The following is a 72,089-nucleotide window of genomic DNA, read 5'->3' on the forward strand; positions in this document are numbered from 1 at the left end:
GCCTAATCTACCCCAGGAAACATCACCACAGAACAATTCTTCACTTTAATACAAGTTATAACATTTGTAAATCCGAGGATATGTTGAAAAAACCTAAACTGTACAATAAAACTGTCTCACGCATGATTTATGTGCCTATAAGCAGTTTTAACCAGGGAAATTATCAGTATAACAGCCTGTGAAGAATGTGTCAGTTATGTGACATTTACTTCAGGAAGATAAAACTGTCTAATCATATTGCCAGAGTTCTAAATACATTAGGCCTATACATTTGTGTAGAACATAAACAAGTTTTTATAACAACCATTTAACTGACTATCCCCCGGTTTCACAGACAAGGCTTAAGCCTAATGCCAGACTAAATCTAAGTCTGAGCTGTTTCAGCTGAAAGAAACTTGCTCTGACTGATCTTTAAATATATCAAGTTCACAATGTAGGTTAATAAGCTTAATTTTCTTTTAATAAAAATTTGATTGTTTTGTGCACAAATGTATTATATTGAAATATAATTATGATATTGTAAACATAATAATAATTGTTTTAAATTATGTGCTGGTATTACCTTCCTAGAATGAACTATTACATTATAAGTTGCCACAATGTGTTCATAATGTAATACATTTCTCATACAATAACTTATTACATTACGTGAAAATTTTTTATTACATTTAAAAATTATTATTACATTATGAGCTCAAGATTTTATTCCATTTTGAGAAAATTAATACATTATGAACTTTTTTTACAATAATAATGTAATACTTATTACGTTATGAGCAGTTTTTACATTATGTGCAGTTATTAGATTATGAGTTGCTACACCATTCACTCCGTATTACTTGATGTAATTTTATCTCAAATGTAAAAACTATCTCAATTGCTATTAAGTAATTTATTGTATTCAGTTGTGTTTTAGGTCCTAAAACTTTCCAGTACTTTATAGTTTGTCCATTTCTATATAGAAATAATGAAGATCTCTGTGCCATCCCAGACTGGTTGTTGGCCCCTTCCTGGCCACCCCTATAAAAACATCCTGGCACCGCCACTGCCTAAGATGGCAAAATGATTAATATCACATCATTTCTGAGTATCTCTATTGCATTTGATTTACATTTGAGAGAAACTGAGAAGATTGTAAACAAGGATACAAACTGGCCACCTTTCGCTGAAAATTGTCGTTCTGAATTCATAGGCCATCTGTGTGATTCGAGTAGATCCAATGAGTTGATCCAAAACAATGCTGAACTTTGACTAAAAAAAAATAATGAAATAAAATAAAATAAAAGAGATTTGTAAATGCTATAATAGTGATTTTATAATGTCTAAATATAAATCCAGTAGCAAAAAGTGAAAATAACTATTGTACAGAGTGGAAATGGCAAATGAGACAATAAATGATCCTCTGCTTCCATCTTGTGGCCATAGTGGGACTCGTGACATTAATTTTAATCGTATTTGTTTTTCTACCAGGTGAAATCTTGGCAGAAGTCTTCCACTTAGCATGGCAAAATTTCCATGAGTTATCTCTATAAGTACAAACAAAAAGTAAAAATAAAAATAATAATTAATGTTCTTTAGAATAAATTTTACTCTGTGTGAACTCTAATGTGAAAAATATGATTAACTTTGAGGCAAATGATTTATATATATATACACACACACACACACACACACACACACACACACACACACACACACACAAACCCAATTCCAAAAAAGTTGGGACCACTGATTGTGAATAAAAACAATGCAATGATGTGGAAGTTTCAATTTTCATTATTTTATTCAGAATACAACATAGATGACAAATGTTTAAACTGAGAAAATGTATCATTTTAAGGGAAAATTAAGTTGATTTTAAATTTCATGGCATCAACACATCTCAAAAAAGTTGGGACAAGGCCATGTTTACCACTGTGTGGCATCCCCTCTTCTTTTTATAACAGTCTGCAAAACGTCTGGGGACTGAGGAGACAAGTTGCTCAAATTAGGAATAGGAATGTTGTCCCATTCTTGTCTAATACAGGGTTTCTAGTTGATCAACTGTCCTTAGGTTTTTCTTTGTCACATCTTCCTCTTTATGATGCGCCAAATGTTTTCATGGGTGAAAGAACTGGACTGCAGGCTGGCCATTTCAGTACCCGGATCCTTCTTCTATGCAGCCATGATGTTGTAATTGATGCAGTATGTGGTCTGGCATTGTCATGTTGGAAAATTCAAGGTCTTCCCTGAAAGACGTCTGTATGGGAGCATATGTTGTTCTAGTACTTGGATATACCTTTCAGCATTGATGGTGCCTTTCCAGATGTGTAAGCTGCCCATGCCACATGCACTCATGCAACCCCATACCATCAGAGATGCAGGCTTCTGAACTGAGCGCTGATAACAACTTGGGTTGTCCTTGGTCTCTCTTTAGTCCGGATGACATGGCGTTCCAGTTTTTCCAAAAAGAACTTCAAATTTTGATTCGTCTGACCATAGAACAGTTTTCCACTTTGCCACAGTCTATTTTAAATGAGCCTTGGCCCAGAGAAAATGCCTGCGCTTCATGTTTAGATATGGCTTATTTTTTGACCTATAGAGTTTTAGCCGGCAACGGCGAATGGCACGGTGGATTGTGTTCACCAACAATGTTTTCTGGAAGTATTCCTGAGCCCATGTTGTGATTTCCATTACAGTAGCATTCCTGTATGTGATGCAGTGCCGTCTAAGGGCCCGAAGATCACGGGCATCCAGTATGGTTTTCCGGCCTTGACCCTTATGCACAGCGATTGTTCCAAATTCTCTGAATCTTTGGATGATATTATGGATGTTATACCTTTGGATGATATAACTTCAAACAGTTTTTCTCTGAGAAACTCCTTTCTGGTATTGCTCCACTATTTTTTCGCCGCAGCATTAGGGGAATTGCCTCTCCATCCTCTGCCCATCAGGTTGACTTTCTGAGAGACCACTCCACTCTGAGAGTGGCTCTTTTTCCCAATCATGTTGTAAATTGACCTAATAAGTTGCAAAGTGTGGTCCCCAGCCAGCTTGTCCTTATATGTACATTTAACTTTTCCGGCCTCTTATTGCTACCTGGTCCCAACTTTTTGTGGAATGTGTAGCTCCATGAAATCCAAATGAGCCAATATTTGGCATGACTTTCAAAATGTTTCACTTTTTTAATGTTTCACTTTTATCATATTGTTGTGAATATATAAGTTTACGATTGTAAAATTAAAATAATATTCTATTGTGAATAAAATAACGTTTATGAGAGTTGTAAAATTATTCCGCATCATCACTCCTTTTTACAGTGTCCACAATTTTTTTGATCAGTGTCCCAACTTTTTTTGGAATCGGGTTTGTATATATATATATATATATATATAAAATATATAATTATTCAGTACAGACCAAAAGTTTGGAAACATTAACCTATTTTAAATGTTTTTGAAAGAGAGTTTCTTCTGCTCATCAAGCCTGCATTTATTTGATCAATCAAGAATACATCACAAGTAATATTGGATATATTAAATCAACTAAATAATATATATAATCTTGTAAAATATTATTACAACTTAAAATAAAAGTTTTTCTTCTATTTGATTACTACTTTTAAAAATAATTTCTTCCTGTGATGCCAAGCGAATTTTCAGCATCATTACTCCAGCCTTCATGTCACATGTAACCATCCAGTCTATGCACATGATCATTTAGAAATCATTCTAATATTCTGATTTATTATGAGTGTTGGAAACAGTATTGATTTTATTTAAGAAAAAGAAAGAAAAAAAATACTCCCCAAATTATGACCCCCAATTACTGTTATTACCCAGTCTATTACTGACCAGTATGTACTATTGTTATAAAAACAAAATATTTATATTTTTAAAACATAGTTCTTTTTTTTTTTTTACTTTTTTATTATGAAAGTATCCTAAAAAAGTATCACATGTTCTGAAAAAAATATTAAACAGCAGAACTGTTTCCAACTTTGATAAATGAATCACAATATATAGAATGATTTCTAAAGTATCATGTGATAATGATCCTAAAAAATTCAGCTTTGGCATCACAGAAATAAATGATAATTTAAAGTATAATAAATTTAAAACAATTATTTTAAATTGTAATAATATATCACAATTTTACATTTTTTTCTGTATTTTTGATCAAATAAATGCAGGCTTGATGAGCAGAAGAAACTTCTTTCAAAAACATATATTCAATTTCGACTTTGTTCTCGTAATCTTAGAATTTGTTATTTTTATGTGGCACTTAATCACCATCGTAGTATGCAACCACTTTATATTGACAATTCGACATGAAAAAAATATTTCAAAACCGCCTTCGTGTATTGTATCAGTAAATTTAAACAAGAGAAAGCTTTGAAGCCCTATCACAGTGCTTGATGGGTAAGGGACCGAATGACAAATTTCACCAACTGGGTTAAAAAAATAAAATAAAAATAAATAAAAATAATTTGAAAAAAAATCAAAATCTCTTTATAGTCACACATCGTGTACACAATTGTAACGATGGTGAAATTCTTTGGGTAGGCTACAAGACTCTGTGCCAGGGCAGTACAAGCAACAATATATGAAAAAAATAGCAGTATACAGTACATAAATAACAATATACACATTTTACACAATATACATTTTTTTTCACAATATACAATAGACAATTGTACACAATAAACAATATACACATTTCCATAATATACACATAGTACACAGTGTACTCAAGAGACTTATAAATGTATAGCTTTTATATATGACTTACAGTGATGTATACTGTAGTGTTTTACTGTGAAGTTCAGTGCAGTAGTTTGTTAGTGCAGAAGAGAAGATGGAGCTGCATGTGTTCTATGCTATGCAGTGCAAGACATGCTACAGTGCTGTCAGAGTCAGTGTGCTGGTGTGTAGATGGAATCCAGTGTGAGGGGTAGGGGTAGGTGGGTGATTATCATTTTGCTACCTGGAATTCAGTAGTCTGATGGCCTGCGTGAAGTGGCCGTCTCGTGTTCTGCTGGTTCGGGTTCTGATGCTGCAGTACCGTCTGCCTGATGGTAGCAGTGAGAATACTCACACACCTCTGGGTGTAGATGTCCTGGCGGACGGGAGAGAAGTCCTCACACAACTCTATATTCAAATTTACAGAAGGGAGGGAAGGTCACCTCCGATGATGTGCTGGGTAAAAACGTCTGATGTGTTTTAAATAAAATTGCTTTTAACATTTAGATAGAGTAATTTAAATATAACACACTGTAAAGCTGGTATTACTAATGTTTTTACTATAGCCCTGCAGTGCAAACATTAATTTGAATGAATTATAGCAGAGGTTCTCAAACCTGTCCTGGAGTACCCCTAGCCCTGCACATTTTGTATGTCTCCCTCATCTATCACACCAGATTCAACTCATCAGCTCATTAGTGGAGACTGCAAGACCTAAAGTGGGTGCGTCAGATATAGGGAAACATACAAAATGTGCAGTGCTGGGGGTACTTCATGGAGAGGTTTGAAAACCAACAAATTATTGAACTTTTTGTACCATTTTGTACTGTGAGCAGTGGTGTAGTGGTGCCTACTCTTAATTTAAGTGGGCATACTCTTAATTTATGCCCCCATTTTTTAAAGCGGCCCAGCAAAGGATGAACGGCCTGTGTTATAAACAGTGACATGTAAGAGTCAAGACTAGTCTTGCATGTTTAGTTCACCCTAAAGTAATATTTGCACATTTTCACTTTCTGTAACTTCTGCTACTTCACTTGCTGAAGTAAGGATCATTATGAAATTAATATTAGCCACAAAAGAGGTGCAGATTTTGCAATAAATAATTAAAATGTAACAAATTACATAGACTGCAACTATTAACATTTTGTCAGAACCTCTAGTAGACAAGCTCTTTTGTTTAGTTATCTGTAGGAGAATCATGATCTCTATTTGATACCAAAAAAAATAAAAAAATAAAAAAATAAATTGTGATCAATTTATCCAGAATTGTGCAGCTCTACTACATAGAGACATAGAGGAGAGGAATTGTTGAATAAAGTAGTTATTTTTGTTTTCTTGGTGTACAAAAAGTATTCTCATCACTTCATAACATTACGGTTGAATCACTGATGGCAGATGGACTATTCTGATGATGCTTTTCATACTTTCATCACTTTCACTTTCACTTTCCTGGACCTTGACAGTGTTACTTACTTGGCAATCTATGGGACAGTCTCAAGCCTACCGGTTTTCATCCAAAATATCTTAAATTGTGTTCTGAAGACTAACGAAGCTTTTACGGGTTTGGTACAACATGGGGGTAAGTGATTAATGGCTAAATTTTCATTTTGCGGTGGAGTAGCCCTTTAATGACAAAATTTTCATTTTGGGGTAGAGAATTCCTTTAAGCCACATAGGCTACACGCTGAAAAGAATAATTCTTGACATGACTGCATTCACGTGATTTGTTGAGATAAGGGGGGGCGCGGGCACAATCAATCAAATTTAAAGGGGCGCATCCTGACCACATCATTGTCTTTACAGGGTGTGTTTAGAGAATATTGGCATTTATTTACATGTGATCATTTTTGGCTAATGCAGGACACTATGTGGTTACATATGTTTATTTTATTGAAATGTAGTTTTTAAAATAAAAAAAGTATTACATCAAATTATGTAATTGGCCAGCGAAGAAAGTCTGTGCTTGCTGGATAACGATGCTGCATTTTGCCCCCGCTCCCGATAACCGAGAGGAGAATTTATTTCTTAGAAATCAGCTAAAGCTAACAAATCACCCACTATCCCTCTCCAAATATGTTCAGATTCCCCTGACATTTTGCGTTGCTTGAATCCGTCTTCATAGTCCCACTGTAATGACATATAGCTTTTCTTACTGTTCAATGACAGTGCGTGTTACAATAACAAGTGAGAGAGGGGTTGGCTCATCAATTCGAGGCGAAAGTTGATTGGTTCCTCCCACGAGTGTATTGTCCAATGGCATTTTTTAAATCGATTAACGAATGGATAACGAAAAGCATTTGGCAAAAGGACAAAAAAAGCAATTGGCAAATAGCTATTGCCAAATGCATTTTTTAAAAGCGATTTAAAATGTGTAATAAAATATTTATTAATGTACTTTTTATTGTTTTATTAATCCACATTTTAAAACCTGAATTAAATAAACAGTTTTAAATGTGTCTATTTATTTATACATTATTTTTTTTTATTTATTGTTTTATTAAACTACATTTTTAAATATGTCTGTTAATTTGTCCATTTAAAAAGTGATTTATTTATATAAATGTTTTATGTTTGAATTATTAAATCAATAAATTGATTCTTTATTTACATTGTACTCCCTTTACTATATTTAGCAATATTTTAAACAACATTTTGATAATTATTGTAAAATTGTTATTAATGCATCTTTTCTAATTTCATATTAATTGATGCTATGTGGATTATTTCTACTCTTGTCACACAACAGGATTAATTAAAATTAAATAGTAAAGCAAAGCGCTATTGCATTATTATTTGTCATTATTTGTCAAATCATGTATTAGAGAGTAAGGGAGGGTTAGCACCTTATCAATATGGTTTAAGACAAGGTCATTCAACATTGGATGCATTAATAAAGCTGGAGACATATGTCAAGAAAGCTATGATAATGAAAGAGGGTTTATTAGCAGTTTATTTTGATATTGAAAAGGCATATGACATGATGTGGAAAGAAGGTTTACTACTAAAATTGGGGGGGAAAATGGAATTGAAGGAAGAATTTATAACTAGTTTTTTATTAGATAGAACAATTCAGGTTTGGGTGGGAAATGAGTTATCACAGATAGTGAGTGTGGACAATGGGACACCTCAAGGGAGTGTGATAAGCCGTTTATTATTTAACATTATGATTAATGATGTATTTGAAGAAGTGCCTCCAGGAATTAATACAGCTTTGTATGCTGATGATGGAATAATGTGGAAAAGAGGAAGAAATTTATCTTTTAATTTGAATAGAATTCAAGAAGCAATAGAGATAGTAGAAAGGTGGTCTTTAGAATGGGGGTTCAAATTTTCATTATCCAAAACATATTACCAGATATTTACCAGGAGAAAAACTAGAGAAAATAAGCAGCTTAAATAATATGGGTCTATATTAGAAAAAGTATCTAAATTTTAATATTTGGGAATGTGGTTTGATGATAAACTAGGGAAGGGGTTGCAGGACAAGATTGGGGTGCAGATAAGCAATCATTAAAGGGTATTTATACTGGACTTATGAGATCAGTTCTCGATTATGGATGTAGTGTGTATGAATCTGCATCTGCAATGTTATTAAAGAAACTAGATATCATGCAAGCTAAAGCACTAAGATTGATTCTAGGAGCAGTTAAGACAACACCAATTGCAGCAATACAGTTGGAATTTTCAGAAATCTCTCTATAAGAAGAGAAAAACTAGCCATGGACTATTGGATTCATCTTCAGCGCAAAAGAGAGGATCATCCTGTAAGAGAAGTACGTAATGAAAGTTGGGAAACAGTAAAGGATTTGCATGGAAAATAAAGAAACTGATCAATGAAACTGGAATAGAATCAAATAAATTTGCATCTGTAAATGTAACTCCTCCAATAGCACCTTGGTTATTAGAACAACCTGAAGTTGACTTAAATGTACAAAAAGAAATTAAAGGGATACTCCACCCCAAAATGGAAATTTTGTCATTAATCACTTACCCCCATGTCGTTCCAAACCCATAAAAGCTTTGTTTGTCTTCGGAACACAATTTAAGATATTTTGGATGAAAACCGGGAGGCCTGTGACAAGTAAATAACAGTGTTAAGGTCCATAAAAGGTATGAAAGTCGTATTTACTTGGCAGTCTATGGGACAGTCACAGGCCTCCTGGTTTTCATCCAAAATATCTTAAATTGTGTTTACGGGTTTGGAACGACATGGGGGGTAAGTGATTAATGACAAAATTTTTCTTTTAGGGTGGAGTATCCCTTTAAGGGAATGGGGGAGGGGTTTAATTTAAATGTTATGTTAAATAATAACATAAGAGAAGGGAACAAGTCATTTTAACACATATTCGAACAGGACAATAAAATCTTAACCAAACACTATAGATTATAGGGAAACATAATACTGGTCTATGAAATGTTTGTTTAACAGAGGAATCAGTGGAATACGTTATGATGTACAACATATGAAAGAGAAAGGGGTCGACTTAAACATGAATTACAATCCTTAGGAATTAAAGAATTTTCATTAAGTAGTATTCTGAATGATGGTCCAAATGCAGGAAAACAAATAAGTGCAATCATGAGATTTCTTAAGAATTGTACAATAATGATCAGAGTATAAGATTTAGGTGAGAAACAGTATTCTCTTCACACTCCATCAGGTGGCGATATGCACCTATGAAGTTGGTTCGCAACCCGCCATAAAACCAAAAGAAGAAGAAGAAGAAGCAGAAGAAGAAAAAGCAGGCACTAGAGAGCACACGCACTCCCCTTCGCTTTGGTCCTTCTCATAATCTCACACCAGAAGAAGAACACAGCGGGCCACTGCTGAAACAAAATGGCCGACGTAGAAATGGATTTACGGAGCAAGAGGCTAAAAAACGGGTAAGAGCACGTGCGTTGTACCCCATGAACAACGCATTTTAGAGCTTGTATGGGGGTGTTTGGGGAAAAGGGACAGATGTGGTCAGGGTTGTGTTGTTCTCATATTTAACTATAAAGATTTTGCTCTCTATTCTCTCATGGGCTAGTGTTAGCGTGCTAATGCTTAATATTCTTATACAAGCAGTCAGTTGTCAAGATACATTTGCTAGGTGTGATTTCCGTTGGTTTTGTGAACTCGTTAGTTTTAAAAACTTTGAACTCTGGCATATCACACCCTGTGTGTTTAAACATTTTATTTTGTTAGGTTCTTTATCCGTTAATTTTGATATGACATTGTCAACACGCTCAATTAGTTGGTTATCTATCCAAATTTATACAATTTCTATGTTAATTAGATCATAAAGGTAATATAATTAGTCGTCATAGTCCCTAAGCACATTAACAGACCTGCCTATATTAATTTGTTGGTGAGTTACATGGTCAGTATTTGTATCCTTGTGAAGAACACCATGTTGCACTGATAAAGCATAACAAAATCTCAGAATGTTATTTGGTGCCTAAATAAGTGCAAAACTAAATAAAATATTGTATTTAAAATGTATGTTATGAGGAAAAACTGAAATGTGACCCTTTCTTTTTATGTAAAGTTTTACTGGTTCTGCATGTTAATATGCTCATGTTATTTATGTTTACAGGCCAGAGGATTTGCAGAGTCCAGAGAAGAGCGGAAATGGGGATGAAAATGGTGACATGTCTGGAGAGGATGAAGAGGGTGAGGAAGAAGTGGAGGTAAATGGAGAGAACCAGGACAGCAGTTCCAAACACCACAGCATTGGCAGCAAACACAAGAAAAAGAAACACAAGCACCGTAGCAAGCACAAAAAACACAAACATGCATCTGAGGAAGGTAAGGACCGCAAACGGAAACATAGACACAAACATAAGAAGCACAGGCGCAAAGAGGAGCCATCCTCCTCACCATCTGGGGCCATCAACAGGAGGGCCGAGGAGGGCTCTCCATCGCTGGGCAGTGCAACCCTGGATGACAAGGCGCTTCTTGAAGACCTGGAGAAACAAAGAGCACTGATTAAAGCTGAGCTGGACAGCCAGCTGATGGAGGGGAAGGTTCAGTCAGGAATGGGTCTGATTCTACAGGGTTACAATTCCGGCTCAGAAGAGGATAGAGAGGGACAGAGGGCACGTAATGGAGAGCAACGGCAAAGAAGCAGTGGGGCCAGAACCCGCTCACCTAGGGACCAGATAAGCAGGGGGGGTAGATCCAGACGGGACTCAACGGACACCAGCAAACCAAGTGTAAAACAGTGCAGCCGCTCTCTTGAGAGAGTTTGTAGGGATGCTAAGCTTGAACGAATGACCAAAATTGTGAAAGAGACTGTTAAGGAGCGTAGCAAGTCCAAAGAGAAAAAACGCTCCCGGAGCAGGGACAAATCCAGGGAGCGTGTGAGGAAGTCCCAGTCCCCGTCTACAAGAAGACGGTCTGTGGAGAGAAAATCAGACCAGAAGGGACGTTCTGATCGGCGTTCCTCTCCTCATGTAGATGAGAAGCGGGAACAAGTCGCACAGAGATCAAGCTCACGAGGGAGCCGGTCACGAGATCGACAATCTCACTCTAAAGATGCCCGGGTGGGTTGCTCGGAGTCGGATCGAGAAAAGAGGCCTGGAAAGTCTCCATCGAAAGACCCCTCATCTGGGAAAGAGAATCGGTCTCCTCATCAACGTCGAGCGCATAGCCCTCAACGTCGACGCAGTTCCTCCCCTCGCCATAGGGACCGCCAGCCCAACCAGCCCCCATCGGGTTCTGCAGACCGGAGTTCCAAACTGAGCCACTCACCGTCTAGAAACAGGTCACCAGCCAAAAGAGGACGAAGTCGCTCAAATGTGCGCCGGAGAGATTCCCCTTCCAGGTACACATCAACACACCATTAAAGATTTAAAATTAATATTTTGTCGTCATTTATTTACCCTCATGTTGTTCCAAACCTGTGTGACTTTCTTCTGTAGAAAACAAAGATATTTTGAAAAATGTCCATAGGGTCAGTAGGTTCCAGTTTTATTTGGAGCATCTTTTATGTTCCACAGAAAAAAAGTCAATCATACAAGTTTGAACAACATGATGCAGGGCTTGAAATTAACTTTTTAACTTTGTAGCACTGGTACTCTCAACTTTAAAAAGTTAGGAGCACCAGCAAAAATTTAGGAGCACCCACCAAAAATTAATGAGCACCACTACTACAAATTATATATTAAAGGGGTGATATGATGTTGCTAAAAAGAAAATTTTGTGTATTTGGTGTAATGAAATGTTTGAGGTTTAAGATTCAAAAACACATTATTTTCCATATACTGTACATCATTGTTTCTCCTCTATGCCCCGCCTTTCTGAAATGCATAGTTTTTTACAAAGCTCATAGGTCTGAAAAGCAAGGTGTGCTCTGATTGGGCAGCTATCCAGTGCTTTGTGATTGGTCGGATACCTCAAGCATGTGACAGAAATGTTACGCCCTTTACTATACTGTGATGCGTGTCCTGGTCAGAACACCGGCGCCACAAGACAAAAACAATAACCCATTACAAACGAGCCATTTGTTGCATCCAGTGGGGACATAATTACTGATTAATGATTTATACTGTATATTTTTTCACGTTGTGTAGCGTATCGCTCCACGTAAACACAAAACTATGTCTGCATTTGTGATCAGAGACACAACAAACAACAGGCACTACTCCACACTGCTCAAAACTTGAGTGTGAATCAAAATCTTCAAATACAAAAAAAATAAAAAAATTTACTTACAGGCCGTCCTTAAAAAGTTGGAACTGCCCCACTTTATAGGACAGCCTTTAAGCACAGACCCACTGTAGGCTACGCTGCAGGTTCAGGAAACAGTCCTCCATAAAATGCATCACACAGCGTCACACACTGCGGACTTGAGTGAGGAACGGCCGGAGGGCTTGCGGCAACCACATGTGACGACCCCAGGCTGGACTCCGCTTTGTCCACGGTGAAAGCTGATCCGGCCATCCACAGCGTGAAGTTGATATATTTCCTCAGCAACCAGAGAGGAATCAGCTCTAGGCATGACGAAGCAGATACCGTCTTCTTTTAGAAGGCCAAACAAAGTAGTTTGGTTTTCACAACGAAACACACAGTGTCTCCACATGGCGGCGGTGGCAACAGTAAAACTACAGCAAGAATAAAAGTTACGCCTCCTTTGCGTGAAAATTTGGGTGGTGTTATGCAAATATTCCCACACTGTGACCTAGACATGTTGGGGCATGTTAAACGAGGCATTTTAGGAGGGCGTGGACAAGTCTTAACTTTTATAAAGAATATCTCTTTGGATTTGAGACTTTAGTCTTTGCAACTACAGAGCTTGTTACACTCCAAAGTGAAAGGAAAACTGAAAATCACATCATGACCCCTTTAATATTTGATTTATATTACTGAACCTGATGTATACTTGAGAAAGCAACTTCTTGATACTGTAATCCTGTTTTTTGTTTAGTTTTTTTGTTTTCCTAACTAATAAAAAAAACTAAACATAAGCATATTACATACTGGTCAACTCGATATAGCAGAGCATAATTTGAAATCAAGGACTTGAAGTTTGCAGAACTCTCCCATCCACAACCCAGTTCGCACAGATTAACCATCACACACAAATTACATATGCTCCTCTGTCTAGTTGCAGTGAACTCATTTGAAAGGCAAGAAGGTGATGGTTATATTTTCATGTTTGTTTGCACAACACTTGTTCTCATTTTGACTGAACAGGATGTTGCAAACATACAGTCAGAGATCACAGTTTTCGTTTAACTCTGTGTTCCTGTGCCTCAGTGGTAGAGCATTGCGTTAGCAGCACAAAAGGTTGCGGGTTCGATTCCCAGGGAACACGTTAGGTGAAAAATGTTAGCCTGAATGCACTGTAAGTCGCTTTGGATAAAAGTGTCTGCTAAAATGCATAAATGTAAACTCTAGGGGTTTTCGTATTTTTTGGCTAGAGTGACACTGAGAGACTTAGAGCTGTTTTTAAGATATCAAGTTAAAGACCTGCCCACTCAATGGGAATGTCCCTATTTAATAGATTGTACCATTGAAGGAACCTAACATTTTCTTTAATTCATATTGCTTGGGTTTAGGCCGTTTTGTCATTTAAAATGTCTTAAAACACCCTGGTCCTAAATTACAGTTCTGAAATTGCAGGGTCCTATACTTGTTTTGCCTATTTTTATTACTTACAAGTTATTATCTTAATAGGTTGCAGTGTATTTATAATGACCAGGTGGAGCTTAATGTACCTGAGTGCAGCAGGTTTCCTGTGTGAGAAACTGCCTAGCATCGGAATAATAGATATATTGGAATTTTGGACTTTTTTTTTTTAAGGTGATTTGTTGTTTTATATGTATGCTTATAACTGTTGGTTACAAACATGCCCTATGATGAAATAATTTATTTGGCAAATCCTTCATGTCTCTTAGGAAGCGTCCTCGTGTGGATGGAGCTGGGAGATCACGGGAAACGAGTCCAGCACGGCGCAGAGTGAGCCGTTCACCACTCAGACGTAGGTCTGTATCATCACGTCGACAGTCTCGCTCCTCACCTAGAAGGCGAAGTCGATCGCCCATGAGACGCAGGTGAGGCACAGTTAAAAAAAACTTCTGTGAACTAGGGATGATAATTTTTCTAAAATTTTCTAAAAACCACTAAAAGCTGATTTATACTTCTGCGTCGAAACTACGCCGTAGGTTGTGCGTAGTACATGCAGGCTACGGCGTAGCCTGACGTGCACCTCTCCAAAAATGTCACAGCGCGTCAAATCTTAGCGGACCGCAAGGGCTATGATTGGTCTGCTAGTACCCCTTTCTCCGTATATATTTCAGTTTTGTGTGTTTTTTGCACTTTAATATATTTTATTGTTACACCTTCTTATTTAAAATAAAACAAAGCAAAGAAAAAGTGTCTTATTATAAAACGTAGCATTACATCACTTTGTTGTCCGCAATGAACAGTTGTTCTGTCATGGTACGCTACAAGTCCTTGTGGAGATTGAAAGAATGCCATCTTCTGCTGTTCCGTTGTCTCTTTTTTTTTTTTTTTTTTTTTTTTTTTTTTTAGATTTAAATAAATGATCTGTTCTTTGATATTTATTTGCCACAGTCACAGCTGATGCTTCGCTGACAAGCTGCTGCTGCTTTAGCTTTTGGCGTGGTACTGCGAGTAACACCGGCAATATGCCCGTAGACACTGCAGACTAGCGGCTTGCATGTGTACTGCACGTCGATGCATACAACAGCGCAGAAGAGGCTACAGCGTATGTCCGACACAGAAGTATAAATCAATCTTATCTGATAAAATTAGAATATTAAATTAGTATTGAATAAAAATAGAATGGCCAGGTGACTTTGTGACCTATAAAAAATACAAACCAGTATTTTTCATAGGTTTATCTTAACGTGCAAACGGCAGCATGCAGAACAACTAAGCAATATCTGAACCTGGATTCATCTATTTTCAAATTGTCATGCACCTGCAGCGCTTCTGAGAACCGAAAAGCAAAATAATATAAATAGAAAATAAAATCAAATAAATAGGACTGCTCTATATATTTTTAAATCGATTAACAAATGAAGATGACGAAAATGACAACACATACTGGCTCCTATGTGCTTTGAAGAACTGTCATATTCTTGTTTTTTCGTCAGACAAAAACATAAATACTAGGCCTATCTTAGTGCACAATGTGTCTGTGTTTATTTATATAAAAACTGTTAAAAAAATGTTACTATAAAAAAGTAACATGTCAGCTTGCTGTGGGGATAGTCTAGAGCACAGCCTGTTAACCTACGTTCATCTTTGGAACACGAATTAAGATATTTTTTGATAAAATCCGAAAGCTTTCAGACCCTGCATAGACAGCAACACAACTGACATGTTCAAGACCCAGAAAGATAGTCCATGTGACATCAGTGGTTCAATCTTAATTTTATGAAGCTACGAGAATACTTTTTGTGTGCAAAGAAAACGAAAATAACGACTTTTCAATTTTATATCTTCCTTGTCAGTCTTCAGAGTACCACAACGCATGTGTATGGTGCTACTGATGCAAGAGCCAGCGTTCTGCATGCTCATGAATCCTCTCATTAGAGCAAACTAAATGTAGACATGATGCAAGTAAGAGTTTGTGCTGTGTAGACCTTCTTTAATTAACAGAATTTAGTGAGATTGCGATGACCTTAGATGAATGGCCAGCTTTTTTGCGATTATGAGGGGATCACTCTTTGCACGCTTTCTAGGCTATAATCCATTTAGAATTTGAATACATTCACTCATGGATTCACTCTCTGATAACAATTTATCCAATATTGCCACTTTCCATTGTGTTGCATTTACTACTTAAAGGGTTAGTTCACCCAAAAATTAAAATAAGGCCATAAATTACTCACCCTCAAGTCATCCTAGGTGTATATGACTCTTCTTTCAGATTAATTCAGTCGGAGTTATAATAAAAATTGTCTTTGATCTTTCAAGCTGTTTAATGCCACTCAGCGGCTGTTGCATGCATTAGTCCAAAAAAAGGTAAATAAAAAGTGCCCATCCATTAAAAAAAAAAAAAGTGTCTCACACGGATCTGGGGGGTGAACAAAGGCCTCCTGTAGCGAATCGATGCATTTTTGTAAGAAAAATATCTATATTCAAAATGCAATAATCACTTTAATGTAGCTTGAGTTTTTTTGTAGTTTTTTTTTTTTTTTTTGCTTTTTACTTAACAAAATAACATCCATTCAAACAAACAGGGAAGGAGGAGCAACAGACTCATCAATAATTTTAATTATTTTGGAAGAAAAACAAAAACAGAAAAAAAGAAAAACATTTCAATGCATCAATGGTACTAGGTTTAGCCTTTGTTCATTCATGCTGTTGTACCTTCACAAGTCACTATTTTAAGGAGGCTGTGGATTCCAAATTTTTTTGCATACATGTGCGGACTAAACCAATTTTGTATTGTCATCTTTGCAGCTGTAAAACCAGCAGACAACATTCTCTTCTTTAATGACCTTATACATGAGTTAGAATAGTCATTGAGAAGACATAAACATGGATTAGACATGTAATCAATTTGTAGTAAAAAGAATAAAACAAAATTCTCATGTGTCCATAGTAGTGTTGTCAGAAGACCCGGTACTTCGGTACCAAGTCGGTACAAAAAAAATGAAAATGTCACGGTACCAGGTTTCTTTAAGTACCGGTGGTACCGAGTACCCGGTCAACCTGGTTCTTGACGCATACAGCGCTATGATTTCCACGAAGCAGAAAACGTGGTCGGAATCTCAAAATCCAGCCATGAAAATGAAACTTACATTTTAATATGGACAGTCACGGAATTTGTCAAAGTTAGCATAAATTAATCAAATCAAATCTCCATATGGACCAGTATCTGTAAATGTTCTGCGTGTCTCTGTGTGAATGAATGAATGGCAGAGACGTGCGGGTTTGTTTACTACAGAGACTGATGCGCGTGATGCTTGCAGTAATTTCAGCATCTGCTGTCTCAGTGAGGACATAAATACATAAACAACATCACCAGAACTGTTCTGAATCACTTCACAAGCATTTTACCATTTCATTTTAGTAAAACCAGTGTCAATTTAAAGGTATTCACGCAACCCAGGGTTTCCCACGCATTGATTTATTACAATATCAAAACTGACTGCCACAAATAGATTTTGACTTCATTGAATAAACATGAGCACTGCAGGTTTCAAAATCAAAAACCGATGCGGGTGTTTTTATATCACTATATTTCAGAAGGAAACCGACCGTATTCAGAAAATTTTCGATTTCATTTTCATTTCATTTTGCATGTAATCCTCGATAAGACAGCGTTTGTGAGCTCAGCGCTGCTTTGCAGCCGGAGAATCCTGTATCTCTCCCGCTCTTAAAGCGCCTCCTGCTGGCAGAAAATGAATTTGTATATATATGTACAGGTCCTTCTCAAAAAATTAGCATATTGTGATAAAAGTTAATTATTTTCCAAAATGTAGATTCATTGCACACCAACTGAAATATTTCAGGTCTTTTATTTGTTTTTAATACTGATGATTTTGGCATACAGCTCATGAAAACCCAAAATTCCTATCTCAAAAAATTAGCATATCATGAAAAGTTCTCTAAACGAGCTATTAACCTAATCATCTGAATCAACTAATTAACTCTAAACACCTGCAAAAGATTCCTGAGGCTTTTAAAAACTCCCAGCCTGGTTCATTACTCAAAACCGCAATCATGGGTAAGACTGCCGACCTGACTGCTGTCCAGAAGGCCATCATTGACACCCTCAAGCGAGAGGGTAAGACACAGAAAGAAATTTCTGAACGAATAGGCTGTTCCCAGAGTGCTGTCTCAAGGCACCTCAGTGGGAATCTGTGGGAAGGAAAAAGTGTGGCAAAAACGCTGCAACAACGAGAAGAGGTGACCGGACCCTGAGGAAGTTTGTGGAGAAGGACCGATTCCAGACCTTGGGGGACCTGCGGAAGCAGTGGACTGAGTCTGGAGTAGAAACATCCAGAGCCACCGTGCACAGGGCGTGTGCTTTGAACCAGAAACAGCGGCAGAAGCGCCTGACCTGGGCTACAGAGAAGCAGCACTGGACTGTTGCTCAGTGGTCCAAAGTACTTTTTTTCGGATGAAAGCAAATTTTGCATGTCGTTCGGAAATCAAGGTGCCAGAGTCTGGAGGAAGACTGGGGAGAAGGAAATGCCAAAATGCCTGAAGTCCAGTGTCAAGTACCCACAGTCAGTGATGGTCTGGGGTGCCACGTCAGCTGCTGGTGTTGGTCCACTGTGTTTATCAAGGGCAGGGTCAATCCAGCAAGCTATCAGGAGATTTTGGAGCACTTCATGCTTCCCATCTGCTGAAAAGTTTATGGCGATGAAGATTTCGTTTTTCAGCACGACCTGGCACCTGCTCACAGTTCCAAAACCACTGGTAAATGGTTTACTGACCATGGTATTACTGTGCTCAATTGGCCTGCCAACTCTCCTGACCTGACCCCATAGAGAATCTGTGGGATATTGTGAAGAGAAAGTTGAGAGACGCAAGACCCAACACTCTGGATGAGCTTAAGGCCGCTATCGAGCATCCTGGGCCTCCATAACACCTCAGCATGTGCCACAGGCTCGATTGCCTCCATGCCACGCCGCATTGAAGCAGTCATTTCTGCAAAAGGATTCCCGACCAAGTATTGAGAGTGCATAACTGAACATAATTATTTTGAAGGTTGACTTTTTTTTTTTTTGTATTAAAACACTTTTCTTTCTTTTACTTGGTCATATGAAATATGCTAAATTTTTTGAGATAGGAATTTTGGGTTTTCATGAGCTGTATGGCCAAAATCATCAGTATTAAAACAATAAAAGACCTGAAATATTTCAGTTGGTGTGCAATGAATCTAAAATATATGAAAGTTTAATTTTATCATTACGTTATGGAAAATAATGAACTTTTATCACAATATGCTAATTTTTTGAGAAGGACCTGTATATATGGGGGCGGGGGAGTGTAAGGCTGTGGGAAACACTGCAACCGTCGTCAAAATAATTTTATTTTTACATAAAAGCATTGTGCTAGAAATATTACTATTATTTAGTATGAATTTATGTGATACTGCTACTACTGTTTGAAAAAAATTAATAAAACTTTATTTTTTTAAGAACTAAATCACACAATATTTCTTCCATGTTTTAATTTTAATAGCAAATTCCCTTATTTAACAAAAAATAAAATGTGTTTAAATTTCATTAAGACAAATTAAATTTGGGTGAAACTTGTTTACTGTTTTTCATAATTATATTACTTGTAGAAAAACTTTAAACACAATTGTAAATAAGTATAAAGAATGGCATTGGTTTTATTTTTAGTGATAAAAAGTGTTTTTTTTTTTAATTAGCATATTTTTCTGTTTTGCTTTGGTACCGAAATTGGTACCGAGAACCGTGGATTTTCACTGGTATCGCTACCGAATACTTAAATTTTGGTACCGTGACAACACTAGTCCATAGGTTGAGAACAATTGGACATTCCCAAAACATGTGGAGAAAAGTAACTGATACAGTGTTACAGATATGGCAGTTATAGGTCGATTGCAGTTTTCATTTTATACCTCTTGCAAGGAGTTATGTATGCCTATGGATGACTTTGAAATGGATAAGACGATAAGCCAAGTTTTTAGAAGTTAAGATTAGTCATGTGTGTGTAGGATGGCCGAACTTAAGGAGCTGCCCCCGGAACTTAATGCCCGGGTTCACATTCAGCGTTCCTTTCCGTCTCGCACACAGCCGCGTCTGCACAGCTTTCAAAAGTATGCTCAACCACAGATGAGCGCGGATGGATGAGCCCTCTTGAAAAATAGCGTAATTCCGATGATGTGTGGACGGCTCGAATATACTTTGACTTATGCGATCGGCAACCGGCCGTTTTTTGCCTTATTGCAACTCTCTGTTCTGTACTTGCACAAACTGCGTTGTAATGCTGTGATTTTTCAAAATGTAATTTTTGTGAAAATATTAAGTCTGTTAATGCCCGTTAACATAGGCCAGAGATGCTGAAGACGGACGCACAGAGAAAAATGCTGTAGCGGGCAGATCACTCATTGTTCATGATGCACAAACTATTGGAAGAAAATCCTCAATATTGATTTGGGGTTTATATGAATGTATTTCTGAGGGGAGCTTACTGTCTTCTAAAAAGTATACGTGGTATAACTTCACAAAGCTTGTCAGAACATTCGTTTTTGGCTTCAAATTGGGTTATTAAATCAAATTATGTGTATTATTATTATTATATAACTAAATGATAAGAAATTACATAAATGATATGTATATTTAATTTATAAACTAAAATGAAATAACTGTAATAATTACAGATTCAGGCTAAAAATAAAGATGTCAGTCTTTATATTTTTTTCTTTTAGGAAACAAATCAAAGAAAAAAATTAAATTCTACTGTTTCGAATATTCTGTATGTTGCTCAAAAACAAAATGTATTGTGTCCAGCAGGAAAAAATATTTTTTTTACCCAGTCATTTAAAAATAACACATTTCAGAGCTGTAACAATACTGTGAAACCGTGATATTTTTGCTTAAGGTTATCATATCATCAAAATCTCAGATTGCCCCATGCCTAGACCACACCCTCCAGTCTGTTAATTCACGATTCCATGTACAGTCGTGGCCAAAAGTTTTGAGAATTACATAAATATTAGTTTTCAAAAAGTTTGCTGCTAAACTGCTTTTAGATCTTTGTTTCAGTTGTTTCTGTGATGTACTGAAATATAATTACAAGCACTTCATACGTTTCAAAGGCTTTTCTCGCGACAAATTACATGACATTGATGCAAAGAGTCAGTATTTGCAGTGTTTGGCCCTTCTTTTTCAGGACCTCTGCAATTCGACTGGGCATGCTCTCAATCAACTTCTGGGCCAAATCCTGACTGATAGCAAAACCCATTCTTTCATAATAACTTCTTGGAGTTTGTCAGAATTAGTGGGTTTTTGTTTGTCCACCCGCCTCTTGAGGATTGACCACAAGTCTCAATGGGATTACGATCTGGGGAGTTTCCAGGCCATGGACCCAAAATTTCAACATTCTGGTCCCCGAGCCACTTAGTTATCACTTTTGGCCTTATGGCACGGTGCTCCATCGTGCTGGAAAATGCATTGTTCTTCACCAAACTGTTGTTGGGTTGTTGGAAGAAGTTGCTGTTGGAGGGTGTTTTGGTACCACTTCTTTATTCATGGCTGTGTTTTTGGGCAGAATTGTGAGTGAGCCCACTCCCTTGGATGAGAAGCAACCCCACACATGACTGGTGTCAGGATGCTTTACTGTTGGCATGACACAGGAGGGACTGATGGTAGCACTCACCTTTTCTTCTCTGGACAAGCGCTTTTTCCAGATGCCCCAAACAATCGGAAAGGGGCTTCATCGGAGAATATGACTATAGCCCCAGTCCTCAGCTGTCCATTCACTATACTTTCTGCAGAAGATCAATCTGTCCCTGATGTTTTTTTTGGAGAGAAGTAGCTTCTTTGCTGCCCTTCTTGACACCTAGGCCATCTTCCAAAAGTCTTCGCCTCACTGTGCGTGCAGATGTGCTCACACCTGCCTGCTGCCATTCCTGAGCAAGCTCTGCACTGGTGGCACTACGATCCCGCAGCTGAATCCTCTTTAGGAGACGATCCTGGCGCCTTGCTGGACTTTCTTGGACACCCTGAAGCCTTCTTTACAAGAATTTAACCTCTTTCCTTGAAGTTCTTGATGAACCTATAAATTGTTGATTTAGGTGCAATCTTAGTAGCCACAATATCCTTGCCTGTGAAGCCATTTTTATGCAACGCAATGATGGCTGCACGTGTTTCTTTGCAGGTCACCAGTGGTTAACAATGGAAGAACAATGATTTCAAGCATCCACCCTCCTTTTTAACATGTCAAATCTGCCATTCTTACCCAATCAGCCTGACATAATAATCTCCAGCCTTGTGCTCGTCAACATTCTCACCTGAGTTAACAAGATGATTACTGAAATGATCTCAGCAGGTCCTTTAATGACAGCAAGGAAATTGCAGTGGAAAGGTTTTTTTTGGGATTAAGTTAATTTTCATGGCAAAGAAGGACTATGCAATTCATCTGATCACTCTTCCATAACATTCTGGAGTATATGCAAATTGCTATTAATAAAACTTAAGCAGAAATTTTTTCCAATTTCCAATATTTATGTAATTCTCAAAACTTTTGGCCACGACTGTAGATTTAATAGAGAGAGGCCTTGCAACTGTGATCATTAAGTTTACTATATATTAAAGAAACAGATGGCCGACCAGAGGGTGGTGCTATCCAATCCCACATAGGATGAGAGGAAATAGGGGATGCCCATGGAAACTCCATAGGCCTAGAGAGCAGAGCGTAACTGAACAAAAGACAAAATATGATGATGCTGGTAAACAAATCTTAGTTCTTGAATTGAGCAGAGTCCTTGGTTATCTCATATAGGGCCCCTATGAAATCCGTTTTTTTCCCCCATAAATTCCGTACACTTTTTTTTTTTCCAAATTCCATTTTTTCAGTTTAAATTTTTCTCGACTCCTTTTTAATGGTTAAATTAAATTTTATTAATCAACAAGCATATCTAATTAATTAAAATCATGAAAGTTATATATTTTCACATCAATTTATTTCAGGTTAACAAAAATTATACATTTTTAGACCCTATGGAATGTTTTATTTTTTTTCTTCACCATATGTTTTATTGTTTTACCTAATTCTGTGTTTTAGCATGTCTAATTATTTAAATGCATGAAAACAACTTATTAATTTTTTTTCTTAAAATAGCCTTTATTTTCCCCCCCCTCAGAAATACTGGAATGTTTTATTTAACACACTCACGCTAGTGCTGGGCGGTTTTGACCAAAAATATCACGGTTTTTTTCTAAATTATGCCGGTTTGCCGATTTATGAATTACTTTTTTTTTTTTTTTTTTTAATTTTTAATGCATAATCAGGTGTACAAGGCATTTTCTGGCTGGTTGGTTCCAAGACGTGCTTTTAGCCCGACAGCACTTGCATAAAATGGTTGTTTGGTCGAAGTCGGATTTTTGGAAACCAAAAACCCTCCAAACAACAGACCAGGCTCCTCTTTTTCGGCAGTTCTTCTGTGTCATGTTCTACTAGTTCCTACAGCATACTATTCCCTGTAACGCCTGTTTCACACATACACCGTCTGCAGTGCGACGGTTTGCAGTCCGCTATGATCCGCGGCTGTTTAGTCGACACACACAACATTTGTTCATTGTTTTGATTTCAATCATGTAAAACACACACACACACACACACATACACACACACAAACCACATACTATATATATATATATATTATTTATTTAATTTTTTTTTTTTTTTCTCAGCATTGTGAGTCTTTTATCACAGAACAGTAACAATCTTTCATAGTTATAGACATTAGTTTAAACTCAATAAATATAAACAACGCATTATTCATGCATTCCTACTTTTCTTGTTAAAATATTTCAAATTAAAACACCACAGACAGAAATAGTCTCGTGCCTTTTGCATTTAAATCTTTATCATAAGCAATCCCACGGGTCTTAATGAACTTAGTTTTTTCTGCTGCCCATAAAAGTGAACAGTATATATATGATATATATGTATATATATATAATATGTGTATATATGGTGTATATATATATATATATATATATATATATATATATATATATAGATATATATATATATATATATATATATATATTGAGGGCTGTCAAATGATTAATCACGATTAATCACATCCAAATAAAAGTTTTGTTTACATAATATATGTGTGTATACTGTGTATATTTATTATGTATATATAAATACACACCACATGCATGTATATATGTAAGAAGAATAAGTTATGTTTATATACATTAAATATATTTAGATATAATATAAAAATATAAGAATATAAATATATAAATGTATATACATGTAAATATTTTCTTAAATATATAATTTATGTGTGTGTATTTATATATACATAATAAATATACCCTGTACACACATACTATATTATGTAAACATAAACTTTTATTTTGGATGTCATTAATCGTGATTAATCATTTGACAGCACTAATATATATATATATTATATATATCTATATATATATTGTTTTCCTTGTTTATCTAAAAGTGCACTTTTTCTTGTTTTTAAACCTAGCCAAAAACCCATGTGTTTGCGTGTGAAACAGCTTTAATTAGTATACATTTATTGTGAAATGACTGACTGCATTTCCGTGTCAATCCATGTTCATTTTTCCCGCCAACAATGCGCTTTCACAATTCAGCGCGTGCAGCACAGCAAAACTAGACTCGGTACATAAACGTTCGCTGCACTGCTGCAGACGCACCGCTCCTGGAACGCACTGACGGACCACAACCTCGTGCAGTATGAACGCTGGAATCCGTTAACATGGGTGCGAAAAAAAAAATATGCAACGCATACGCAATGCAGATGGAGTATGTGTGAAACAGGCGTTATAACGTAACACCAGAGCACTACTGTGTTTACCCGCTGTCGCTGCTTAGAAGTGCAACATTGTAAAGGGTCCGTCTGAAACAGTGTGCCCGCGGCACAGCATAACGTTCCGAACGTTGAGTAATTAAATACATCGGTATGGCGGTATAATTAAAAATTAATATCGTAACGAAAATATACACCGGTTTTTTCGGTGTAAACCAGTATAAACGCCCAGCACTAACTCACGCGCGCATAACACACACACCATAAAAAGAGAGAGAGGAGACAGAGACTATTCAGACTTTCAGTCTGTATGATAACAAACTGTTTAAATTCATTAGAGAAAGGTCTATCCTAACCCAAGCCAATTGATGGTTTTGTATGATTGCTGAAACATATTAACCCTCTGGAGTCTAAGGGTATTTTTGGGGCCTGAAGAAGTTTTGTCATGCCCTGACAGTTTTGCTTTTTTCAGTTTTCTTATAAATATCTAAAATGGCTTAAGTCTAATCTCACTGTAATCAGCACAAACTAGGCTATAATAATATGTGAGCAGCATGTATGTACATGATTGTGTTTTTTGAGAAAAAAAAATGTTATGCGTGGTTAGTGAAAAACTAAAAATGTATAAATCACTTGAATAAGGCAATAAAAACACATACAGAACATTGGTTCCCGGGACTTTTGAGAACTGGAGCTTGTAGCCTAGAATTTTTCTCTTCTAAATTATGTGAAAATCATCTTGTTTACTCACTTAAAGAAAACAATATATTGATTTAAATTGTCTAAGACACTTTTTGTTGGTAAAAGTCATATGCGAGAAGGCGTCAACTATCATGAATTCACACCTGAGAAGACAAAGACCTGCATAATGAGCTGTATAATGAGCCATTCAGTCAGCTGTGTCACTGAGAGGGATGAGTTACAAGAAAGAATGTGAGGACAAAATAAATGTTTATAATTATATGTTTGTAGTTTATTTAGAATATATTTAATTATCCCACAACATAATTTAATATTCACTTGTGAGTGCAGTTAAACGGTTTATTAGGAACAATCAAAGCTGACTTTTCAAACTGATTTTTTTTTGCATCATTACTCCCAGTCACACAATCCTTCAGAAATCCTTTTAAAATTATTTTCTACAAAAACATTTATTTTTGTTGTTGGTGTTGTATTATGTTATTGTTATTATGATTATTATTATTATTATTAGCATTATTATTATTATTATTATTAATGTTGAAAAGAGCGGAGAATATTTTTTTCAGGTTTTTTAGGGGGGATAATTGAAAGAACAGCATTGTTTGTTACATTTGTTACATTTTAGGGTACATTTATATTTACATCAAGCTTTGAATGGTATAGTAGTGTATATTGTTATTGAAACTTAATAATATTTCACTTGATTATACATTTAGTTAGGAATTATAGTTTGGAAAAGTCTTTGGAAAAAGTCTAACTCGTAAAATGTTTACACGTTATGTGAAAACTAGTACAAGTATATAAATAAATAAAAAGAGACTTACTCATGTTTATGATCTCTGCTGAATATTCATTCCTTTTTTTCTGAGGAAATCCAAATCCTCAACCACATCACATCTTTTTGGGGTGAATTATGTCTTATTCCCCTCATCGCGAAGCAAAAAAGTAAAATAAAAAAAACTTGAAAGTGCGTTCAGGCAGCGGGGGTGTGTGGTCGCATTAGAAGAATAATGAAGGGAGACGTGAAAAACGGACATTGCGTTGTTTTCATATGGATTACTACACAGAATATTTGTTTTCGGCAGCACTTGTTTAGTTTAAAAGTAGATAATGTCAAGCTTTCTATAGATATATGTCTCATGTCTCTTCGTTGAGTATTCACCGAGTTACAGTTCATTTTAATGACGCGTTTGTAAATGAAGATCAGCGCAGACAAAGGCTGCAGACAGCACTCCTTGTTTGTTATCTTTATTTTATAAGTGCACAAAGTTTTATGTCTGTATACAAAAAAAAGTAGACCCTTTACAGATTCGATTGTATTGCTCTTATCTGTACAATTAAAACTGAAAGTGTAATTTAAGTTCTTTTCGGGGTTATCAGGAGCAAATACCCCAAAACGCGTATACGCGTTAATCGACTCCAGAGGGTTAATATAACATAACCGAATGATGGCACTTATTAGCCTAACATAACAGTCCGTTGATTATCAACTGCTAAGGCTGTAGGAGCCTAGGACATTTCTATTTTTAAAATGAGCATGAACATTCATAGCATTTTTTTAAAAAGTTTACAGATTAATTAAGATTAGAACAGATTAATTCAGACATGAATATTAGGCTTAAAACACATTACGTGCTAAAACAGAATATCATAAAACACAGTACGCGCTAAAACATATTGTGAACAGCCTGAATGACGGCACTAATTTGAACATTTTTACGTCTATTTATAACAATAACCTATTCATATTTTTATTCAACAAAAAAGAAAAAAAAGAAAATGAGGCATGTCCACAGTCTAACAGTTATTGGCGGGACAAATAGGACCTGAACCCCATCTTGGGTTAATTTTACACCACAGCAAATTAGGTTGTTTATTTAACCCAGCAATAAGGGGGTTGATTTAACCAGATAAAGTTGATTAATTTTTTACTATATTCCTAGCTTATTTTTACTTCATACAATTAAAAAGGCTCAACCCAACACTTGGGTTAAAAAAAAATACCCCGGATTTTTTAGTGTACACAGCTGTTGTTGCAACCATATAATAGTTTAGTTTAGTTTTTTTTACATGGTCATGGGGGTTCATTTCGATTCTTTAATTAATAATTTAATTCAGAAATTGATTTGGAGCATTTTATGTTTGTTAAATTCAAGTTTGTTTGTTTTTTAAATAGCCTACAAAGCGGCCAGCGCAAGACCGTGAGTTGAGTTGTGTAGATATATACAGGTCCTTCTCATAAAATTAGCATATTGTGATAAAAGTTCATTATTTTCCATAATGTAATGATAAAAATTAAACTCATATATTTACAGATTCATTGCACACCAACTAAAATATTTCAGGTCTTTTATTGTTTTAATACTGATGATTTTGGCATACAGCTCATGAAAACGCCAAAATTCCTATGCTCAAAAATTAACACATTTCATCCGACCGCCGAATAAAAAGAAAAGTGTTTTTAATACAAAAAGTCAACCTTCAAATAATTATGTTCAGTTATGCACTCAATACCTTGTCGGAATCCTTTTTGCAGAAATGACTGCTTCAGTTGCGGCGTGGCATGGAGGCAATCAGCCCTGTGGCACTGCTGAAGTTGTTATGGAGGCCCAGGATGCTTCGATAGCAGCCTTAAGCTCATCCAGAGGTGTTGGGTCTTGTGTCTCTCAACTCTTTCTCTTCACAATATCCCACAGATTCCTATGGGGTTCAGGTCAGGAGAGTTGGCAGGCCAATTGAGCACAGTAATACCATGGTCCAGTAAACCATTTACCAACCAGTGTTTTGGCACTGTGAGCAGTTGCCAGGTCGTGCTGAAAAAACGAAATCTTCATCTCCATAAAGCTTTTCAGCATATGTAAGCATGAAGTGCTCCAAAATCCTCCTTATATCTACTGCATTGACCCTGCCCTTTATAAAACCAGTGGACCAACCACCAGCAGCTGACATGGCAACCCCAGACCATCACTGACTGTGGGTACTTGACACTGGACTTCAGGCATTTTGGCATTTTTCCTTCTCCCCAGTCCTTCCTCCATACGCTGGCACCTTGATTTCCGAATGACATGCAAAATTTGCTTTCATCCGAAAAAAGTACTTTGGACCACTGAGCAAACAGTCCAGTGCTGCTTCTCTGTAGCCCCAGGTCACAGGTGTCTTCTGCCGCTGTTTCTGTGTTCAAAAGCACACAAGCCTGTGCACGGTGCTCTGGATGTTTCTACTCCGATTCAGTCCACTGCTTCCGCAGGTCCCCCAAGGTCTGTAATCGGTCCTTCTCCACAATCTTCCTCAGGGTCCGGTCACCTCTTCTCGTTGTGCAGCGTTTTTTGCCACACTTTTTCCTTCCCCACAGACTTCCCACTGAGGTGCCTTTGATACAGCACTCTGGAACAGCCTATTCGTTCAGAAAATTTCTTTCTGGGTCTTACCCTCTCGCTTGAGGGTGTCAATGATGGCCTTCCTGGACAGCAGTCAGGTCGGCAGTCTTACCATGATTGCGGTTTGAGTAATGAACCAGGCTGGGAGTTTTGTTTTTTTAAAAGCCTCAGGAATCTTTTGCAGGTGTTTAGAGTTAATTAGTTGATTCAGAATGATTAGGTTAATAGCTCGTTTAGAGAACCTTTTCATGATATGTTAATTTTTTGAGATAGGAATTTTGGGTTTTCCAGAGCTGTATGCCAAAATCATCAGTATTAAAACAATAAAAGACCTGAAATATTCAGTTGGGTGTTGCAATGAATCTAAAAAATATATGAAAGTTTATTCTCCATAATGTAATAAAAATTGAATGAACTTTTATCACAATATGCTAATTTTTTTGAGAAGGACCTGTATGTGTTTATATTATATATATATTATATATATATAATATATATATATATATATAATATATATCTATATATAGAATATATATATATATATATTATATAATTTTTAGTTTTTACTACAGACAAAAGAGCCGTAAAAAAAACATTTGTGGTGTATTTTCTCTAAAATTGACAAAGCCTGAGGCTTTGTGTATGTTAAAGTAACAAAGCCCAAGCTTATTTCGATTAAACGTTTTTAAGCCCGTTTACGTTTAACGTTTTTTTTCCAAGCGTTTATACCTAATTTTTTTCCAGCATTTTATACCATTGTGAAAAGTAACAATGTTATTTACTTCAGAAGAATCAACATAACAAGAGTTGAATTTTAAATGGTCAACACCAGTGGAATATTACATTTTATTCCTTCAACAAATAAATAATTTTAATGCAGCTACTACTCATATTTAATGATTTAAGTACGTGGGAAAACAGAAAGCTTCTCGCTCTCGCAGCACAGTGGAGTGCATCGTTTTTGTTAACTTTGTGGTTTATTATTTTGAGTCATTTGTGGACGCGGTGACACAGAAGACTGTCTCACAACTTATTGCTTTATAGATCTATGCACAGCCTAATCGATAATCGGGGGGGAGGGTCATTAAATCGACTAATCGAATATTCGAAAATCGTTGACCCATCCCGAGTATTTTACGGGTCCCCGTATTTATTAGGGAAGTCGTGGCCTAATGGTTAGAGAGTTGACCTCCTAACCCTAAGGGTGTTGGTTTGAGTCCTCGGGCTGGCAATACCACGACTTTGGTGCCCTTGAAGCAAGGCACGGAACCACCCAACTGCTCCCTGGGCGCCGCAGCATAAATGGCTGCCCACTGCTCTGTGTGTGTGTGTGTTCCACTGCTGTGGTGTGTGGCACTTTGGATGGGTTAAATGCAGAGCACGAATTCCTGAGTATGGTCACCATACGTGGCTGTATGTCCTGCCTTTCACTTTTTTTTTTTTTTTTTTTAGTGAGACGGCAGACGCTGAAATCACCGCGAGTTTCACGCACGCCTCCATATGTGTGTAAGTAAACAAAATTGTGCATCTGCGCCATACGTTAACAAAGACACGCAGAACATGCAGATCATATTTAAATCGACTTTTCCGGCTTAATATTTACAGATACTAGTCCATATTACAATTTGATGCTTTAAGTGTAATGACCTACTTTTGAATAATTAATCCAAAATTTAACAAATTCCGTGACATTCCCGCTTAAACTGTAAATTATGTTTTTTATGACTGGATTCTGCGATTCTGGTCCGTGGCACTGCATGTATTTTATGCCCAATGTAGACCAAAGAGAGCTGGAACAAATGGCCGATTTCCACATAAAAAAATTCACAGTTGGTGCCATAAGGTTGTGTTGTTACAAAATTTGAAAGGTCCTCCCATTAGACATGTCCACCCTTTTCCAGATCCTAATAGTATTGGCCACAGCTGGGCCAAATTTATATTTATCATTTTATTTCCTGTGCCAGCAAATAAAATATCTTTGCAGCCTATGTGGTTTAAAAATCTGGTCAGCTTCGATTACCTCTCCACAAAGCTTTAGATTGAGAATCAACCCAAATATGAAGACCCAAATATGAAGTTGAAATGACAAATAAGCTTGCGCTCACTGTTGTAAATGGTAGCTCGGCGTTTGCGCATGCCGCCTCTCAGAAGTGACGAACGCTGAAGGGCAGGGGAGAGATCAAAACAAAACAACGTTCACTGATTGAAAGTAAAAAATGAGGATTTGTAAAGAAGAATGTCGGAGGATTTCGATATAAGCCAAGGGAAGACTGGTTTTCCTTTGAAGTAAGGAAACTTTTGTTTCCTTTGCTCCTGTTAACAAATTTTGCTTTCACGAGAACTCACCGGCGCATGCACTATGCCAGCTCATACGTCATCAGCCTGGAGCTACTTCCGTGTACAACTGTTGGTGCAACCTACATTAAAGTGATTATTACATTTTGGATATAAATATTTTTCTTACAAAAATGCATCAATTCACTACAGGAGGCCTTTGTTCACCCCCCCATATCCATTTTTATAGACTTTTTCTTTTTATTTAACACTCTTTAATTCGATTAACGCATATACGAGGCATTTGCTCCTGATAACCCCAAAAGAACTTCCATTTGCTCCCCAAAAGAACTTAAATTACACTTGCAGTTTTGATCGTACAGAAGAGCAATACATCAATCGATCTGTAAAGGGTCTACTTTTTTGTATACAGACAGAACAACAAAACTTTGTGCACTTATAAAAATAAAGACAACAAACAAGGTGTGCTGTCTGCAGCCTTTGTTCTGCACTGATCTTCATTTACAACGCGTCATTAAAATGTACTTAAACTCAGTGAAACTCTCACGAAGAGACATGAAGAGATATCTATAGAAAGCTTGACATTCTACTTTTAAAACTTAATCACTAAAAATATTCTGTGATAAAGTAATCCATATGAAAACAACGCAATGTCCCGTTTTTCACGTCTCCCTTCATTATCTTCTAATGTGACCATGCCCCCGCGCTGAACGCGCTATTCAGATTCTAATGTTTCACTGAAGCACGTGGCTTGAATATCCCACACAACAGAAGACAACGCAGCGAGATTGTGTCAAGTTTTTTTTTATTTTACTGTTTTGCGTCGCGATGAGAGAATAAGACATAATTTACCCCAAAAAGATGTGATGGGGTTGAGGCATTTGAGATTTGGATTTCCTCAGAAAAAAAGAATGAAGCACTTTATTCATCAGAGATCATAAACATGAGTAATCTCTCTTTTGTATTTTATTTATGTACTTATACTATTTTCACATAACGTGTAAACATTTTAAACGAGTTAGACTTTTTTCCAAACTATAATTCCTGACTAAATGTAATAATCAAGTGAAATATAATGAAGTTTTTTTTTCCAATAACATTATACACTACTATACCATTCAAAAGCTTGATGTAAATAATATAAATGTAACTTTAACAAATGTAACAAACAATGCTGTTCTATTCAATTTATCCCCCCTAAAAACCTGAAAAAAAAGTATTCTCTCGCTCTCTTTTCAACATTAATAATAATATATAATAATAATAATGATGATAATGATAATATAACACTAAGTGTTTTTTTGTGTAGAAATAAGATTGTTAAAAGGATTTCTGAAGGATGGTGTGACTGGAGTAATGATGCAAAAAATTCAGTTTGGAAAGTCAGCTTTGATTGTTCCTAATAAACTGTTTAACTTGCACTCACAAGTGAATATTAAAATGATTGGTTTGTGGGATAATTAAATATATTCTAAATAAGCTACAAACATAAAATTATGTTACACACTTTTTATTTTGTCCTCACATTCTTTCCTTGTAACTCCATCCTCTTCAGTGACACTGCTTGACTGGAATGGCTCATTATGCAGCTCATTATGCAGGCCTTTGTCTTCTCAGTGTGAATCACAATGATATTCATGATAGTTGAAACGCCTACTCGCATATGAGACTTTTACCAACAAAAAGTGTCTTAGAAATTTTAAATCAATATCTTGTTTTTTTGTAAGTGAGTAAACAAGATGATTTTCACATAATTTAGAAAAAAAAATTCTAGGCTACAAGCTCCAGGTTCTCAAAGGTCCCAGGAACCAATGTTCTGTAGGTGTTTTAATTGCCTTATTCAAGTGATTTTAACATTTTTAGTGTTTTTCACTAACCACGTGCATAGCATTTTTTTTCATCAAAACACAATCATGTAATACATTGCTTGCTCACATATTATTGTAACCCCATTTTTGGCTTATTAAGTGAGATTAGACTTTAGCATTTAGATATTTAATAAGAAACTGAAAAAGCAAAAATGTCAGAGCATGACAAAACTCTCCAGGCCCAAAAATACCCTTAGACTCCAGAGGGTTAACTTCTTTTGAACTGATGCATGCAACACCATGTAAAAAATGCCCCAAGGATTAACAAGCTGCTGGATTCATGAATATTACCCTCTAAGCGCCAAAGTCGCAAATTGCAACAAAGACGTCATACTTAATAAAAACAGACTGTAGTTCCTAATATGGTGTAATATCTCATTTGTATTCCCTACCCACTAATGGTAGACATGTAGTACTTTCGATTCTCTAGACCAACGTTACGTCAAGTTTCTTATTCAAAGTGTTCGAGGGAAATAGCAAGAGCAAGTGAGCTATCATATTATTGATGCGGAAGTATTCAGTTCATATCGGGTGTGAGTAAATTGAGAGATTTGTGAGAGAAAATCACCAAATGGCTAATAAAAAGTTGTACCGTGAGAATTTGTTGCAAATATTATTCGCCAATTCTGACTCTGAAGGGGAATATTTGACCTTTTGCAAATGACGATCGGATCTTGTAATATGTCACGCTTCTCCCGGTACATCTTTGTCAGCGCAATGGTGCCGCCGTGCAAGGCGAGTAGAGTGTTGTCACAAAGCACAAACAAATGATCAGACCCTTTGCCCAACGGTTGTGATGGTGGCAGCATTGAACAACGTTGTATGTAGTGTCCATAGGAGAGCTGTTGCTGATCGCGCAGGCTCTAAGGGCCACTGGCAGATAGTACAAGTGCAGTCAGTTAGTAGGTGCGCTCTGCGCTGTGTCATGTAATGAGAGGTTGGTACCCTACTCTCAAAACTATAAACTGGTTGCCTAGATACCTGATTGGTCAGTATAGCTGGTCAACTGATCAAAAAATAGAATAGCACATGCATTTCCACGATGGCACAGTAATAAGAATAATAATATAATAATACTACATACGTTATTTTGACACTTTGCGCGAGTGAGAGGAAGCGACAACGAGTTGTGTGCCTACATACTAGAGTTTAAGGTACACCAAATACAAAAACAGATGCACGCTGCACTCCATTGAGATGAACTGCAAAATATCACAGGTCGCTTTGACGAAGAGTGAAACTCTTGAAGCGTACGTTCAGTGTTTGGCGAGTGAAAATATATCTGTGGCTAAACTTATACTCAGCCTCCAACTCACACACCAGTATTGTAAATTCTCAATTTCTATTAGCCATTGGCTAATATTAGACACCATTTAGTCGTCCAGAGTGAAGATTTAGTCGCATATGCAAGTGATTTACTTGCAATGTAGAGGGTTGGAAGAAAAGTTTAAGAGTACCAAACCGTCCATGTATACTGTTTCAGGAATGACAAACATGAGTGTAAAAATTACGTTGAAGAATCTGTTAATTATTCCGCAATTGACAACTGTACAATGAACGGAACAAATTATCTGATAAGCCATTGTCAAAACAGAGCTGCACTTTAAGAGATGCTGAGTAAATTCAGAGTAACAAACTACAGCAACAACAAGTAGGGTTTGGTATTGTTTTGAATTTTATCGATTCCGATTCTACTTACTGATCCTATTTTTTTTTTTTTCGATTTCCATTTTTGATTCCAATGTGATTGAATAATGATATCAAACATTTATCCTGAGTCTCTTTTTTTGCAAACCGTTTATTGGAGCTGAATACCATGAACAAAAACAGCATGCTACATAAAACCTGACTCTTTAAGAGCTGTTTGTTGTGCAAAATATAACTGCATGAGGTGTGAATTTTTTTTGTCTTTCCTCAACTAAACAAAAGCACATATAATTTTATGATTGAATGATTCAGTGACTCACTCAAGATGTACTGGTTTCATTACTGGATGAATCAGCGTTCTTGAATTAATCTCTTGTATGATTCGAAGACAAATACATTTTTAACAGCTCCTTTGTCACACACCTACTGGCTTTAAATGTAATCGACCTAATCTTCATTTTAAGTGACAAAATTACTTTCAAAGGTGATTTACTCTATTTTATCACTAACCATACACATCGTACAAACACATTTTATATCTACTATAAAAACTATAAACTTTTATCGCAGTACTTATTTGATTTAAATGTGTGTAACAGAAATAATGATACTGTGTGCTGAAAAGACTGTGAAGCTGTTTTCTCAACCATTGGTCGCACACATCAAAGTTTGAGGAATGAAACCGATGAATCATTGTAATTTAGGAATGGAATCACGGTGGTTTGAATCGTGTTCGCGTATCTTAAAGATCTATTAAATAAGTTGCAACATTTAGCCATCACCAAATTTATACTTAGCTGTTTTTGGCTTCTGATCGCAAATGTAAGCAAACTTTGAAGCACTTAGATTAGCGAGCAAGGTCCTGGCAGATCGCTAGGTCCGGTCCTCACAGGTGAAGAAGAAAAAAATAATTGGTTGGCGGAATCGAAATTTTAATTTGACATTAAGTATCAGGAATCGGAATCGATTTTCGATTCCCAACCCTAGCAACAAGTCTGTGTTGGCTTTAGCAGCTTCTACAGGTAAAGACAACTTAAGCCACTCTTCTTGATGTGTCCTTTTTTTTTTAGGCAATGTTTGAAAACTTTTTAGTTTTTTAAAATTCTAAATGGTCAAAAATATTTAAATAGTTTTAATTATTATTCCATTAATGAACTTAATTTGTAGTATTAATTTTAGCAGAGTAAAAAAAAAAAATGAAATAACGTCTTTAAAATAATTTGTTTAAAATATGTTAGATTTTATTTTTTGGGGGTGGGGTGCATGTCTTTGTCACCTTTTTACCCATGATGAGTTTGCATCCCTACAGTTACATGTGTAATGAATGGTTCTCTTTTGGTGTGTCTGCTGAAAGGGACCGGTTTTGGCCACACCACAACAATACAACCCAACACAACATAACGTGAGGAGACGACGCCGCAACTAAGTCGGGATGAAGACAAGTTCAAAGGCAGTCTGTCAGAGGGTATGAAAGCAGACCAAGACTCCTCCTCTGAAGAAGTGTGAGTAATAGTGCTATTTTCAAGGTTTGAACCTAGTGTTGTTTAGGGATGCACAGATTATAGATTTTGTTGGTATGATTATAGTCTGAGGAATGATCACGGTCCATGTCCGTATAGCCACTTTCAAACTGCACGTTGGACCCGGAAAATTGCCAGAACATTGTCGGGTCGCCTTCTGTGTGAACGCAAACACTTCCCGGGATTGATTCTGGGATTGATCCCGGGTTGGAGACCTAGTAACATTGCCGGGTTCAGTCCCAGAACGAGCACTGTGTGAACAAAAGCCAGAACTAATGCCGTAAAGGGTGTGTCGTAGTGATGACGCAGGTTATCGCATGACTCTTTTAGCGGATGTTTTGAAGGCAGATTAATGTTCGCGACGAAACACAATATGTGCAAACGTAACGAAGCAGAGATCAGTTTCCAGCAGAAGCTGAGATCGTGCGCCAGCTTAAGTGAAAGTTAACGTGGTTCTAACGTTTTCGACTTGTACATACACGTCACACCGTGATATCATGTGTTTCACGGGACCTTTACAGGTTGTGTGTGAACGCACGCACATATTCCGGGTAATCACTGGCCGTGTGAAAGTGGCAAAATCTAGCGACCCCGGGAAACAATTGCCGGGACACATTACCTGTGTATTTTCCGGAATCGCAGTGTGAAAGGGGCTTATTTCCCTTTTGAAAATAACTAATGGAAATCGGTCACAAAATTTTGTGTTTTCAGTTTGTGCATACTTGCTACATTTAATTTAGACCTGAGGTAGAGAACTTGAAAACATGGTGAAAAAAAATCTATTGCTGGTTTTTGACTTAAACATAAATAATACTGTAAAGGTATAATAAATCACACGTTAAGTACTATTATTAATATAAGACTAATTAATTTTATTTATCACCCAGGGGAAACTGTTACTAATAAGAGGAATTAACTGAACTGTTATTGTCATCAACTCTCATCCATGCATATTAATTTTAAAAATCTTTTTAACCCTCTAGGCGCCATGGTCGAGTTTACTTGACAAGATGCGGCACTGAATAAAACGGCCAATTTTGTCAAATAGGGTGTCAAATTTCGTTCGACCTCCCCTCCACTAGATAGCAGACATTTCATACTTCATCTCTTATTTAAAAAACGTCATGCGTCTATACAAAATCTTCAAGCTAGAGCGCATTGAATCAGTGCGAACAAAAGCGGAGCTAGTGTGAGAGTGAGCCCTTTTATCAGAGCAATATTGTCAACGTCAGTGAGTATTTGCATTAGATTATTATTATTATTATTATTGTTGTTGTTGTTATCATCATCATCATCATCATCTAATGGCATCAATAAAGCTTACCCGCAATGAAGTGTTGGGACTTCTATTCGCGGACCCTGATTCTGAAGGGGAATATCTGCCTTCAGAAGGTGACGATGATTCTGAAAGTGAAGTAAAGCCCTACACCAAGCACAAATGGTGAATCCTTTGCCCAATGTCAGTGGTGGGAACAATGTTTTCCCGGGGTCGGAGTGTTCATCGCGAAGTTAGCAGGCGTGTTAGTGTGTTGTGGGGAATGAGGCGGGAGATTTTTTTACCGCGCTAGTGTAGCTTTGTCTTCTGACCGTGTGCCTCACCGAAATCGCGGCGACAGTATTGTGTGGAGACTAATGCCACGTGGGTATGTTAGACGAGGTCGAAGTATTCATAGGACAGTTAGGGACAACGTGGAGGTAGGGTGGGGAGTCGCAATGATAATGAACAGTAGTCCGAGCTGTGCACACTCGGCGCGCGCTGTCTGTCTCTCGTCTTGTCCTTGTCATCTCACTCATGATCTGTGCCTTGCGGTGGCGAGTGAGCTTTTGAACTTGTGTGTCCTTGGTCTACTGTGTTTTGTGTGTCATATGAATAATATATATGTGCCCCATCCATGGAATCAGAGTGCCTACTGTATGTAGTAATGGAAAATCTCTACAGCAAAAGGCCAACCGCTACATGCATTCGGTTTGTTTCTAACCATTTATTAGTAATGATTTACAGTTTGTTTACTACTTACTATTTACCTGAGCATTCAGGTATTGCGCAATATAGCATACAGAAGTGAGGGACATTTTGGGGGGAAAGAAGTGCTTTGCATTTTATCATTTAAACATGAGACTTTTCATGAAAATTCTATAATCCAAGATGGCCGCCACCATATGACATCATAAGATGCAAATTAGATGGGAAAATGTAATCCCTAAATAAACTTTGGGTCATCCTTAATATTTCTATAATTTACAGAAAGTCTCTATCTTTTATCACTTTTAAGATATAGCCTTTTGAAATTAAGATGTCAAAATCGAACGTTTTAGGAAAAAACCTCTGGCGCCTAAAGGGTTAATTCATCTAATTTAACATGTGGCCTGAGAAAATCATGTCAATTATTTTGGTTTGTGAGATCGGAGAGCGTGTTGCACACACACAGAAACTTGTGACTTTTATTAATAAAATAGCTTACATACTGAATTGCTACATTTTATTTTTTCACCAGCAAAAAAATCACTGTTTTTGAAGTAACTAAACAGTTTTATTGTTTGTAGAGAGACGTGCAGCTAACAAGCTGTAGCTTCGCATCGGTTGGTTCTTGCCTTCACATTGTGTATTAAAATAAAAAAAATATTAAAATAAAAATATATATATATATATATATTATATATATATTATATATATATATATATTATATATTATTTATTTTTATTTATTTTTTATTATTTTTTATTTTTTTGAACACCTGGCATCCCCTGCGAAACATTTCTCATACGAGTATCGATACAGCTGGCCCAGTATCGATATTGTGGCATATGTGCAGCAGTGAACAGTGTTTAATTTGAATACAAGAACAGCATTTAAAATTTGAGTAGAAAAGTGCGAGGTTTCTAAAAAAATAATGAATAGAGCATAATATAAGGCCACAACAAGGCCCCTTTAAATACAAGATAAGAGTACACGATCTACGTCAGAGCGCTCATGAATCTTTCTGAAGCGTTAAGAGCAGGGCGGCCAGAGCGATTTTTGACGCTCTCGATGGCGGCGGTGTGAACGCACAGTAAGTAGTACACCTATAGTATATCACACAACATTTCTTCCATGTTTTAATTTTAGTAAAAACCCTTTGTTTGCCAAAAAATAAAGTTTGCTAAATTTCAAAAAATAAAAAATAAATAAATAGTTTTAATCCCTCAATTTAAAAACAAAAAAAATTAAATACGACAACAAAGAATAACTTATGAAAAAAAAAAAAAAAAAAAAAAAAATCATAAGACTACTTTAAGAAAAAAAAAATCAATAAATTAAGTTGTTTTATGCATTAAAATAATTAGACGTGCTAAAACACAGAATCTGGTAACAATGAAAAAAATATGAGAACAAAAAAAAACATTTCATAGGGTTCCTCAATTAGTTTTCGCCAAGGGCTGAATTCTGCCAACAATACCAAGCCAAGGGCAACTGAACTCTATATATATATATCGCTTGAGGAAAAATATTTACCAAATGTATTGAAGGGTTCTACAAACCATTTTAGTCATTAAACATACCAATGCATAGTTTTTCAATTATAAAACAACAGACAGAATCTTAGACATCATATAAGTGATTTATTTTAACACTAGAAAAATACAATAAGAATAATTTGAGTAATCAAAATAATCAAAATAAAAACAAATTCACTATATATGCCAATTACAGTAAATCCTAAGATTGCTAAAAATACAGCATTTACACTAATAGATGCTCATATAGTCAATTATCACGTGCTGACATGCTGATGGCCAGTTAGAGATATGGAAATCATACAGATGTGCCATATAAACAACAATCAAACCATATCCATCACATTCACATCGATAACTACAAATAAACAACAATAACATTCTCACTCAAACAGATGGTAATCATAAACATACAGACACATCCACAACAAAACACAAAAAAAAAAAAATATTGAAAAAAAAAAAAAAAAGAATTACTTGTGCAAAAAGAGATCGCTAAGTTACGTCTCCATCAGATGACAGGCACGTCACGGCGCATGTCACTAGAGAGCACCAGAATTCAAATAAACAATCTTCTGCCTATCTTTTATGGAATTACATTTGCTTCTATAAAAATGAACGAAACTTTGTAAAACTGAACGTAACTTTGTAAAACTGAATGTAACTTTTTCAGAAACTATCAAAAATATGCCCTTACAAATGAAGAAAAACACAATGAAAATGAAAAAAATTAACTCAGTCGCACAAATTTAACAGGCTCTTCAAATATGCTTCATTCTTTGTTAATGTTTTTCAAAGATTTGTTTTCGCTAATCGTGGATTCTGAATGCACTGCCACAGATTTCGCTTATGTTTCGCAGTTTTTCGTTTGGTGTTTTGACACAAACCTCTTGTGGGGGCGGGCTTAACAGTGATCTACTCTGATTGGATAGTGAGCTTTTGATGGACAGATGCTCTCTGACTGGGAAGTTCAGACGTCACTCAGTGGCGCACATATTGGAAAGCTCTCGCGGTGATTTGTATTACTAAATATGTAAATAATATTTGGCCTTCGATCGTCTCAGTCTGTAAAGATGAGCTCTTGTCCTTCAAGGCAGCTTGAAGTAAGCTTGTGTTACTGAATGACAATAATAACCCGCAACGAACTGTTGCACACTGTAACATGAATAAAACTTGAATCGATGTTATTGGTTACTTCAGTAACACAAGCTTACTTCAAGCTGCCTTGAAGGACAAGCGGAGGAGGAAGATGATGCCGCTCCGTGTCTCTCCTGAGAGCTCATCTTTACAGACTGAGACGATCGAAGGTCAAATATTATTTACATATTTAGTAATACAAAGCATGACGTATTGCATACAAATCACAGCGAGAGCTTTTTTTTTCTTTTTCTTTTTTTATTAATGCAGAGAACAAAAACATACAAAAGTATAAACATCACATAATATTATCCACAAGAAAAAAAAAACAAAAAACCTCAATAAAGAATAAAATAGAATTAAAGAAAAAGAGGGCCAAAATCTAAACAAAATTACACAAGGAGATCAAAGGCAGATCAAATTCTAACAGTCCTCATAGCTTTCTTATTAGTAGATACTGAGATTACATTCAAATAGTTTTCCATTTCTTTTAGGAAAACAGAGAAGACAGGTTTACAGTTGGAGAATTTGCATTTGTGAATGTGAAATTTGTTTAGGAAAAAAATTTAAATTAATAACAAAACTGATATTTTCGTGTGTGGGGTCAGAGTCATAATACCCAAATATAATGTTTTTCATATGTACTGAGAAGTGCAAAAATCTTACTTGACAAACACACCAATATCATCCCAAAGTTTCTGAGTGTAGTGACATGACCAAAATAAGTGTACAGTTTCTTCAGAACTCGAACAAAAAGAGCTTGTAAAATCAATGTCAGATTTAAATCTTTGTATTAACTTCTTTACAGGGTAGAACCTGTGTATGAGCTTAAAATAAATTTTTCACTTTGTCTGTGAAAAAGAATTTTTGCGGTAGAGAACAGATTTAATCACCGCGAGAGCTTTCCAATATGCGCGCCACTGAGTGACGTCTGTGCTTCCCAGTCAGAGAGCACCTGTCCATCAAAAGCTCACTATCCAATCAGAGTAGATCACTGTTAAGCCCGCCCCCACGAGAGGTTTGTGTCAAAACACCAAACGAAAAACTGCGAAGCGTAAGCGAAATCTGTGGCAATGCATTCAGAATCCACGATCAGCGAAAATGAATCTTTGAAAAACATTAACAAAGAATGAAGCATATTTGAAGAGCCTGTTAAATTTGTGCGACTGAGTTCATTTTTTTCATTTTCATTGTGTTTTTCTTCTTTTGTAATGGCATATTTTTGATAGTTTCTGTAAAAGTTACGTTCAGTTTTATAAAGTTACGTTCATTTTTATTGAACCAAATGTAATTCCATAATCTTTGACTCTTTTCAGTGGATCGTCTAATTCTGTTTGTGACACTGTATGCTGCAAAACCATGCTGTTTTTTTACTACCAAGACGCAGTTTTCTGAGCGTGAGTTATTCCATAATGGGCACAAACAATACTGTCCCTGAAGAACTGAAACTTAAAGGAATTACTATCCATATTACAACATTATTGCTTCGTTGGACTAAACATGCTCTTTGGGATGTCGTTCAGTGGACCCTTACCTTTCTAACTAAACTGGGATTTACGGCTGTGGATGTGTGCTGCATTTTGATTCTTTTTTTAATGTGTACTGCTTACACAAATACATTGTTTTTCAGCTTTCCATTGAAAAACAATGATCTGTTGTCGATGCTTGAGGCTTAGACCTTTATAATGATATATAGTTTGTCAAGATTAATTTTGTCCAGTTTCATTTAATTTATTCGTAAACATTGATGTATGCAAACAAAGAGAGTTCAGTGCGTCGGCATGCAGATGCGGGTTAACCACTTAATGTACATTATTGTTTTTCCTCTATGCCTGCCATTCTGAAACGCATCAGTTTGTACAAAGTTAATCGTTCTGAAAAAGCGAGGTGTGCTCTGATTGGCCAGCTATCCAGTGCATTGTGATTGGCTGAATGCCTCAAGCGTGTGATGGAAATGTTACGCCCCTAAACATACTATGCCGTCTCCCAGGCCAGCAGCACGATACTTGGTCCAGCTGCTCTGCTCGTGCACATCCCATCATTGGTTCTCTTTTAGCAGTTCAGTCAATGTATTGTTAGGAGTAACTGAATAACTGGGGATATTGGTTTATTTCATGTCAGAGGGAGTGTAAGGCATGTTTATAAACTGAATAACTTAAGTAATTTGTGTATTAGTGCGTACTGGAAATGTGAATTGTTTCAAATGATTCAGTTTGATTTGGTGAACTGGTTCGACCACTTCAGTAAGAAGATCCAGTTAAATAGTAAGATTAATTCGTGATCATCACTAGACGAGACAAAACCAGTAAAACCCATTACAAACGTGGCATTTGTTGCATCCAGTGGGGACATAATTACTCATTATAATGACTTACAATGTCTTTTTTCGTTGCGTTGTGTATCGTGCTGTGTAAACCTAAAACCATGTTGGCATTTTTGATCGGAGAAACAACAAACAACAAGCCTACTCTACTGCACAAAACTCGCATTTGAATCATCATTGGCAAATTATTTAAATATAAAAAAACTTACTTACAGGCCGTGAGTTAGAAGCGCCAGACTGTCCTTGCAAAGTTTGAACTGCCCAACTTTATAGAAACAGCCGTTGTGCCACAGACTCATTGCAGGTTACTGGTTCAGGAAACAGTCCTCATCCTCCATAAAATGCGCAGCACACATCTGAATATTTGGGTTGGACTGTTCTAGAACAGTGTTGAAATACAACTTAACCACTGATTTCAAGTCATGTCCCTTTTTTGAAGGCTAAACAAAGTAGGGGGAAGTTGTGGCCTAATGGTTAGAGAGTTTGACTCCTAACCTTAAGGTTGTGGGTTTGAGTCTCGGGCCTGCAATACCACTACTGAGGTGCCCTTGAGCAAGGCACCAAACCCCCAACTGCTCCCCGGGCGCCACAGCATAAATGGCTGCCCACTGCTCCGGGTGTGTGTTTACGGTGTGTGTGTGTTCACTGCTGTGTGTGTGCACTTTGGATGGGTTAAATGCAGAGCATGAATTCTGAGAATGGGTCACCATACTTGGCTGTATGTCATGTCACTTTTTCACTTATAGTTTCACTTTCGCAACCAAACACACAGCGACTCCAACATGGCAGCGGCGGCAACAGAGAGAATAGAAGTAATGCCTTCTTTCTTTGCGTGTACATTTGGGCGCCGTTATGCAAATCTTCCCACATAGTGACGTAGACGTGCGAGTGTGTTAAAACGAGCACTTTTCTTTTATAAAAAGTCTTAACTTTTTATAAAGAATATCTCTTTGGATTTGAGACTTTAGTCTTTGCAACTTTACAGATCTTCTTTATGCACCAAGAGCTTGTAACACTCTAAAGAGAAAGGAAAAATTGAAATCGCATATATGACCCCTTTAAAATAACAAAAACTTTACCAAAACCTTTTTATTTTTGTTGAAAAAATGCGGAGTCATTTCAGGCCTCCACAGTCACTAGATCTCAATCCAATAGAGCAGCTTTGGGATGTGGTGGAACGGGAGATTCGCATCATGGATGTGCAGCTGACAAATCTGCAGCAACTGTGTGATGCTATCATGTCAATATGGACCAACATCTCTGAGGAATGTTTCCAGCACCTTGTTGAATCTATGCCACGAAGAATTAAGGCAGTTCTAAAGACATCTAAACCGGGGATCCAACCCGGTACTAACAAGGTGTACCTAGTAACCTAGTAAAGTGGCCTGTGTGTGTTTGTATATGTGTGTGTGTGTATATACTAATCTTGTCATATAAGTGATTGAGTCTTTTGACTGATGTGAAACCTTAATGAATGTTTAGGCTAGAGGACTTCGATGCAGAAGAGGAGGATGAAGAAGCTCTGATTGAGCAGCGACGACAACAGCGTCTTGCCATTGTGCAGGTAACACAATATAGCAAATTCTTCTGAAAGACTGTAACTTACCTCCTTTTTAGAGAACACGATCAGATTATACATGCATAAAACTCTGTTCTGTTTTGATATAGAAATATAAATCTGTAAATGAGGACAGTAATATGGGCTCCATGGCGTCAGAGCCGAGCAGTCCTCAGAGCAGCACCCACAGTCGTTCACCTTCCCCTGATGACATCCTGGAACGGGTAGCAGCCGATGTGAAGGAATACGAGCGGGAGAATGTAAACACTTTTGAGGCCAACATCAAGGCCAAGCACAACCTCATCGCTCAGGAGAAAGAAGGTATTGTACTCTAAGTTGGGTTATTACAGTTGTTATTAGCATGGTTCTTGCTTGAGCAATTTTCAGAAAATGTGGGGAAATTTTAATGTTACAACTGGATAGTCTTTTTCCTATAAAGACACATCAAACAATTTGTAAGCTATTGATCTACTCTTTGTCTTTTATGCAGGGGTCAACCTGAAGAAGCCCTCAGCACCTGACATGTTCACTGAGTCAGATGACATGTTTGCTGCAGATTTTGATGTAAGCTTATTTGATCTTTCTGCAGCTTAAAGATTATACCAGTTGGTTACTTTGAGAGATTTGACTGCTTTGTCGCTCTCATTTCAGAGTGCTAGACTGAGGGCTGCTGGCATTGGTAAAGATTTTAAGGAGAACCCCAATCTCAGGGACAACTGGACTGATTCAGAAGGATACTACCGTAAGCTTATTTTATTCCAAACTCTTGCTTCTTTCCTAAAGGCACTGCTTTTTAGATGCAAGAATGAACAATTAAAAACATCTGTTTTAGGTGTGAACATCGGAGAGATACTGGACAAACGCTATGATGTGTATGGGTACACTGGACAGGGTGTGTTCAGTAATGTAGTCAGAGCTAGGGACACTGCCCGGGCTGGCCAGGAGGTGGCAGTCAAGATCATTCGAAACAATGAGCTCATGTAAGTACTCCTCTAAACATTGGATGTCACAGTGACTGCCTTCGTGCTCTTTTATATTTTACCCAAATGTTATAAGTTTTCCACCATATCTACTCTCTCGTAGTCATGGCTGAGAAAGCCATTTTCATTCAATGGTTTTGTTTGTTGTGTCTGCAGGCAGAAGACTGGACTGAAGGAGCTTGAGTTTCTAAAGAAGCTGAATGACGCAGATCCTGATGATAAATTTCACTGTTTGCGGCTTTTTAGACACTTTTACCACAAACAGCATCTCTGTTTGGTGTTTGAACCTCTCAGGTATTTTATGTCTGTGGTTTGTGTGTGAGAAAATTTGTAAAGTTACAATATATATTTTGGCTGATACCAATGCACAAATTTGCTGGAGCCAATAACATCAGTTTTCACAATTAAGCAGTGCGACTGTTTTAAACATTTGTAATAAGTAATTTTTTCTCATCGTGAAGGATCACTTGAGTAATGGCTACTGGAAGTTCAGCTTTGCCATCACAGGAATAAATCACATAAACCTTGTCACGTTTTTCGCCCATAATGAGTTTGCATCCCTGATAGATCTACAAATGTAGAAATTTACAGTCTTTGTGAAATAGGGCATCAAACCATTTTCATGTCATTAGAAAAGGTGAATGTTTAGTATATTAAAATATGGAAATGGACAAAGAGTACACGTTTGAAATGTGACTGAAATAATCCTTGATATGATCAGCCTTATCAAACTAATTCCAATAATTAATATCATATAAATATTATGAATATGGTCACTAACGTAAAGTACATCTAATATTATCTCAAATATAATGCAAAATACAGTCATTCTCAGCTGTTTTTCACCATGGTTGTCTCTCTCAGTATGAACCTGCGCGAAGTACTGAAAAAGTATGGTAAAGACGTGGGGCTGCACATCAAGGCAGTTCGTTCCTACAGTCAGCAGCTCTTTCTGGCCCTCAAACTACTGAAACGCTGCAACATCCTCCATGCTGACATCAAACCAGACAACATATTGGTGAGCATCATCTATATGGGTGCTGACTCTAGAGATTTTATTGAGTGACTCACTCACTCACTCTGTCTACAGGTGAATGAATCAAAGACCATTCTTAAACTCTGTGATTTCGGCTCTGCATCTCATGTCGCTGACAATGAAATCACTCCTTACCTAGTCAGTAGATTCTACAGGGCACCTGAAATCGGTAAGTTGCATTGTAGTTGTGTGATTGGCAGGCTTTCTTACATTCATATTAATATATTTTAGTTTTCACAGATTGTTTCCCCACCCACCACAACAGAACTTGTGAACCAATTCTGTATGGGCCTAGTAATCGGATTTAACTTTCTCTTCCTTTCCAGTCATTGGTAAACCGTATGATTATGGCATTGATATGTGGTCAGTCGGTTGTACCCTATATGAGCTATACACTGGGAAGATCCTGTTCCCTGGCTCTTCCAACAACCACATGCTGAAGCTGGCCATGGATCTGAAGGGCAAGATGCCCAACAAGGTACTGAACCAGAGTGTTCAGCTTTTTTTCTTTTTTTTGTAACTTGCTTGTTTGTTACATTGTAAAAGATAAACTAAAAAAAAAATATTTACAATTAAAAATAGTTTTTAAAATTACTCACTTTATTATGGCATTTAAGTCACATGTATAGATTCTTACATGGTGTTTTTTTTATTTTTATTGTTGTGTAGATGATCCGGAAAGGCCTGTTTAAAGACCAACATTTTGACCAGAACTTAAACTTCCTGTATATAGAGGTAGACAAAGTGACTGAAAGGGTACGTTCCAGTTAATTTGTTGGATTCCACTTTCATGTGTTGGTTTTCTAATTGATTTCAATGCCCATTTCACACAACTATGACAATGGCACACGTCTGCTTTAGGGATGTAACAATACAGTCAGACCACGGTTCAATAGATACCTCGGTTTTAAACCATGGTTTTGGTTCGGTTCTGATGGCTTGGCACATCAGTGTTTTTTTTTTTTTTTTTTTTTTTTTGTGATTCGCGATTTAAAATTGTATTTAAAAAAGCTCTAGAACACTTTAACTAAAACTCCAGTACACTTCTATTTACTATAGAAAACATGGATTATCATATGTCTACTTCAAATTTCTCATGAGAGAAGTTTTATTTTTATGGATTTGCTATTATTGAACTCTTTAAACACGTCATGTCCGTTTAATTCAAACTGGACGCCAGAGGGCGCCCTTGCAAAGAAATTCCACTTATGCATCACAGTAATGATAGAAATCAGGGCGCTACAGGAAATCCCTAATTCAGAAAGAGGCATCCAGCCCTCACTGTAGGTGAATTAAAAGGGAAGCGTTTTGAAGTCAATGAAGACAAAAAACACTTGACTGCAACAATGTATAGTTGTTCTGCGGGGCAGCTGTGGCCTAATGGTTAGAGAATTGGACTTGTAACCACAAGGTCACAGGTTCGAGTCTCAGTGCTGGCAGGAGTTGTAGGTTGGTGGGGAGTGAATGAACAGTGCTCTCTTCCACCCTCAATACCCATGGCTGACGTGCCCTTGAGCAAGGCATTGAACCCCCAGTTGCTCCCCGGGCACTGGATATAGCTGCCTACTGCTCCGGGTGTTTGTTCACGGTGTGTTCAGTTCTTATTGGATGTTTGGTTGTTGCTTTTTCAAATGCAGATTATAAGCGGAGAGGTGTTTCCTGATCTCAGAGCGTGAACTCACGGGCACACCAACAGAGCCAATTCGGAGAGAAATAAAATGCATGGAAATTATTTAAACCCAAAACAGAAAACAAAAAAACAATTCACGAGCGCATATTGAACCGTGGATGTCATACCAAATAGTTCAGTGTTTTATTGAGAATTGTGACATCCCTAGTTTGCTTCCTGTTTCATGTCCTTCACCTTCTCTCACACATTCTTTTAAACCTTCAGGAGAAGGTAACTGTGATGAGCACCATTAACCCCACTAAAGACCTGCTCGTGGACATGATTGGAGGTCAGAGGTTACCAGAGGATCAGAGAAAGAAGGTCATGCAACTTAAAGATCTATTGGATGGTACTCTGATGCTGGACCCAGCTAAACGCGTCACCATCAACCAAGCCCTTCAGCATCCTTTCATTCAGGAGAAGATATGATACTTTCACATCAGACCTCTGTCTGTCCACTGTTCCAGGACTGAGCCAATAGACTCAAGCTCAGAATGTTTGTAATCAACACAAGACTTTGAATTTTCTATTTTTATTCATGTTTTTCTAGTGATTTTTGTTTTACCCAGTCATTTTTGATTCAAATGATCTTGTTTTTATTGTACATATGCACACATTGTCATTCACTTGAGAGAAAGCATGTTTAGCAGTTATAAGACTTTGTCTTATTTAACTTCAGAAGTGACCGAAATGTGCAGAATGCAGCATTTACAAGGTTAGTTGAGTTGTTCAGATGTTCAAGGCAAGAAATGGCTGGGCAAGCTAATCCGAGGGGTATATTAAGATACAAACTATTTTTTGAATTTTCCAATTATAATGCAAACGTGCCCTTTTTGGTGACTGCTTAAACCAGCGACTTAAAGTTGGATTTTTTAATTTTTTTTTTTTTTAATCTAATCAAGGAGTGCACCACTTTTGCTGGTTAGTAACTTCAAAAATGCTCCTTCCTGTTGAAAACAATACGCAATAGACCATCATGTACATCTGTTAAAATGATTGGTTTTGCCATATTGGTACATTCACCTCAAACGTTACTGGAGATCACACTAGAAACCTTGATGTCTCATTTTATTTGTCCCACCTTACAATCCTGTCCTATTAAGAGATTGGTTTTTAGAAACAATTTAATTTACATGGGACTTTAAGGTGTTAGATCTTAAGTGAACGATGGCAAAATTGTCACTTTTCAACAGCTAAATTGTTCATTTACCTGGATTCACTGTTTCCAAAAACTCCAAATCTGATGTTTTAATTTGAAAAATTTACTTTTTGGATCATTAGTCTCTATTGGTTTCTGTTAGCCATTTGTTATTCCTATTTATCTTTGAAGTTTGAATTGGGCACCACATTATGATCCAATTTCAGTGTACCAGGCCTGTTAGAGAAGATGCTTGTATTTCAGTTTCCCAATGTTAAGGTTATCTGATAGGAAGTGCCTCCCTCTTTGTCTGAATTGAACCATAACAGAAAGTCTCAACAGATATGCCCTGACAGACAGACGATCAATTATTTTACAGTGTAAATAATTCAGTTTTCACAGTGTAAAACATTTTTTCTTTCTAATTTGGAAGTTTTTTTTTTTTTTTTTTTTTTGAAAATAATAAACATGAAAGATTTGATTGGGAAGGAAAATGAAAAGGCTACTTGAGCGTTGTCTTTTTAGTAATGTTAAAATTTTCTGATGTATTAAGGTTTTTTTAAACTTTATGTAACCTATTTTAAGTCAACTGCAGTTCTTACATAATCTGTGGCATCTGAGACATGCTGAGGCCTCTTCTGTTTTGACTCCCTGATGTGACATTTAAGCATTCATTTAGATGTCTAGGTGGAAGCCTGTAAAAATGTCTGCCTTCTACCCTCACTTCCTGATTCACCCACCTCACTCACATGTTTTCATATGGTCAAGCTGACAAATACAGATTAAGGTAGCAAAACAATCTACTTCAAGTTGAAATGCTATTGATCATGTAGATTTATTGCAGTTATTCTAACTCGTCTTAAAGATCTTGAAATTTAAGTAGCAACATTTATTTTATTTTTTTCCTGATTGTGACATCCAAAGTCAAAAATATTGAAAAATGTAGAGTAGATTCTATCCACTGGTTATTGATTGGATTTTGAGATGTGGGCTTCGCACTTAAAAATTAATGCAAGCTTGTATTCGATTGTGGAGGGAAGCAGTTTAATGGTGCAGTGTGTAATATTTGAGAATCGGTTTACAGAAATGCAATGTAACATACAAAACTGTTTTCAGTGGTGTATAAATGCCTTACAAAATTCACTGTTGTTTTAATTACCTTAGAATAAGCCATTTCTATCTACATACACCGCATGTCCCCCTCCATGGTTAAGTAGCGATGTTTCTACAGTAGCCGTAAACAGACAAACTACTCTACAGAGCGCGTTTTTGTCACTTTTGTTGTTTCTTCGATTCTTCCTCGTGTTCCTCGTGCTTTTAAAAGGCAACTTGCATTGTTGCTATGTTGAATACGCACAAAGTAGTGGTAGTAGTCATTGTGTAGTTTATAAGAAGCAGAGGTCATTCTAGAAGAAGAGTAAGCTTGCTTCACTACTCTTACCTTGTTCTAACTAGCATGCAAAAAGCTTGGTAAAGTTAATAAAACTAACACATTGATGAACATGAAACAATATTTGCAATAAAATATTGGTTTACTAAATAATTAATTACATATAATTTATTAATTTAGAATGGACCATTGACACTCCTAACTGAGATTGTAGATAGAGTGTCAATGGTCCACTTGAGAGATAGGTGGCGGTAATGCACATAAGACTGTGATCCGCCATAAAGCAAGAAGTTTTAGCCTTGATTCCCATCCACTTCCATTGTAAGACTGACAGACTGCAGTGGTTTGTGTTAAAAATCTTCGTTTGTGTTCTACGGAAAAAAACAAAGTCACCTACATCTTGGATGCCCTAGGGGATAAGCAGATAAACAGCAAATTTTCATTTTTGGGTGAACTATCCCTTTAAGCCGGATAAATGATTTTGCATACATCACCAGAAAGAATTCTGTTTTCACAGGAAGTTTGAAGACCACCGAAAGATTTTAAAATTACCATTTCAAAAATGGTTTTCATGGGCTGAATTTTAAGTTTTTAAACTTTCAAATTATATCTAATTTTGTGATTACTAAAATATTTGTTAGAGTAAAAAAAGAAATATAGCTGCAAGCAGCAATTATGGGGTTCAAGCACATTAAGGCCTTTGAGGTGGTCTCGGCCAACCTAGATGTATGGATGACATTTAAACACATCCAAAATGGAGAATAGGCTGACAGACACACAACACACATACACACACTGAAATGAAATCATTAAACTAGTAGATTAATACTCTATAAGCACTTACACACACACATACACATATTTGTTGTTGCAGATATAGATATTTGAATTAAGTGATAGGTGACGAAACCTATTGCGAGTCTTCTCTTTTTAAGATTGTATATGTCATTTTCAGGTTTCACTGTAATCATAATCTGGCAAAATTTTAAAAGATCTGAAATGCTTGAACAGTAATATTAAATAATAGTAATATACAAGATTTAAAATGTTATAACAGAGATTTTATAATGTTTACTTGTGAATCCATAAGTAAATCTATCAACAGTGCTATCGTTTTAGAATTAACAAAGCCAATTAGTGGTCTTTCGCTGCCATCTAGTGGTTATAAGTTGCAATTTCTTAAAATGACCGGCTTATAGTTGTCCAAATGCAAATGTTCAACTTTTTGGATAATTATTGCCCAAAAGAGTCTAGAGAATAGTACTGCACTGATTTTACTGGTTTTGTGTTTAAAAAACACGACTAGTTCACTAGTTCAAGTAGTTTAATTTATTTTTTTTTTTTAATTATTTAAACTATTTAATGAACAGTTTGTTTGACAGCATTGGTCCCAAAGGCAAAGTTGTTCAGAATGATGAGATCTATCATATATGAAAATGTAGTGTTTTTGTGAATATATGAGCATTTTTTTTAGCAATTTGAGGCTATCTATATGACCATAGAAAGACTGTGTTTCTGAAGCCTTTTTAATTGTTATAGCGCCACCTATGGTCCAATCACCATGAAACTATGCATGCTTGTTAAGAGTCATCGGTCACATGATTTAACCAAGTTTAATAAAGTTTTGAGATTTCGTTTACATTTTATAGGCTTTTGGGTATATTTGGCCACACCCCTTTTCTAAATGACCCTGATATAGATAACTAAAGGACAAAATTCAATATTTTTTTGATAATAATTGATCCAAAGAGCCCAGAGAATATTACTGCAGTTGTTTGAGATTAAGCAAAAAACCTAGAACTAGTTTGCAAAAGAAGGTTTTTTTACATATTTGTAAATATTTAATGAACTATTTGATTGACAGCATCAGTCCCAGAGGCAAAGTTGTTCAGAATGAGGAGATCTGTCATATGATGTGAAGATATAGTGTTTGTTTGAATATATCAATATGTTCTACAATTTCATGTCATTTTCCATAGAAATTTTTCAGTTTTTAGGCCTTTTTAACTGTTATGGCGCCACTTATGGTCCAATCTCCATGAAACTTTAAATACTTCTTAAGGGTCATCTGTGATGTTTTCACCAAGTTTCGTAAAGTTTTGAGTTTTCGTTTAGGTTTTATAGGCTTTTGGCTATATTTGGCCACACCCCTTTAATAAATGACACTGTTACAAGTAACCGAAAAACAAATTTCAACATTTTTTTGATAATTATTGATCTAGAGAGTCCAGAGAATATTACTGCAGTAGTTTGGTTCCGATCGGGTAAAAAACCTAGGACTAGTTCGCAAAAGTAGGTTTTTAACATATTTGTGAATAATTATTAAACAATTTGATTGACAGCAATGGTTCTTGAAGCAAAGTTGTGCATTATGAGGAGATCTATCAAATGATATGCATATTGTGTGGGTATGTGAAACACCACGTGATTACTGAGCCAAAAAACTTGTTAGCGCCAACTAGTGGCCGATTTCTTTCAAAATTCTTACAGACCTTAAGAATTTTGGTCTGCTTGAACCCCTAATAAAATATGTAATGGCTCTGGGCCCACCGGTGGGCCTGGTGACACTTGTGGTTAATCACTTGGTCACAAAATGTTATAAATTAAACATTTGTTCACAAAATCTATAACATTTACAAAACGGGGTGCATTTTTTCATGCTGGGTTTAAAAGCAATTAAGTAAAATATGTTTTGTTTTGTTTTTTTTGTTTTTTTTACTGTTGGTTTATTTGTTTTTTTTGTCACAACTAGTTATGTAGCAGAACAGACTAGGTCACATTCAAGATGTAATATTTCTCCATGTGAATGATGTAGGGCTTGGTGATAAAACGATAACGATATGTATCGCGATAGACGTAATCGATATCAATAAAAATTCTTTCAATATATTTTTTTTTCTTCGTTGGAAGAAACCAGAGGTTGCGAAGCAAGTTTGGTTGGATGAACAAACCCAGCCGGCATTTCAACGTTGAAACAACGTCAGGTACCATGGTTGAATCAACGTTGAATTACCTTTCGATTTTGCAAATTGGATCAATGTTGATATTGTGACGTTGATTCACCGTTGAAATCGTGATGCTGTTTCACCGTCTTACCTTCATCATGGGTGAATTATGGTCGTTCTGGAGACGTTGGATTAACGTTGAATTAGGTGTTGATTTTGAAAAGTGAATCAACGTTGATAACACGACGTTGTTTCACTGTCGTACCTTGCACCATGTATAAATACACAACTGTATGTTCAATTAGAGCCTAGTTTGCATTTAGATCGACACTGTACATTATGAAGGCTAAAAATCATAACCCCCACCCCCCCCATGGACTGTGTCTTTTTTTACTGTGGGGACTGGAGAATGTGATTTCTACTGAAGGGGACTCTGAAATGTTAGAACCAACAGCCTCGTGCATATAGTGTGGTTGTGCTTCGGGTGATCCTTGAAAGAGTCCCAGCTCTAGGTCATTCCATACCCCTCCCCCCCCACTCTCTCCCACTTGTGCACTTTCTGTACTGTCCTGTAAAAACAAACACAAAAACACCAAAAATTAATTCCCATAAAATATCAACTTTGATATTGTGAAATATATTTTACTGAAAACTGAATGCAAAATAAATCACAAAATATTTTCACTTTACAGTTCAGTAACAGTAGGGTTGTAAACAAAGTGCACAACACTATTCAGTAAACACTTATTTAATGTATTCAGATGAAATTTTACAATATTAACAAATTATTCACAAGCAGTGTTTTCAGAGCCCACAGTTACACTGTTTTAATCAGAACACTAGAAACACGGTGTAGTAAAACAAGTAAAATCAAATTAAGAACATTTTTATTAAACTAAGTAAAATCACAACCTATCACAAAAGGTCAATGAATCTCTACCAGAAGTGACAGTGCAGTGTAGCAGATGAACAAGGTCTTACCAATGTTTCAATAATAAGCTGGATCCTTGATAACTCTTCAAGGGGAAAGAAGAAATGGTTTACTGAAAAGTTCTTAAAAAGCAGGATTTCATTTTATACCATTTCTTTAAACCAGTGGTTCTCAAACTTTTTATAGAAAGTACCACTTCAGAAAATATTTGGCTCTCTAAGTTCCACCATAATGACCAACATTACATTTCAACAGCATAGTAGGCCTAACTATTCAGCTACAGTTAAAAAATTAGGCAGTTTTATTCCTAATAAGAATATTTATTGTTGTCAGCCACTTTAACATTGTAAATACACAGTTTGAACATTAACACTGCACTGTGCTTACATACAGGTAAATGAAAACTTAAAGTTTAAATTAAAATGTGTTATAACAAAAGTTACATAACTGTACTGTACTTTAATGTAAAAAAAAACCTTTCTCAAAGATTAAATTAAAATGTATTAACATTAATTAATATTTAATTTAGTGATTCCCCTGCGTAACCACTAGAGGGGGCCTGACACTTTGAGAACCACTGCTTTAAACAATCCTAATTCATTTTTAAATGTATTTTCATTAAATCATTTAAATTGTACCGACATTTCCAATTATGTTTCAGAAAACACTTTGAGACTATTATAAGTATAAAAACATATATAACACACCTAATATGCATGGGATTCATATCACGAAAATGTGGAAAAAAATCTCTAAAAGACAAACACTATTTACCAGCAACACAAACATCAGATGAGCATCTCACTTGAGCATCTGTGATAAAAGCAATACAAAAAAAACACACACAGGTATTTATCTTCTGCAGGACACACATGTCCTTGTTACCCATTTGTAAAACTCTGGTAATGTAACGATATACTTTACTATTTTCAAAAGATAATAAAGATAGCGATTTCCTTACCTCAATTTGCCAGTATGTTTGCAGGACCTCGCAGAACACATCTGACCCTTAAGAATTCTTGTGTTCACATTACAGTTTTTGTTCTCCATTGAAATGTCACGACTCAAATTCGCTCAAAAAAATAAAAAATTAAAATACTAATAATAATAGGCAAATATTAAATTATTCGGGAACGACCGAACAGTTTCAATGAGCAGCAGCTCACAGTCAGCTGCCTATCACAAGCTGTTTTAGCATTTAAAACTTGGTTTGACGATCCATAAATATAATTTCTGATAGTCACAATTGTAATTCGGATAGTCATAATTATAATTCGACTAGTCACAATGACAATTAGAGATATCTGCAATTATAATTGCACTAGTAAGAAATCGGATTAGAGATATCTCTAAATACTTTGACTAGTCAAAACTCCATGATATCTGTAATTACTTTATAGATATCTTCAATAGACGCGTCATAAATACACAAATGTAATTAGAGATATCTCTAATTCAATTTCGACTAGTCACAATTATAGTTTAAGATATCTGAATTGCAATCGCTCCTAGTTGAATTGCTCTTGTGTGACGTCAGAATAAATTTAATCAGCTCCTCCCCACGTACTCTGCTAACTGCTAACAACATAATAAAAGTCTGCTTTTGTTGTCACAGAGAGAAAAGCTAATGGATGAAGTGCTTCATGGATTATTAAATAAATCTGGATGCAGCCTTGTGTGGTAAAAGGTCTCCAGCGTGCATATATGTATAGCGGTGACTGAATCATGTTGCAAAATAGACCAAATGCAGTGTAATGTTCAATTAAAGGCAGAAAATCACAAACTGCTCGTCTGAATTTATTTATTATATATTTAGACAATGAAAAACAATGTTTATTTATTTATTTAAAGAAAAATAGGCCTAATTTGCAGATTTTATCTTACCATTCATTCTGACTTTTTTTCTCAGAATTGTGATAGCTATACAGACAATGCGAGATAAAAAAAATAATAATTATAACTGTGAGATAAAAAGTTGCTATTTCTTTATTAATTAATTTATTAATTAATTTCTTTATTAGTGGCGGAAACGAGCTTCCATAAATAGCCCACAAGGTGGGAGTATTGTATTGTATTATAGCAAGAGATCCATGATGATGATGATATTCTGCCGTGTTCAGTGATGAGCGCCAATGTATTCTTTTAGGCAGCGGCTATTTGCACTAAGTGTAAATAGCATATTTTTCTTAGCAATAGATGCTATTTACACTAAGTGCAAATAGCAATGGATTCTCTTTACACTAAGTGAAAATAGCAGTTTTTTTTTAAGATGTGCCATTTACACTAAGCGCAAATAGCTATAGATTACACTGTTAAAATAGCAAGATTTTCTGCTATTTATACTACTTATTTCAAATAGTGACAATTATCTGCACCTCAGTATTGTAGTCCATTATAAAACAGTACGCAATAATACCTTAATTTTTATTGAAAATCATTTTAATTCAAATTTTTAAATGGATGCCACCTTACTGGGACAATAAAGCCCTCCCTACACCTACCCTAACCCTACCTAATATTTGCTTTCAACTTTTTAATTATTTCCTTAATTTTTATTGAAAATAAATGCCTTTCCGATACGATATGAGATTTGAAAAAGGAGAAAAAATGTTTGCCAAAAGGCGGACGTGAATTCGGGTCAATTGTGTCAAAAAGCACACACTTTAACCACTAATACACTACAACTGATGCTCATTTTAGCATCGTTTATCGGTGTTAACTATCCCAATCACATGTTGGTGTGCGATAGTGGTAATCTCTGACAACAAGACAGGCTTGCACTTAAATTAACACTGATTCTTTTAACATTATATCAAATGTTACAACGGCTGACATGAGGCTTATACATGTGTTCGTTTGTAAATAAAGGCTAACAAAATTTAATCCACAGCACACACAACATTACGATATAAAACAGGACATTTTAAGCCATTCACAAGCCTATTTAAGTCCTCTCTATATAGCCTACCACTTTTACACATGCTCCAGCTACATTTTTTATTTCCATACTTTTGAATTACTTCTGTATAAAACAGTTTAAAATCACCCAAAGACGCAGGACCTTTATTATACAACTCTTAGACAAAATTGCAAATCACAACAGTTTCCAAGCTAGGAATGGTTAAATAAAATGTTTAAGGTGGGGCTCAACAAAGGTGTATTTGCATGCACATTGTAGATATCAATAAACGTATTTTGACAAGTCAAATTGTTAATTCCAGATATCTACATTGCAATTACGCCTAGTCACAAAGCTAAATGCAGATATCTCTAAATATAGTTCTTCCTAGTCAAAAATCTGATTGGGATATCCATAATTAAATTGCAGATATCTTTAAATGGGTTTTGACTAGTCATAATTCCAATTCAAGATATCTTTAAATATGATTTGCCTAGTCAAAATTCCAATTCAAGATATCTACAACTGTAATTTGACTAGTCATAAATGAATTGCAGATACCTACAAATGTATTTTGGATATCTTTAAAATTTTGTGAATTAAAGATATCTTAAATTGTATTTTGACTAGTCAAATCATATTTAAAGATATCTTGAATTGGGATTGCGACTAGTCAAAACTAATTTGAAGACATCTCTTACTGTGAATTATCACTAGTCAAATTGTAATTTGAAATATCTTTAATTAGAGTTTTGACTAATCAAATCATATTTAAAGATATCTTGAATTGTAATTTACAACTAGTCAAAACTAATTTGAAGATATCTGCAAATATTTTTCATGGAAGTCAATGGAAGATTATGACTAGTCGTGGTAATAGCATTGTAGATGTCTGGAATGTGTATTATGACTAGTCAAAATGACATTGTAGATATCTTCAATGCATATTACGACTAGTCATAATCACATTGTAGATATCTTAATTACAATTACGACGAGTCATAACTGCAATATAGATATCTGGAATTACAATTGTGACTACCCGAAATTATATTTATGGATAGTCAAAAACAAGTTTTAAAATGCTAAAACGGCTTGCGATAGCCGCCTCTCTCACAGAAAGACAATAACCATCATATTTTCAAATGTAGAAAGGCGCGAACCGTTTCATTGTCCAGTTTTCCTGGATGACAGCCAAATTAAACCAAATCATGATCAAAGTAATAAAGTAAAACAACCAATGGGAATTGTTTCAGCGTGATAAAGCAGCAAAATGTATTTAGATTTATTGTTGTTAATGATGATAATATTTAACATATACCTTTAGATTTTAGAATTGGTATCATCATGATTAAAATATTGTAAAATGCAAATAAAATAATAATAATAATTTAATATAAAGAATTTTCCAACCATTTAGCATTAAACATTTTCAATGTTGTTTCAACGTTAAAAAACTGACCTTATTTCAACCATATTTCAACGTTGAAGGTTGGTCGTGTGCAGGGTTGGGGAGTAACGGAATACATGTAACGGAATACATGTAACGGTGTTACGTAATCAGGATACAAAATCCAGTAACTAAGCCGTTACAGTTACGTCAAAAAACCTAGTAATCAGATTATAGTTACATTTTGAAAAAAGGGGGAATACTTTCAGGATTACAATGGTTTCATTTAAAACTAAATAAATCAGTATTTTGGCATAATAACACTATATTAAGCGCAGCTTGATTAATGACTCACCCGATGTCTACGATCTCCTCAGACGCAGATTGAATCACTGCTGCTAATCGATATGCTCCCCGCGTGCAAAAACGCGTTCATTTCATGGAAATTCCGCTGCTATTTTGTTTTCAAAGAAGAAAATGCAAACAGCGTGGTTATACAGTGCAAATTGTGCCTTCCAGCAACGAAAACACTTTCTTCATCGAAGGATTCGACATCCAACCTAAAGAAGCATGAATTTGTATTCTCTATTTTATTATTTTATTTATATTTTTATTTTTTGTATTCTCTATTCTATTTTCCTGTTGAAGAAACATTTCCATTGTCTAAAAATTCAGTTCTTACTATATTTGCTTGGAAAAAAAATGAATTTGTATTTCTCTCTATTTTCCTGTTGTAGAAACATTTCCATTGTCTTAAAATTCTTATTTTTTATTTTCTTGAAAAAAAAACAAAATAATCTGTAATACCAATACCATGCACTAGATGTCTGTATATTCCTTTACATATATATTAATTCAGGGCTGTGAAATTCTTAATTAATAAATGTTGTTTTAAAAAAATAATATTTGACCTTGAAGTAATCCAGAAGTAATCCAAAAGTAATCAGTTACATTACTTTCATATTTTGGTACTTGGATTACATTACTGAATACTTTTTTTATAAATTAATTAGTAACTGTAACGGAATACATTTTTAAAGTAACCCTCCCAAGCCTGGTCGTGTACCGGCAGTTTTTCAACTGTTCAGCGTTGAAACCACAACTGACCTTATTTCAACCATATTTCAACGTTGAAGCTCGGTCATGTGCCGGCTGGGAAGGCACTCGCTCTCTGGTAACCTAGCAACGTAGGTATTTTTTTACAGTCTATGGGAGTGACACGCTACCAGCCAATCATGTAACAGTTTGGTTGCGCCATATCGTTGTTTCGTGACAGTAACAGAACCGGCGTGGAGTGATAAGTGGAAAGCGCTGATCTATAATATAGATCAGTGGTGGAGAGCCTTATTTGATCGGTGAGTATAATGTAGATAAGATGACTGACTGCTGCGCAAATTTTGACAAGCGCCCGCGCATGATACTGAGAGAATGAGCAGAGAGAGAGAGAGAGAGAGACCCTCCTCCGGCCTCGCGCGCGCTCTCACAGTCTTCAAACACAGTCTTGCTCTCCCTCCCTCCCTCGCGCATATTAATCAAAATTGATATTACCATCAAAATCAATTGAGAATTGGCACGATGATAGGTCGGATGGCCGAAGTTTCACGTGAAGCATTCGGAGATTTTTTGAGGAGCGTCTCGCTGCAGCCTGCGGTGGACATCCAACCCGGCCCACATCCAAGTGTGACGTCACAGACCACGCCCATGTTAAAATACGTCACATTCTCATTCATTCTGAAACAGGAAGAAGCATCGAAAAAGAAGATAAATTTGTATTGTTTGCCAACCGCCTAAAAAGAAGCTGTTGTTTGTCGTGTCGGTAAGTAAAAAAAAAAAAATATCTTTGGTCTTTACCAAACGTAGACAACTTTAAAAGAACGTGTGCGTCATTTGTGTGCATGTGCATAAAACAACAGTAAGTATTTTTAATTTCAACTTCACACAGGCACGTTATTGCTAGCAACAAATATACATATATATATATATATATGGTGTGTGTGTGTGTGTGTGTGTGTGTGTGTGTGTGGTGTGTGTTGGGGTGGGGGTGAGATGAGTGTTTTTATGTTGGAGGGTCTATCTATCCACACATGTATGTATATATGTATGTATGTATTCGTGGCATGCATGCGTACACACACACACACACAAATACATACATATATACATACATACATGTGTAGATAGATAGAGAGACAGAATAGCTAGAGAGACAGACAGATAGATAGATAGATAGATAGATAGATAGAAGGCACAAGTCTTACAACATAAAATAAATTATGAATCAATGTGCAATACTTTTTTATACCCTTCCCCCCCACACATAACACTCATCTCACCCACTCAGGACACACACACACCTTCATCCCTCTCACACACATATGTACTTACCTACACACACACACACACACACACACCAAACACACACACACCACACACACACACACACACACACCAACACCAACACACACACACACACGCACACACACACACACACACACACACACACACACACACCCACCACATCTTTAATGATATATTCTGATCACAGTACCCATGCACAGTAACCTGGTTGGGCAACCGCATCATTTCACAATGTCTTGCTGGATAACTCTTTGTATGTCACAAATTATCTTTGTATTCTTCTATATTAACGAAAAGATCACATAATGTTTGTTTGTCATGTTTTTACAGCATTCTACACATTTTCAGTCCAAGCCTGATGCAGGGCAGTTCTCCCAGGTTAAGGGGTCCCTGCTGCAGTTTCACCAGTAAAGAAAATTTCTTGTTACAATTCACTCGAAGGACCACACATTAGCCATGCAGTGGTGCATGGAGGTATGGTGAGAGCATTTCTTTAGATACTGATTGATTTTTGTGGTTTAAAATCAAAAATGTTTATGTAGAATGATGAGGTAAATCATTTTTAGTGGACACATATACCCCCAACACGTATGTATTCTCTATTTTTAACAGGAGCGCCAAGAGGACATAAAGTGGAAGTTTGTAAGGGACATTGGTGCAGCGTGGTACAGAGTCATCGTGGGTTATTCTGTGAGGAGGTGACAGGGCCTGCCTTTCTCCAGATGGACAGTAAAAATCAACAGAATGCCATCAAAGACTAACCTGGAGGGAGAATCGGAGGATATATTAAAGCAAGGAATCTCACTGTGTAGTCTATGTATGTCTGTGTGTCCTGCATGTCAAGAACTGTTTTTCTGCTGATCATTCAGCTGCTCAGACTTTATAATATTTGGAGCATATCTTTTGTTAAACACAACCAGTCAAAAGTTTTTTGAACAGTGAGATTTTTTTAATGTTTTTAAAAGAAATATCTTCTGCTCATCAAGCCTGCATTTATTTATTAACCGAAGTACAGCAAAAAACAGTCCAATTTTAAAATATTTGTATAATATTTTGCTTTTTAATATATTTTGCTATTTAAAATAACAATTTTTCTATATTCTATTAAAATTAAATTTATTCCTGTGATTTCAAACGGTGACTTACTCCAGTCACATGATCCTATCATTCTAATATGCTGATTTGATGCTCAAAAAACATTTTATTATTATTATGTTAATACACTGAAGACTAGTAATGATGAAGAAACTTCAGTTTGATCACAGGACATAAACTGCATTTTAAAATACATTCAAATAGAAAGCATTCTTTTAAATTGTAAAAATATTTCACATTACTGTTTTTGCCTGTGTTTTTGGATCAAATAAATGCTGGCTTGGTGAGCAGAAGAGACTTAAAAAAAAATAATAAAAATCTTACTGTTCCAAAAACTGGTGGTGTTATATTATTATTATTATTATTATTTTATTTATTTTTTTGTAAAAATTGTACAGTAATTATTTTTGTAAAAATAATGAATATAAAAATACCCAATGAAACAATGGATGCCTTTTTCATTCATCTTTAAGTATGTGGAGGACCTGGACATGTTTCATATCAAGTTGTGATGTTTCATATCAAGTTGTGAACAAGGCCTGAAGGTCAATGTCATGTTACTTATATAATCTATCAATGCAATCTTTATTCAGCCTAAGTATGTGTAGCCTACTGCATATGGGGAACTGTTGATTCTATCATTCAAATGTTAAACACTTTATGATAAGTGGAATAAATCTTTAGAAAATTAAATGAAAATTATAAAATACCAACTTTTACAATAAATTTGCATACTTTTACAATACCAAAATCTAATTGTCCCCTTTAAATTTGATGCATTTCAATTTTGCCTTGGGAAGGTCAAAATCGTTTTTTAATAAATGTGAATTTATCTCATTGCATAAATGAACAAGGTAAGGTTTAAAAGTTTTAATTGACAATTAGCCTACTTTAATCAACATAAGCGTTTTAGGAGCTGTTATGATGACGAAATCAGCTCCGTATATTAAATTTAAAAATTAAATTTATTTAATTGTCATTTTAGCCTAGACACCCTTTACAAAAATAAGAAAACGTGTATTAGTAAAACGAAGGACAATATTATTTTATTTAGATCCCATTAACTTCCATAAATTGTTTCAACATACTTCGGGTTTCCAGGTACGGGGATGGGGAAATCACATGAGGAGACGTATTTGATATGGGCGTGGCTTTCGTTTACGTCACACTTGGACGTGGGCGGGGTTGTGTCGGGGATGGGCGTGACTTCTGACGTCACACATGGATGTGGGCGGGGTTGGATGTCCACCGCAGGCTGCAGCGAGCCCTACTTGGGGGATTTTTTTCCCTTAATTACCGCTGGGTGTGAATTGTACTAAAATAACGTTGCCTTATCTTCTCTGAAAAGCGTGCCGCATATTCAGCTGACATAAACCACACTTTAAATAAACGAATAAAACCTATCCAGTGATGAAATGTTTTCTGTGTTGACACAAATATTGTCCAAAGTAATAAATACCGGGATAACTCACACGTGCTGTCGCCTTTAGATTTTCCTGCTTTTTTGTCCTTTGCCAATCACACCTATGAATCAGAAGAAGGTTAAAGGATTAGTTCACCCCAAAACGAAAATGTCCTAATCGTTTTAGCCTCACCCCCAATGCCATCCAAGATATCCAGGTCTTTCTTTCTTCAGTGGAAAAGAAATTAAGTTTTTTGAGGAAAACATTTCAGGATTTTTTCTTCATATAATGGACTTCAGTGGAAACCAACTCAGTTGGTTGCTATTGTTTCCCTCAAAAAACTTAATTTCTTTTCCAATGAAGAAAGAAAGAAAGAAAGACAGTGATATCTTTGATGGCACTGGGGTGAGTAAATTATTAGGAAAATTTTTATTTTGAGGTGAACTAATCCTTTAAGTTTTAAATAAAAATGTTTAAATATAATATATTTTTCTCCTGGTCCTTATTTTAAATAGGTCATAAAAATATCAATAATTATCGATATCGACCGATATGAAACACTTAAATCGTGATACAGTTTTCAGCCATATCGCCCAGCCCTAGAATTATGTTTTACTAGTTGCAACTTCATGCAAAGGCTAGCAAATGAATCACTTAATTCAGATTTTAAATTAACTTTTTTTTTTTAGCTGCTATAGGGATTAGTTAAGCAAAAAATATTAATTTCTTTACCTTTAAAGGGGGTCATGAACTGAGAAATCAAAATTCCCTTCATCTTTGACATATAAGAGATCATCGTACTATAAAAACATTATTCAGAACTTCAAAACTTTCTCATTAGTCTATAAACAGACTATATTGAAGTCAATCTGCCAAAAACGACAGCTTGTGGAATGTGCCGCTATATGACGTATTAGAGCGGGTACCCTGCCTCGCAGAAGAAGATCAACTCCGCCTTCTACGGTCACTGCCTGTTTAGCTCCGCCCACTGATTCACACACGTAGTGTAAATAATGAGAGACGAACACAGAAACCAAACGATAAAGATTGGCTCCAAAGATAACAAGATGCTGTGCAGTGCCAAATTCTGAACAAACACTCTATGCATTGCCATCATTCTGATCCCAACATTAGGAAAGAGTGGATTAGCTTCATTCTTAATGAAGTTTCAGACTGTGTCAGTAAAAGATTTGGTCATTTGTTCACTTAATTTTACCAATGATTAGTTAACAACAAGGCCCAATTCCTATGATGGATTTTTTCTGAAAGAATTAAAAGACGATTCTGTGCTGCTGACTATACCCAGCAAAGATTGGACATTTAAATGGACCGTTGAAAGATGTCCCTCCAACACGTCCTGTTCATGGTTGAAAAATAGTTCCAAAATGAAAGTTGACACGGACGTCCTTGATGTCATCTGTCCGTGAATTCCACGTCTTTTCTGCATGTCCCTGGACGTCTAAATGCGTCGTCTTCTGGATGTTTAAATGTGTTGCTGAATAGTTTAAATGTATATATAAGCCTGCATATAAAATAATCACACACCCATTGTGTAACATCGTGAAAGGCAATCACATTATGTCTTGAGGTTTAACACATCTTGACAAAGGTTCAAAATCGGTCCAGTCATGACCTGGACGTCCATAAACGTTTTAATCACGTGTACATCACAAACAAGAACACATTATTTGTGGAACATAAGCATAAAGAAGAAGGATTGTTTGATTTAGCACATTTGATTGTTTTTGAACAGTTTAGCATCTGTTAACCAAACTAAAATACCAATTACAAAATACTAAATTATATAAAGGGATAGTTCACCCAAAGACGAAAATTCTGTCATTTACTCACCCTCATGTTTCAAAACGGTATACCTTTCTACGTTCTGATGATATTTTCACGTTTGCTTTACTGGGACAATGACGAACAAGAATATTCAAGATGATAAAATTCAAGTTGTCTAATGTAATCTTTGTATCCACTTTGGATTTCTGAAAGAAGTTTACAGGACTACCATTTTCATCAGAAAAATTATTTAATGACGGTCATCACTGATTAAAAAGTACTGAAATACTCAATCTTGAACTCTATTATTATTGTCAAAAATGTCTATTTTCACAGTATATTTTTATTAATTTTTTTAATATATAATAATGTAAATCAATATTATTTATTTAATTGCATTTATTTTTAAATACTTTAATCATATTAATTTAAAAATAATATTAATTATTAAGAATATTATTAATATTTGAACATGTGGCATAACCACCTTGCAGGAGCCATTGTTGTCATGTGACAAGAAAATCATAAAACATAGAAGACCCTCATCATAAAATATGTTTGAAATTATTGCTTTTATAAAATCAAAGTGGTGTAAATGATTTTAAAACTGTATAGAACCGACATGAATTCAAATATTCCTTTGCGAGGAATGCGTTCATGTGTTTTCTACTTTAGAATGTTAAAAAGACGGATTCTTTTTATCATGTCTTTATTAATCTTGACATTGACTTACACAGTTGTGGATAATTAAACACAAAGATATTTGGAAGAATGTTTGTAACCAGGCAGATCTCACATCCCATTACGACCATTGTAGGAAAAAATGATTTATGATAGTTAATGGTAGGCGAGATCTGCTGGGTAACAAACATTCTACCAAATATCTTTGTGTTCCTCAGAACATAGAAAGGTATACAGGTTTTGAAAACATGAGGATGAGAAAAATGACTATTTTCGTTTTGGGTGAACTATCCCCTTAAACACATTACAGTTGTTTTGGCTCATTTCTTGTAACCAGCACCCCCAGCTCTTCCTGGGGACCATGCTTTAGGTGTTCTGCCCTTGCGATGCATTCAATTTTCAGAGGGGATACACTCTGCACAGCATTCTGAGGGGGAAGACAATCATATTTCTTTTTAAATAAAAATAAAATGAAAAAATTCTGAGGTAAATTAGACATGGCACTTAGTTTAAAAAATATCTTTAGTGGTCTACAGCTAAAAAAAAAAAAAAAAAAAAAAAAAAACTTGGAACAAGATGAATGAATCATGAATGAAACATTAGAAAAAGGTACAATCAACATGGCATTAGATTTTATTTTCATGTGTAATAAATAGATGTTCTGCTTTTAAATGGGTGTAGATCATTTTTGGGGGGAAAACCAGCCTTTGTCCCCTCCCTCTTTCAATACCACTTGTGGTGCCCTTGAGCAAGAACCTTCAGATAGGTGTTGTAACCGTGAGAAAGTGAAACAGGACATTTATATAAAGACAGGGGGCTGCTGATTGTCCCCTGATAGATATAAAGCATACAGATAAAAAGTTACATCAAAGATACAAGGAACAAGGCTACATTAATAAACTTACAGTAATAACTTTGACTTATTCATTAAACATAGTTTTATACTATCGGTATTACATGAATAAAATTCAACAGTAACGTTTAGCCTTCTAAAGTTAGCTAATTTTAGCCATTTACTCAGTGAATTTCAGTTTTGACAAAAGCGGGGGCAGTTTCATCTCGGTTTCCTTCATGTCAAACAAGTAAAACTAAGCCCGTTAATCAAATCATTGCATAAATGTACTACCCAAACGTCGATTTTTCTATAATATATATCGAGTACAAAACTCTTCCTCGATACTTCTCTACTCATGGGTGTTCTAATGCTCCTTACCGGAAGACCCACATTACACACTATCTCGCGAAGCTTAATCCTATCCTACTTTGGGATTTTGTCATATCACAAAAAGTTTATACGATCTTTGGTTACTAAATCTTGGCAGCACAAGTTTGGCAATGACATCAAGTCAGAAAATATATTACTATTGTATCCAAATCGATTGTATCATAAAGATTGATTCTACTGTTTGTTTTTCCGGCCTACTCTTGACGTGGATGTCTTTTCCACAACATTGACTAGACGTGTAAAAAGAAGTCAGGTGCGTTTTTTATTCACACCCTCTTACAAACATCTTAGAAACTACGTGGTGTGCCCACTGAAAATAATTATGCGTATATAAACCAAGGTGTAAGCACAGCCGTTTGGCCTAGTTACAAGTAATTTCATTGAGCGGTGATGATGGACTATAATGCACGCGGGTTTTAAACACAACCAATCACAACCAATTCAACCAGGGATATATTGAACTACACGTAAGCTAAATGTCAAAGTAAACACTTATACATGCAACCCCATAGACACTATAGACATGTACAACACGTATCTGAATTGCATTTTTAGAAAATGTTCTGTGTTACATATTTTACCGAATTATGCGCCCTACCGCGATTTTTTTGGCAAGGGACACGAAGTTCCTTAAAAATACGGACTCATAGTTTAGTGTCTTGACCTTGCCACAGATAGCAAAATTACACTCGGGCCAGTTGCGGTTAGATTCTTTGCCTGCCGGAGACTTAACAATCGGCCCAACTCCGTCTGCCCGCAACAAGAGTCAAAAGGGCCAGATGCAGGCTGGCCGTCAGGTGGAGCCGACACTGGCCAGCATCCGAGCCGGAATCGGCCTGGACACTTAAAGTGCACAGCGCGCCGGGACGTTGGCCGGATTCATTTTCAAATTCTACTGTACTGTTGCACTAATCTTTCATCTTAAAATTGCTCCACAGCCAAAAATGTTTACTTTCATTGTAACTATCATAAAGATAATAAACATCTTATTATGATTGAAGGGCATTTTAAAAGTAAACACGCACTTGATTAAGTTTGGCATGAGAAAAAATGTATTTAGTCCCAGTCAAGTAACATTTATTTAGATAGCACTTCTAACCAAAACAGATTGTGTCAAAGCCATCTGAACAACATTAATTAGGAAAAACAGGGGATCCGGTCATCTGGGGCTCATCTAGTTGGTCCTGGTCTAACGGCTGCAATCCGGGCCTGTAGAGGGTACTTTCTTAGGTGCTGATCCACCATCTGGTCTGGATACGTTACGGATTCTGGGTGACTTGAGTGGACCATCTGAGCTGGGATACAAACTGGATTCTGGGATTGAGTGTAATTCAGTCATTATTTTGTCAAATCTCCCAGGAATGTTTGTTGTCTAAGTGGGACAGATTCTAACTGTTGCGGGTGAAGACATGACGGGTCAACGATCCACATACAAGTGTAGGACACACGCGGGGTTACAGGTGCCATAAAAGATCTGGGCTAATCTGCTGTTACAATTTGTGGCGTATTTTGGCAAATGAAAGGAATTTTTTTTTTTTTAAACTGTCTTTTCGATTGAACAACTTTGTAACTACGTGTAAACATTACCCGCATGGGAAAAATTCGATTGGTTATAATTCAATAAACATGCCAAAAAAGTCGCACAAGATGAGCGATCAGCAGGCAGGTTAAAGTCAATATTTAGGTGCCACGATACTGTTAATCTTTGCAGGAGTTCCCTCGATAATTTTATAACACTGTGATGCTTTGGTTTTCGGTCCTTTTTGGGTTAAAGTTATTTTTCAATGTTAAAGTTTTATTGTCAAAATATTCTTAAAACATTCACAATGCATAACCATTTCATGATTGTCCCTTAAGGTTTAAACGTTAATGAGCTCTTTGTCTTGCAGTTAATTGTTATTATTGTGCTGTGTTGGAACATAGTACAGTTGATACAGGAGGAAATGCTGCTTTGGAGATTGGTTTTATGGCTGAGACCTCAAATAGATTATGTATAGAAATATTCTTTTTTCTCTTTCTTATCTTTCTTTCTTTCTGTAATCCCCCCTGTAAAGAATGCAAATATTAAAGAAATGAATGTTATCTACAAGCCACAAACACTAGTGGAACTTCCCTTTAACTGAAGAAGTATTTTTCGTATTTCGGACAAGTGTTTGTGGTCAACTGCTTTCTCTGAACAGCCGGTTCTCATCACACAGGCCTACAGACACTGGAGGTGAAGTATTTTATTTTAAACTGTTATTACCCAGCTAGTGAGACGCAGTGTTTGACTCCCATAATCTCTGTACTATTACACTTTATTTTACAATTTCAAATAATTTCTTGTGGTTGCAGTACACCTGTAACCACTCTAAGATGACATTTCACACCCTACAACCCCTAAAATGTATGTTGCTAATTACAATAAACAATGTGGATGACTTTATGACACTTTGACAAATCATTTGTACTGTATTTTTGACGGTGTGTTAGACTTTACTTGTACTTTAAAAAAACAACATTTTACTTCTAGAACCCAGATTTACAAAAAATGTACCTATCTGAAGACATAACTGTTTACTTTGTGATTACCCTGATACTTCTACGACTAACTAGCTTTGTAAGTTCTCATAGTTACAGCTCCTTTAACAAGTACATTAATTGTGGGGAAAATTTGCTTTGTATTTGCTGGTATATTACTGAGATATTTGTATAAAGATTAATGTTGATTATATACCTAGTTCATGCAAAAAATGAAAAATTATGCCGTTTAATCTTAGTTAATTTCATCCAATAAAACTTGTTCTCTTCTTCATGGCACGAATGAAGGTATTTAACTCTGACACTTCAATATGCCCATAAAGAAACCATTTAAATAAATCCAGATTAATGGAGCCCGTTTAATCTACTTTTTTGGGCCAAACTTTGTCAAATTAATGTTAGGAGCATAGTTTTCAGTTATATTTCCACCTTTGAACTATGGTTAGGTATTAGTTCTGATTACAAACCAGTCTGGGATCAAGAATTCTTGAACACGCTGAACCATGCTGTAAAAGCCTGTAGTAGTGAGTTTCTGCGTCAGGATTGGTCGTTTGTCTTGTTTTTTTTACCTAGCCACCAGTTTCTCTGTTAGGTGGCCAAGCATGCTATTTGAGCAAAGTATACAAGTTAATAGTTTAAATTATAAAGAAATATTTCATCCTTCATAACATGCCTATTTCAACTATGGTACCAGTATCTTAACTCTGGCCAGACAACGGCCTTGACACATTTGTGGTGCATTTCAAAGAGCTGTAACAGCTCCCAACAGTGAAAAAAATTTCAAAAATATCCATATCGGCTGTGGGCCGGATCAGCACAGAATAAAATGGTTAAGCAATGAGAATGGTAGTTTGACCCGACAGTGAATAAAAGCCGCTCAAGTCTTCTGAAGACACATGATTGCTTTATTGATCCACGTCTGGAACTTTTGGGAAAATAGGACATCAGTTGAGAAATAGAAATTTTCGCAGATTTTATAAAAATGTCTTTGGGTTCTTGAAAATAACAAAAGTCAATGGGTTGAGAAAGATGACACAACTTCAAGTTTGGATGAATAACCAAGGCATGGCAGTGTAGGCAGGAACAGCTACCCTGACAATGATCACCACATTTCCTAATGAATATGTTTGAGTTTGGTGTTATTACAGTTTGTCTGATGTTGTGCCAGTCTGGGCATTAGGTCTGTTGGGGTCTATAATTGGGGACTATGGGGGCTATCATTAAAGATAAAAGTATCTCGCCAAACCTTCTCTGCCGGACCGGTCTTCTGCCATCATTGTTCAGCGGCAGTATGAAATAACAGTCTCCAGAATCTACCTCAGCCATTTGCTTACTGAACTGCTTAGTTGCTACGTTTGGATTACTGCTACATTTGGATTACTGCTACATTTGGGACTACCCTAATACTGCGGAAGAACACTTACAGTGTGTGAGGCTTGACCTTTGAATAGAAAAGAAGAAAAAAAAACCTGTGGCCAACCCAGTGCCAAACTCATTGTACTGCTACCTCCACTGTTTGGGAAAAAATAAAAAAAATGGATATCCATCCATTTTTTAATTGTGCCGTCAAGACAGCAGCCCTCCTCCTGATGCCAGCAAGGCGACCTACGGCTACAAGCCCAAAGTGAGTGAGATCGGAGAAAACAGTACTAAACGTCATGTTTTTGAGGAGGTTAATTGGGTGCCACGGTGGTTAGCTACCACTGACTAAAGTCCCCACCTCTACTAGTTATTGTTATCACACTAGATGTTCCACAGTTTTCGCGGTTGTGGGTGTGGTAAATATCTCGTTAATAGTCAGTAATAATAAAAAAACAGGTGCCAATATTTTGAATGAGGGAAATCATTCACTCATACGGAAGCCATTCATCTCAATCTCTGGTTTGTTTGTGTTCGTATACATACCAATATCCATGACTCGCCAGGGCTATATAGGCCAATAGGTTGTTTTGCAAAAAATCGTCTGGTAATGTCGGTAGCCATTACGCCTGTGTTTTGGAAACTATCAGTTGCAGCCTTATATTGTCT

The 72,089-nt window shown here is 36.1% G+C and overlaps 1 protein-coding gene across 1 annotated transcript; it reads left to right on the plus strand.

Annotated features, from left to right (window-relative positions):
• Positions 1 to 9,422: 9,422 nt before the first annotated feature.
• Positions 9,423 to 48,995, plus strand: LOC109092439 (serine/threonine-protein kinase PRP4 homolog). The gene is made up of 18 exons (XM_042714156.1): positions 9,423 to 9,605; positions 10,301 to 11,531; positions 14,086 to 14,257; positions 18,097 to 18,115; positions 24,974 to 25,002; positions 31,812 to 31,865; positions 36,022 to 36,085; positions 44,541 to 44,622; positions 44,727 to 44,937; positions 45,107 to 45,180; positions 45,268 to 45,358; positions 45,449 to 45,596; positions 45,753 to 45,890; positions 46,461 to 46,614; positions 46,687 to 46,801; positions 46,959 to 47,110; positions 47,302 to 47,388; positions 48,527 to 48,995. Exons 1-18 carry the CDS (start codon positions 9,559 to 9,561, stop codon positions 48,728 to 48,730), a joined length of 3,072 nt encoding a protein of 1,023 aa, XP_042570090.1. The 5' UTR covers positions 9,423 to 9,558; the 3' UTR covers positions 48,731 to 48,995.
• The last annotated feature ends 23,094 nt before the right edge of the window (positions 48,996 to 72,089 follow it).

This window comes from Cyprinus carpio, chromosome A24 (genome assembly GCF_018340385.1).
Source record: "Cyprinus carpio isolate SPL01 chromosome A24, ASM1834038v1, whole genome shotgun sequence".
In the NCBI taxonomy this organism is placed as follows: Eukaryota; Metazoa; Chordata; class Actinopteri; order Cypriniformes; family Cyprinidae; genus Cyprinus; species Cyprinus carpio.

What these genes read in the sequence shown, in the direction of transcription:
- LOC109092439 (XM_042714156.1), top strand. Translation starts at nt 9,559, where the DNA reads ATGGCCGACGTAGAAATGGATTTACGGAGCAAGAGGCTAAAAAACGG. An exon ending in AGCAAGAGGCTAAAAAACGG is followed by an intron (nt 9,606 to 10,300) that starts GTAAGAGCACGT and finishes TTATGTTTACAG; the next exon opens with GCCAGAGGATTTGCAGAGTC. An exon ending in AGCGTCTTGCCATTGTGCAG is followed by an intron (nt 44,623 to 44,726) that starts GTAACACAATAT and finishes GTTTTGATATAG; the next exon opens with AAATATAAATCTGTAAATGA.